The sequence below is a fragment of the Quercus lobata genome, chromosome 10 (genome assembly GCF_001633185.2).
Source record: "Quercus lobata isolate SW786 chromosome 10, ValleyOak3.0 Primary Assembly, whole genome shotgun sequence".
Taxonomy (NCBI): domain Eukaryota; kingdom Viridiplantae; phylum Streptophyta; class Magnoliopsida; order Fagales; family Fagaceae; genus Quercus; species Quercus lobata.
Window position 1 is genome coordinate 36,952,447 of NC_044913.1, and position 72,089 is coordinate 37,024,535.

Sequence of the window (72,089 nt, forward strand, 5' to 3'; positions counted from 1 at the left end):
TGGGTCTCGCGGCGCGACCTGGGTCGCGCGGCGACCTCTCGGGTCGCGCGCGACCTGGGTCTCGCGGCGCGACCTGGGTCGCGGTGCGACCTGGGTCGCGCGGCGACCTGGGTCTCGCGGCGACCTGGGTCTCGCGGCGCGACCTGGGTCGCGCGGCGACCTGGGTCTCGCGGCGCGACCTGGGTCTCGCGGCGCGACCTGGGTCGCGCGGCGACCTGGGTCTCGCGGCGCGACCTGGGTCGCGCGGCGACCTGGGTCTCGCGGTGCGACCTGGGTCGCGCGGCGACCTGGGTCGCGGTGCGACCTGGATCTGTCTGTGTCGCCATTCCTTCTTCTTCTTCTCTTTTTTTTTTTTTTTTCTTTCTTTCTGCTTTTTTTTCCGCTGGTTCTGCATTTTGGGTTGTGGTCATTAATATTTTATTTTTGGGTTGGAAATCGAGTCTTAGAGACTCGATTTCCATGTAGACGCCACCTGGATAAACTGCCACATCAGACAGGAACAACCCATGAAAATCGAGCCTTTAAGAGTCGATTTAAGGGCCCAAAATCGAGTCTCTGAGACTCGAGTTGCTAAAATTATAAATAGTTTGTAAACAGACCCTATTAACTAAATAGTTTGTTTTTAATGGGTATTTACCCATTTTCGCCTTATGTCTTGCATCTTCACTAATATAAGATAAGTAAAATCGGGAAAGACAAAAAATGAAAGGTACCATGCTTTCACATAGAAATTATAAGGGTCTGAATTTCAAAACATAAAATATCGTACTCAATGCACAAAACTCTTACTTTGTAAAATCTAGTAGAGGTACAACCTTACCACATTTTAATTTTTTAAGAAGCTAATTTGCAACCTGTGAATTTTTGTGGTGATCACTTGTCATCACACCAAGGCTTGACCTCTAACGTAAAATAAAATAAAATAATAGCAACAAAATCAAACCCTCATTTTTCTTAGATACTGATAATTTTAGTTATTTACACTTGAATAAATGTGATCTAATTAAACTAAAAACAACAATTGGACATATGTGTATGCCTATAAGATTAGATGAAGAAATTAAAAATTAATTAGAATTACAAGTTACAACATGGGTGCCGAATCAGAAACATGGTGAGTCACAAAGGGATTTCCAGCAGCATCCAAATCAATGAGTGCAGTGTCACCAGGGCTGTAATCTCCATAAAGGATTGCTTCACTCAAGACATCCTCAATTATTAGACTTATTGCTCTCCTCAGAGTTCGGGCACCAGAAATCTTGTCATACCCTCGCTGACACACCAGATTCTTCACTGATTCAGATACCTCTAAACAAATCCCTTGAGATATGAGCCGGTGCTTCACCTCTTCCAACATTACATTATAAATCTCCACCATCTGGAATAACTTTTAACACTTCAGTATATCAATCAGAATCACTACTGCTACTTCAACAGAGTTATGTAATATCGAGTCCTAGATGAGCACAAATTCGTGCAAATCAAGCTTCTAGTTTCGTTAGAATCAAGTTGACTAATAATATTTGAGTCTCTCTCCCCCAGTAGAGAAACTCAAATATTGGTTCGGGTTGAGTTATAAAATACGAAACATTAGGATTAGGGGAAGAGGAATATATATATATGGAGTGAGAGAGAGACATATAGACTATAGAGACTAGAATGAAAGAAAAAAAAAATAGGATTAAATCAATCAGTCACTCACCTTGGCACATATTTATAGTATAGTGATAACAACATTACGAGAGTAAATTTAACACTCCCCTCAAGCTTGAGTCAGCATGTGGTAGGAGGATTACAGCGTGAGAAATACGCCTATGTGTTAAGCATCATCGTGTTTCCATTCTTTATATACAAAGCATTAGGGACGAGAGAAAAAGGAGGAAGAAAAAGAAGAGAGGGAGAGTAAAAAAAAGGCTTAACCCTCCATTTGTTTTGAAGAAAAAAAAAATTTTGAAATTTTTTTTTCCATTTTCAGGTGTTTGTTTGTAGGTAAAATGTGGTCAAATTTGTAAAATATTTTCCATTGACCATAAAACCCTTTATAAAGTTGTAAAATGTCATGATGATCTATTTTCCGTTGATGAAAGCAAAATTCAAAACTACTTAAATCCCTATATTCTTGTGTGTTTTCAATTTTTTGATGTCAGGATGATCTATTCTTTAGGACTATAATGGAAGTTATTTTCTTACTTAGATGTCTAATGGAAAAATATAAAGAGGTTTGTATAGATCTTAATATAATTTGTATTGACCTAGAGAAAGCATATGATAAAATCCCTAAAGGGTTTATGTGGGGTCTTGGAAAAGAAAAGAGTTCCTCTATAGTATATTAAGTTAATTAATGATCAAATGACACAACTATAATTAGTGTGCAAATATATGGAGGCATCACAGCTAAGTTTCCTATCACTATAGGTTTACATCAAGAATCAACATTAATTCCATATCTCTTTGCACAAGTGATGGATGAACTCACTAAATCGATTCAAAAGAAAGTCCTTCGGTATATGTTTTTGGCAAATGATATAGTTTAAGTTGATGAAACTTGAAGTGTAGTTAATACCAAGTTAGAAATTTGGAAAATCACTAAATTAATGTCTTTCAATTATATATGACTAAAACAAAGTACATGGAATGTAAGTTTAGTAAAAGTAGATATAAAGATTAAGGGGTAATAATACTTGATGGTCAAAAGATACCAAAGAGCAAGGTCTTTCGATATCTTGGACCAATAATTCATAGTGATAGAGAGATTTTGAAGAGGGTGTGGATTATAGGATAAGAATATGGTAGATGGAGTGAAAAAGTGGATCAGTAGTATTATTTGATCATAGAGTACCTATTAAGTTAAATGAAAATATCATAAGAGTACTAGCATTCGAGGATGTAAAAATATCATAAGAGCACTACCACAGTACCACTTAATCTATTTTACCAACCCATTTCACAACTCACCCAACATCCCAGTTCTTATTTTTACATACAACCCAATAAAATAATATAAACTACTAATAAAATAATAAAAAGTACTATTCTCTCTCTCTCTTTCCTCCCACTCTCTTTTTCTCTTCACCCACAACCACAAGATTAAAAAAATTATTTTCTCTTTACAACCCATGAACAAATAATACAAACCCGTATGAGGTGGGTTTTGGTTGTCTTGGGTTGTAAAATAGTAACTGAAGGGTGTTTACAACTCCCAAATGCTAGTGCTATAAGATTGCTACAAGATCAACTATGCTCTGATAATAAACATTGGACTATTAACAAGCAACATATTCATAAAATAAATGTAGCTAAATGAAAAGTTAAAATGAATAAGTAGAAAATCACTTAAAGATAGGACTAACCCCTAGTGATCAAAAGATGAAGAAGAATCGCTTGAGATGGTTTGGTCATGTTGCTATAAATGCACTAGTAAGAAAAAGTGGGTTGATTTAAGTTGAGGGAACAAAAATAGGTAGAAGAAGACCAAAAATAACATTAATAGAAGTAGTAAAAAGGGACATATCAATTAAAAAAGTAGTCCAGAGTATGACTTCAAATAAAATAGAATGGCAGTAAAGTTGAAAAAAATACATGGCCAATCCCGGTTATTTTTTGAGAATTTATAATTGACCCCAAAATTTCGGTATTAAGGCTAGGTAGTTGTTATTATTTTATTGAATTATTTTCAAAAAACCTAGAAACATAATGGAGTAATGACAACCTTTCAAGAACTAACTTCACTGGAGCTAACAAGTCAATGAAAGGTGACAAACCTGAGCCTTTTCAAGGGGACGAAACACAACTACTTCATCTATCCTGTTGAGCAACTCTGGACGAAAATATGTCTTGAGTTCTTTCATTACTATTCCTTTCATCCCAGAATATGAAGTTGACTTATCATCAGCAGTGAAGAAAGCCATAGAGCTCTTTCTACCCATAGAGATGGCAGTAGAACCTACATTTGAAGTCATCACCACTATTGCATTCTTAAAAGATACTCTTCTTCCCTGTTAAACCAAGTTCTAAGAAACCTTAGAGACTGAATGGTCCAAGACTATCTAACAAGGCTAAAATTACACTACTTCATTAGCAGAAAGATTCCATTATACTATTTTTTCTTTTATAATTAATTTCTGTGCAGTGTTAATCATATTTTTTTCCATTTATCAAGCAGAACTCAATTGTCCAGTATTTGATCTCTACCATTTTCTGGCATCATGTACTGGTGCAAACTAGCAGGAACAAACCTGGGAATCAGTAAGGTGGCCATCTTCAAATAATTGGAGGAGGATGTTGAATATAGCTGGATGGGCTTTCTCTATTTCATCAAGCAATATCACTGTGAACGGCCGTCTTCTAATAGCTTCAGTTAGAGTGCCACCCTCTCCAAAGCCAACATAACCTGGGGGGGAACCTATTAATTTGCTCACTGAATGCCGCTCCATATATTCACTCATGTCCAATCTTATCATGGCCTGCTCCTGCAAAATGAATATCAGGGATCATACAAATTAGATTAAATATTTCAATGCAAAGGGGATAATGTCAGGGATCATACAAATTGGATTAAACATTTCAATAAAAAGATGATTGGAATGCAAAAACATTATTGCATCATCTGAAATGCCCTGGATGCATGGTTAAATTTCTCAATCAAATTTAATGGTTAATGCTGACACCTTGTAGATTGAGATCGTGGTACTGCATTAAGTTGTAATCACGAAATCAACTCTAATCTCTTGGATATTTTCCAGTTTTAATTTCTCAATCACTTTCCTCATTCATTTCAGCCATTGTTTCCATGGTATTATCGTATGAAGTAGTTAGATTGACTCATGCTGCTAGACCCTCTAGGAAAATCAAACTTCACCCCAAGATCATTCAAAATTATGGTCTAAATTTGGTATTGGACCTAATTGGCGCCCTTCCCATCCTACTTTAGCTGTTATTGAGTCATAGTTTTAAGTTTCTAAGTTAGGAAACAGTTGGTTTAGTATCATTTTTTTCCCCTTCAGTTTAAGTGCCAGGGGGATGATGCAGAAGTGTTAGCAAAATAAGAAATAAAAGGAGAAAAACTAATAACCCTGGGCTTCACCACGTATGGGCTATGGTTGCTTAGAATCACCACCAGCTGAAAAAAAAAACTCTCATCAGAATAATCTTTTCTAAGGTAGAGGTTGTCAATATTATACTAGTATTTTTTGCCTCTATCTATTAGTTTCATCTCGGCAGACCTAACCTTCTCATCATCTATTCAATATGCTTAATAGGGTTGTTCAGAGAATTGATTCATCTCACTGAACCAAAAAACAAGTGTTCATGGGTCTATTTGGCCATCAAATGTGGTTGCTTAATACTACCATGGTGCGCTAGAATAAAGTTTTAAAAATTGTAACACTGATATATGCTTGTTGATTGACTGTTGTTGTGCGTGGGCCAGGGTTTCCAAGGCAAGCAGCTTAATATTGACAACAAACTTAATTGTAGCCTAGGCTACAACTCCACTTAATACCATTTTATTAAATATGAATTTTGACAAATCTACCATTAGATTACATTCTCTTCTTATATCCTCCATGTTTGCAAAATTTCCAAAAGATCAAATATTAATAGCTATGTCACCAATCAAATGCTTAAATTTCAAGCTTTTGTAGTCTAAAATTATATATAAAAATAAGTTTATAAATCGAATAGCAAATAAAATCCGATTAACACAAAGTTTTACATGTGCTTTAAGAATATAAAGAACATGCAATCCAACAGTTAGATTTTCAAAATATGTTACTATGTTAATTTTTAAAGTGAGAGTTGTAGCTTTATGTTACAACTAAGTTTGTAGCCAAATTTTGTCCCCTCACAAATGAACACATGAGCTTATGGCCTAGTAAGTCTCTGAAAATTTCCTTCTAAACTTGAAGTGGAAGCAATTAAAAGCTCACACAAATCCGTACGATGTTTCATTACATAATAAGTTCATCAAAATTTTGCATCAATATACTCTTAAGGTTTTACACAAGGTGTAATGGTTAGGGAAAACTAGGTGCGATATATACATTATCGTCCAAATCATCCAACCTTCAAACCTATAATCTGACCTGAAATCCTAAACAACCTACGTTTGATTGGCTTCCAAATCAATCAAAACCTGAACTGCTATAGCCTACAGTCCTCTGTCTACTGTTCACAGTTCTGAATCAGATCTGATATTCTTACTTGTCTTACCAGTTTGAGCCCTAAAATATACCCATCTTATTATACAGAATATGAGTCTAAAAAACCCTGCATGTTTCCTAGCCCTTTTCCACATTAAAATCTAGACCCCTACCAGCCTTAATGCCCAAAATTCCCATTGCCAGTAAAAATCATACAACTTGCTTCACATATCCAGCACCTGAAAGGCTATTATGGATCATCATCTAACTCAACTTGCACCTCCTACCCTTATAAGTCATAGGTAGAGGGTGAAGTTTTGGGTTCAAGATGCATCGGGTGCATAACTTATCAATCAAAACTATGTACATCATATTAACAATTCAATTTAGAAAGAAAAAAATAATAATAATTGCAGTTTAAGGAAGCATTTGGGATTTCACATGTAAATGTGAAGTCCAACATCAAAAAAGTGGTAACAAAACAGTAGATTAAAATACACGGTTGTCCAGAACCAAATAGCTTATATATATAGGTTGAAATGGTGTCCAACAGTAAATGACATCTGATTAATATGAATTTGACATGTGTGTAAGTAGATAGAGAATGCGTAATCCAAGAGTGGGAGTGTCAAAAAATTAATTTGATTGATAGTCATTGAGTAATGTAATATTAGCTAAGAGATATACTATGCGAAACTTCACCTAACTCATATATATAGTTAGTTTGATGCCTTACCGATCCAAAATAGGATGCTGCAAAAGCTTTTGTTAATTCAGTTTTGCCAACCCCAGTTGGGCCACAAAAGAGAATTACAGCAATTGGTCTTTTGGGGTCTTTCAAGCCAGCCCAGAACCTCTTAACAGCTCGGGAAAGAGCGAAAACAGCCTCATCTTGACCAACAACTCGTCTCCTAAGTTGCTCATCAAGACCCAGTAAAAGCATTCTTTCATTATCAGTAAGCTGCTGAACCTGAATCCCTGACCAAAGTGAAGCAACTGCTGCTATATCATCCGGTCCTACTATTGAAGGTCTGGGAAAAAAAATCAAAACAAGAAATTTAGTTAAGTATCAAACTGATTCCAAGGTAAATGCAGGCCTAGTGTTTTCATCCTTCATACAATTTGGGGCCAAATGTCATACTCATTGGCATCTGATGTGGAAGGCAAAGAGAATTTTGAAACAAGATCAATGGTATCATCCAAGCTATAATCACCTTCATATTGCTTACTTGCCAGGACCTGGTTATATTTAGACACAAATCTTGTGTTATCTGCAAATCATGAATATTTTAAGTAAACATTAATTTTGGACATTGTCATTACCAGTTCATGCATAGCCTGAACAGTTCTAATTTCTTGCCAATACTCATCTGGTGACTTTGAAAGTATACGTGTTTGCTGTTTTCTCTTCCTCTTGAAGGCTTCAATACGAGCTCTACTCCCAGCCTCATCAATGAGGTCAATAGCTTTATCAGGAAGATACCTATCAGATATATATTTGGCTGACAGATACACAGCTGCATTTATGGCTTCTAGTGTAAATCTGCAGTTGTGATGCGCCTCATATTTCTCACGTAGACCCAACAATATTCTAACTGCATCATCCTAAAAATATTTACATATTTAATAATGAAAAAAATTAAAAACCAACTGAACATAAATATTGTAAGATGAAAACAAATATTGAAAACAACCTGGCTAGGCTCATTAATCCACACAGGCTGGAATCTTCTTGCTAATGCTTTATCCTTCTCAAAATGCATCCTGTATTCATCTATAGTTGTAGATGCAATGCACTGCAAACAATGGGAGGTTAGTGCACCTTAATCACGATACAAGACAACTTATTATATGTGGAAAAAAAAGTTAGATATCTTTATAAAGATGGATATACTACTCTAATATGATATTTTTACATAAATCTCCAAATCTACATAATAATAATAATTATTATTATTATTATTAAAATGGAAGCATTTGAATTTTGGTCGACTTCATAAATTTGCCACATCAGCATTATCCTATCAATTTTTCCAATATCTGGTTTGTTAGATAATTTGATAAACATATATTGCTTGTGAAGAGAGGGTTTATCTTCATTTGATGCTTCAGTAAAGGCTGCAGAGAAATGCAGACAAGACATATCTGTGAAAGAAGGAATCATAGGGATAGAAGTTAAGGAACCCATGCCACACACCTATGTATATATATGTAGCACTTCCAGAGAAAACGGCTCTACCCAAAGTTAACAAAATTATGACAGAGGGAGTGGAAGACTCCTCCAAGAAAATAGGTTGAAGGGAGAAAATTTAGTGAGTTCTCTAATAGAATAGAAGTGTAGAGAAATGAACAATGTGTGCAAAAGAATGACAGAAGAATGGGGTGGGCACGTGCTATATGAAAAGCCGGTACAGCTTAAGTGTTTTAAAATCATTGAGAGACATCACATAAGACCTTCATGAGAATGCCATTTGAAAAGTAGGTTTTTGGGATCCAAAATTTTTGGATTCACAATCCCTTGTGTGGTAGTGATGTAAAGACGCTTCATTTCCTATATATTGCACACTTTTTTCTTTTCATTTTAGGAATTAGTTATCCAGAATTTCCTAATGTGGTTCATTTTCATCGAAGTTAATTAGTTCCAATCTGAATTTCATCTCTATAAATTTTCATGTACATGTATTGGCATCTTGAAGTTCTTATTGTATATTTAACAGGTTGCCCACCATATGTTTGATTCAAGTAGTCAATGAGACTCTTACTACTTCGACTTAAAAGAACAAAGTATGGCATGAGAAAGCACTTTCTTTTTGTTTTAAAAGCAGAAGAAACCATGTGCTTGAAAGCAACTAAACATCAAAACTGGAAAGCTTTTGCTGCCAAAGGTACTAATTTATTGTTCTATCTCATGTTGTTTTCTTCCATCTAAAATTATGCTTATTGTTTTTCTTGCTGTTGCCCTTCCATATAATTTGGTTTGTTTTAATTTGAAGTATACAAGGAGGTTTAATTTGTTATGAACTATTAAAAGGCTTCTTTGTTTTTTCTAATGGCTGCAACCTATTTCTTTTATTTTTTGTGTTTCTTTGCAACTATCAAAGCTCTCAAGCCATGACTTTTGGTTGAATACTTTGGATTACAATTGTTGTTGTGCTTCTTTCTGCAATACTTTGGCTGTTTTTTTTTGAATTATTTTTCTTTCGTATGGCATGAATCTTAGCAACGACAATTATGCTCACATAAAAATATAATTAGTAAGGGCTATACTTGAGTGAAGATGCAACAATTTGCTCTTGCAAAGTTAAATGTCACTGAAGGAAAACAACAAATACTTTTGAAATTCAGTGAAGTCTTCTCTAACTACCCTTCTTAAATTCAATAAAAAGTTTCCTACAAGGGGCTGTAACTTTCCCTCGCTTTGCACAGACTTGTGACAAGTGATAAAAAAAAGTCATATAGAAAGTGCTAAAACTGATTCATACTAGAATTTTAAAATTGCCAAATACCCTTCAGAGACTTGCAGTTATTAGGGGAAAAAATAAAATGATTGCTTTTGGAACAGAAAAATGCATGAACGAACATTGCTGTCATAACTCATAATTCTATTAAATTTTTCAAAAAGAACAAAAATTATCCGAGGATGTTATAAAGCTTTTCCACTGATCACCTCATGACACCTTCAGAGCAAAAAGTAAAGATTTCTTCCTGACGACAATTACATTTCAATCCCAAGAGGAGAAAGAACTTGAAGTTTACTATGTAATCTTGTAACAATGAGTATTGTTAGAGAACTAAGGTTTGATAGTGGACATTTCACATTTTCACTAGAGTCAACTTAAAAAAGCCCAAAAGCCAGCAACTAGGGGTCAGCTACATTGATCCTTTTATGTTATCTGGCTTTGCTACTTAATCCAGGGCAATCATGTCTTTGATCACTGCCTCTGGCTGCATCACTTTGACCATGATACCGATATTCAAGTGCATTTAAATCGCTCCTTCATATTGGTACACTCAACATTCATATACCTTTGTTGTACTTAAATCGTTATGATAGTCTGTTTAGGTTGCACTTGCACCTAAACCGACCATGATACTGTTTTAAGCATCATCTGGGACAAATTCCAACTAAACACTTTTAAGCAAACTTTCTTCAAACAGATTCATGAGTGTTGTATCTGTTATATTCATTTGAAATCTAAGGTCACACTGGTTAGATGATTAGTAAAAGGCATAATATTGATATTTCTTTGATTTGGCCCTCTGTTTGAAGGATTCCATTGATCAAGCTGTGAGCCTAATCCCATAAGCCCAGGATAAAATGGCATCCCAGTTGTTCATGAGTGCCACATGGTGACTGATTCCATACATGGAGTTTGGTTGCCTAAAAGTATTGATCCTAACTTCACTATCTATTCCCAGTACTTCCAATAAGTTTCAGTTTTATATAAATTAGATTTTAAGAATCATGCTTTAATAATCAGTTTAGATGGGATGACTATATATTAGGTCTTCAAGTCTCACTAACATGTCAAGATATGAGACAAGCATGATTATATCATTATACAAGAAACAATCACCTGTAATTGACCCCTCCCAAGTGAAGGTTTCAGTAGATCAGCAATGTCAAGACCAGAACCCCTATTTCCTCGTCCAACAAGTATATGAACTTCATCAATAAAAAGAATGACATCACCTGCAAATGAAAGCATATCAAAACTGAGCAACAGTAAAAGCAGTTCTGTTCTTAAATGGAACTTCAAAAATGTATTCACCTGCTTTCAGTACTTCCTCAACTAATTTCGTAACACGTGCCTCTAATTCTCCCCTCTCCTTTGCCCCAGCCATTAATAGTGCTATGTCCAAAGACATTATACGTTTTTTCTAAGGAAACAACAATAAACTAATCACTTATTTTTTTTGTAAAAAAAATGAAACTATAAGCAGATGCATCTGAATAAGAGTAAAGAAACAGAAGAATTATAGCATACCAAGAGAAAAATAGGAACATTTGCCTCTGCAATGTTTAATGCCAATCCTTCAGCAATGGCTGTTTTTCCAACACCAATTTCACCAAGAAGAATGGGGTTATTTTTGGTTCTGCAGCAAAGTATCTGAATGATTCTTTGAAGTTCGTTTTCTCGGCCAACAACAGGATCTATGAGCCCTCCACTTGCACGGGCAGTAAGATCCACACAAAACTGTGCTAATGCAGTTTTTTCTGACAGACACATTTAAATTACAAAACATTGCTTTCCGTTTTTGTAGAAACAAAATATTTCACAACTGGTTGAAGTGACAAATTATGATTAATGCAATATCACTTTTACATGAAACTCAACTGACATAACTTTCATTGTACCAAATCACAACCTACCACCTCAGCGGTTATGAAAAATGTTGTAAAGTTTGCTGTGTCATTAAATTTAGACTTATTGATCATGAAACTAAAGAAATTGAGGATATTGACTTGTTTTGTTACCTCTTGGCTTTTCAGGGGATCTCATAATTGCTGCTTTTCTTAAAATGGATTTTCCACGCATCCATTGAGATTCCACAGATGGATTTCTACCATCTTTGGCAAGCTCCTCCTGAAGTCTGAAGATTGCCACAGCCGCCAACTGATTGACATTTGCCCCTAATCTGAATATCATACTTATATAAGATGGCAAGTTTGTAGCATATGGATTCCAACTCTAGACCTTTGTGCACACTAAAATTCATGAATCATTATAATGAACAATAAATTAAGAAGGTTGCCATCGTATAATAACCTGTCAGCCACATTGCACAGAGTACTTAAAAATTTCATTAGGGAGAAAAATTAGACCAAAGGGGAGCACAGAAGAGATAAAAAAAATTTTAAGGATTTAATATTAGAGAGTAGTTTGGCCTAATCATGATGCTGCTGCATATTAATACAATTCACTCTGAAATATTTTGTTAAAGAAAAAAAGAAAGAAGGGGATGGGGGGTACCTGTAGAGGAGTCGAGTGGCACTGCCATCATCAACAGTAAAGAGGGCAATGGAGATGTGCTCAGGGGCGATGAAATGGTGAGCCATGGTTCGGGAATAGTGAAGCGCAGCCTCAAACACGCGCTTTGTACTAATGGAAAAGGGGAGAGCCGCACTAGAACTATTAGAAGCAGTAGGATGAGGATGATGCCAAATGTTGCGAACAGCATCGCGTGCCATGTGGAGGGTGATGTTCGATCCAAGAAAGCCTTGTTGCTCATAATGATAATGATAATGATGTTGAAGGTGAAGGTGGTGCTCCTCATCCTCAGCAATTAAACCCAGCAAGAGATGCTGTGTAAATACCATCTCTCTCCCAAGTGCTTTTGCTTCTCTTTGGGAATACATAATGGCCTTAATTGCTCGTTCTGTGAATGGCTCCAAGCCCCCATTACTACTACTACTGCTACTACTACTAGCACTGGCAGAGACCACACCAATCCCATACTTTCTTCTCCTCCTCCGAATAGTAGTAGTTCTAGGATTGTAGACAGGAAGGAGCTGGTTGAGGCAGCCATGAGCATGAGGCTCAGCAATTATACTAACTCTAGCATTACGAGAAGAATGAAGTGTGAATTGAAGTGGGTAAGCAAAATGATGAGAGGTATAGTTGAAGGATATAAAGGGTGAGCAAAAAGAAGACACCTGCATTCTTCTTCTTCTTCTTCTTTTTCTACAGAATAAGAGTAACCAGAAGACAAGGAATAGTAGTAATGAAAGAGAGAGGGACAAGACATATCTAATTAACCTGAATTCTTTGTATGCGGTATGGGAGTTGGAGTTGAGAGAAAGGAAGCAGAGGTGAACAAGAAAGGTATGGAAATTGGAATGGAGTGTGGTAGGACGACACGTTAACCAAAAGAGAACACTCAAACTCGAAAGCAAACTTCACTGTCCCTTTCCTTGTCAATTTTATAACAACAGAGACCAAATATTTGGTCGCGTTCCGTTCCTCAACCCCTGCACAAGAACGCAAAAAGGTCTTTTTGCCCCTCTACTATTTTTGAAGATTTCGCTTTTTTAATAACGTAAATTAGATTTTAGAGTATACTTTACAAGCATATTTGCAATTGCCTTTTTTCTTGTTGGGCAATTCCTTTTTCTTTTTTTCTTTTTTTTTTTTTTTTTTTTTTTTTTTTTTTTTTTTTTGAGAACGGGTCATTCTAATTTCTTTTATTAACCTAATAACTAGCGCAATTACTAGAGATAAACCAAACTCTATTTACAATTATCATAAAAGTGCTTGTTAAAAAGTCCAAACAAAAAAGTCCTAAATCGAATTTTTCTTTGATTTATTATTTAGTTATAACATCAAAATTAAAGTAAATGAATATTTAAAATTAAAACTGTCTAAGATGAATTTGTAAAGTCAATATATTTATATATTTAATATTGTTAAAAAACTAAAAGTAAAAAATAAATAATAAAAAGAATAATGATGTGGCAGATGATGAAGTTCAACAGGAGTATAGTAATAATAAATGCAATATGAATGTTCAATTAAAGGCAATTGATCTTAATAAATGAGAGTGTATGTAGTCAATTTTTATTTGTTTGATCACATTCTCTCTATACTGTTATACAAATTATTTTCATTCATTTCGATAGGTGAAGTGTTCATTTTTTTTTTTTTTTTTTTTGAGAAACTAAAGTGTTCAATTTTAGACATAAAGTCTACTTTTTTTCTACATATTATTTTAAATATTTTTAGGAATGTCTAAGAAATATGCAATTTCAATCTCATGTATCTATATTATTAAACAAAACCCAATTAATGGTTTGAAGCTACTCCTAGGATAAGAAAAATTATAAATATAATAATATCTTTTAAGAGATTGAGAAATTTGAATAATATATTTGAAACTTAAATAGTTTAATTGTACAAGGAAAAAAATTAGGAAAACATAATGTACAATAACATAATTTAGAAAAATATGGACAGCCTAAAAAATGAATAATATCAATTAAAAAATCCAAATAATAAAATGATTATATATTTTTTTAGATAGATAAATGAAATATAATTTTAGAAATTGTTTAATTTTTAGGGAGAAAAAATTATTTTCCACAAAATTTAGAGAGAAAAAATTATATATTATATTATAACTATGAAATAATTATCTATTCTCACGCATCACATAGGTCTGTTACTAGTTTCTACAATAATGATTACAACAGTGATTAAGATATTTATACAACAAATAAAATGTAACAAACTCTAAAAAACTTAGCGCGAATTACTCATCTCTAACAAATTTTCTAATGCACCAACAGAATCTTTACCATAGTTGTCAAAATCTCAATCTAGATCCTACGATTTTACAATCTTACCTGCCCAAAACAATCCGGATCTTTCAAGGATCTTTGTGATTGTTTAGGATCGGTAGGATCGTATGATTCTGACAATCCCAAATGATTCTGGTTTCTTGTAATCTTCTTTAACTTGACAAAAGACTCAGTTGAACCCAAATGAAAAATAATATCCCAATGGACTAAGTTTTGCTATTCTAATGTGGAGAGATTGAATGTCAATTGGACCTAAATGAAAAATAACATCCCAATAAAGTGTCATGTTTTTAGTTTTTTGGCCTTTTTAAATGATGCTTACAAATGGATTCAGTGATGTATGGTAATTACATCAAATGGATGCAAATTTTTGGTTTTTTTATGAATGAACGTATAATTTATGTGATTATTTAACATACCAATATTTTTTTCCTCAAATAATGTAGGATCTTATTACGATTCACGATCCGATCCTACAATCTACGATCCCACCTACCTCCCACAGTCCTACGTAGGATCCCGATTTTGACAACCTTAATCTTCACTAACATAGTTTTCTTATGCTACACACAATTTTGGGTTTTAATACAAGACTGCATGTCATAGCTGCACTGGCTTGAGATTGAGATGCATTTGTGTTAGATAACTTTACAGCTGTCACTTAAGGTGGAGCCTATTGGCATCTAAGGACACATCTCTCCTCTTTAAAGAATGAAGAACAATAGTATAACACTTACTATACAACTTGATAAGGGCATTTTTGTCCAGAGAAAAGTTTTCCTTACCTGTCTGAACGAATGAACCTCACTCGAGGTTCATCAAGATAAAATCCTCAAGTGCCCGTCTACTTCTGGAAGACCCGTAGGGGACCCCTTGGATTAGCCCGACAAGTGACTCACGCACCCCACGTGTGGTGGCATACAAACCCGACTATGAAGACATTGACCTGGCAGGTGACTACACAAGCCCGACGGGTCTACTCTTGAGCCGTGAGTCCCACAAACCTTTGCATGCACACCACTCATAAATCCCTACATGGAAATAACTTGCACACCACGTCCACAAATCCTTCTACATGCTCATAACCTCCCAGTATTGGAATTAAGGCCCTGAGATCTCGGAACACTAACTCTGCATCCTCCATACAAGGAAAGATCCTATGTTCATGGGATCTTGGTTAGCCCTATACCACTATATAAGTACCAAGTCTCCTCTTACCCAAGATACGCAAAAAAATCCTTAGCTCTCACACTACTGAGTTCTTGGGGATTCTTCTATCACTAACTTAACCTTTGAAGGGTATTTGGCTGGCACTCCATTGTTGCTCTCTATTGGTTCTTTGTTTCTTTGTTCTTCAGGTACTCTCATTGGCGTCGTGTGGACGATCAGCTCACTGACGATTTTTGTGCATCATCACAACTAAATTTGGAAATTCCAAGTATTAAATAAACAATCTTTTATCATGGCCATAATTCCATCATCTCTCAATATTATGGCATGCAATTGTGATGGGCAGATGGCAAGGAAGCTCAAAATATGATGAAAACCTATCATGAAACCTTGCTTAGACTTCAAAACAAGAAACATTAAAGTAATTGAAAAAAAACGTTATTAACAACCTATCGCATTATTTAGAACCCAAAATCATTTATATAATTTTAAAAAAAAAGCCTAGCACAATGTTTAGACCCCAAAATCAAATTTTATGACTTAATCACTTTTAGTCCTAAACTAGTTGTTAGCCAAATATCACTGATTGGCAAAATTTCATTTTGCATTCATATTCAAGAATAGACTAAAGCATATATATATAAAGAAAAATATAAAAATGCGAAAAATAAATCAAACCATACATAAAACACCAAGACTTGTTTATAAAGAGGAAAACCCGAGCAATGAGGTAGAAGAAAAGACAAGAAATAGGACACACACTAATTATAAAAAGCTCACCACCAAAGGAAAAACCAATGGGATACAGAAAATTCACCACCTAAAGAAAATTACCAAGGATATAGGGTTGAACACACTCACCACTCATTAGACTGCCAAAAGAGACAGAGTATAACACAAATAATTCTGAATAATAACTTTAATAATCTGCTCTTAGTCTAGCCAACTAAATATATATAGTTCTTAGAAAATCCCTCTAAGCATGGGGGAACTAAATGACTATAAGATTTCCAAGACACAAAAAATAAGAACATAAATAAATGATCCAATATTTCCCACAAAAGCTTATTTCAAGATTGACAAATTATATGCATTAAGACCAACAAGATTGACTAAATAAATGTTGTAGGACAAGTTTGATGGACTTTGACTAGCGGCACAAATTATGGATAATAAGGTTGGTGTAAGTTTCGTGAACTATACCCCTTTTATGACATGTCGTCATGTCGGTTCCTTCTCACGAAGGTCGAATACGCGGTACTCAATCTTCCTAAAAATGATTTTAGACTCAAAGCCAACCTAGGAGTACACGGAGCCTCTTAAAAAGAGACTAAGGAGTCACCACTTGGTTATAAGTCCAGGAATCAAAACATGAATCCTTGAGGACCTATCTACCAAACTAGGTCAATCGTTAGAGTATAGGATGGGAAGAGGTAAGGCACCCCAAGCTTGCCTAATCATAGCTAGCCTTCATATATCTTTGCTTAAACTAGATTGAGTGAAAGCTATCCTAAAGGCTTAAGCAGATGTGCATTTGTATCTATAGGCTAAAGAGTGGTCTACATGTCTTGTGAGGCAACCAAGGAAAAGAGGGTAAAGCATGTGATCATACAAGCATATAAAAAGATAAGCATGTAAAGAGACAAACATATCATGGAATCAAACTAAAACCTTAAACATGTGAGCATTGAGAACATCACTTCGACAACATCCAAGTGTGCTCATGTGTATATCCAATCATGCATGACTGTGGCACATGCATGTGGATACCAACCAATATTGAGAGCTTTTGTTCAGGATGAATGCTTAAGTCTTATAAGAATAAAGCATTAGTTGAAGTGAAAACTTCATTAACTCTTGAGCATCTTCCTTTTATTAGAATTTGATTATCTTGGTTCATTATTAATTGTCTTACATATTCCAGGGGATGAATGGATTTGATTAATTAAGAATGAATTAACTTGACTTTTACAATATCATTTTAGTTTGAGAAATGATATGTCTACAACATTTTTACAACAAATCCTAAGTGGCAAGTTGTTATTGTTGGGGTAAAAAAGTAATCTTAGTGTTAGTTTCAAATTTGAACCAATAATAACTAACCACCTGTGATTTGTTATAAAAATGTTGTAGACGTAGCATCTCTCTTTTAGTTTAAATCAATTACCTTAATTATCTTGAAGAGTTTTGAGACACCTTACTTTAATTAGGTTTTAATTTAATTATTAATTTGGAATGAGTTAAGAACCTAAATCAAACTTTGATTAAATGTTCAATTAAATCTTGAAAGATTCCTATTAAAAGTGGACTTTCCTTATGTTTGATTCATCAATTAGTTTCAAAAGAGATTGAATTCTAATTGACAACTGAATTGAGGTTTTTAGAAAGTATTATCATTTATGAGTTGAAAGTCTTCCTTCTTTATCTTTGATTCTTTTAATTTTCTTGTATAGTTGAGATCAGAATTAAAAAGTGGATGAGAGAAAAGAGAGAATATGCATTAGGGCTTATGTTCAAAGAAGGAAAGAAAGAAAAAGTCTTAGAGTATCTTAGGTTTTATTACATGTGTATATCTAAAGAAGGAAAAAAGAAACAAAGAAGGTAGAAGACATATAAAAGCATACAAAAACAAATAAGGAAAGAATATAAAAAATAGCATTTAAAGAAAATCAAACAAAAAAAATGCAAGAAATTTGGGTTCTGCCCAAATTGGCATATGCCATAAGAAAGATGCGTACGCATCCTTCTATCGACATACGTACCTAGGCTTCAAACAAATTTCCAACAAATAAAACTAAAACAAGAACCCTAGCCGTCTAAAGAATGGGTACACAGAGATAATGATGTGTACGCCTATTATTTCATGCATACACATCCTCAGGAAGATTTTAGGATTCTAAACTGATTTACAAAAAATAAAGGAAATGAAACATATAGTTACCACAGAACATGTTATTATCTCCTCCTCATGACACTTATAGTAATGTTGATGACTAGCCCCTTGGCTAAAATAAACTACCGCAGCTTTGGTGTGAAGCAATGATTTGAAACAGTTTAACTAGGATATTTTGGACGACCTTAAGTGGTATGTTAGCAAGCTTGAGTGTGACACCAACTAGAAGTTTGAATCCTAGTGAGTATGAGACTATCTTCTAACCAAATGGTCTTAAAAGATTAGTCTAATTCACTGTTTCTGCCCTTTTAGCCTACAACATTTAGGTTTAAGATTTCCCATGGTATTTTGGCAAAGTTTTAGTGGGTAAAAATTTTCCAACCCTTTGGATGGTGAAAGTGAGGATTTTTTTAGGGGAACTGGTATTCTATGGTTAGGTTAGACATTTGGGCAACCAATTGATCAAGATAGTTGCCCTAACATCACACCAAAATGGAAATAGAGTAATTTGAGGCTTCTATCTAGAAGGTGTGTACGCCATAGATTAGGTGTGTACATATCATTTTTCTAGCCAATGTATGCACCTTTAGTAAACCTCAAACAAATTAGGTTAGAAATGGGCTTTTAGGCTTGGATACATAGGGCCACTTTTGGGTTCATCTACTCATTGGGCTGTACATATGATGTTAATTATTTTGATAGTGAATTAATTTCTCATCATTGGGACCGAGGACCTTGGGTATAAGTCGGAACAAAATGGGGTGTCTACAACTAGTATAGGCCTCCATGTCTATACCAGCCTTATTATCGACCCCCTTTTTTCCAATATCAAATTGGTATTCGAGCAAGCCTTTCCTGTCAATTTATCCAAGTTATCTTTGTTGTTCCAAAATACTCTATTCATCTTCTATTGTGAGGTAGACGAATTGTTGTATTTTAGAACAACAAAAAATACTTGGATAAATCCATAGGAAAGATTTGCTTTGATACCAGTTTGATATCAGAGCCAACAATAGAGATAAAGAGACAACATGCCTAACAACCCTTGTTGTCTTATAAGCCCAAATAGAGGAATCTTATGATTTGGACATGGAGATCCCTACCAGCCTTATCATCCATAGTTTGTGATGCTAGTCAAAGCCCATTAAGACTGGTCCTACAACATTTATATATTCAATCTTACAAGTCTTGATGCATTTAATTAGTCAATCTTGATTTATGCTTTTGTGGGAAATACTAGATCATTTATTTGCATTCTTATTTTTTATGTCTTGGAAATCTTGTAGTCATTTAGTTCCTCCGTGCTTAAAGGGATGTTCTAAACACTATACATACATACATACATACATACATATATATATATATATATATATATATATATATATATATATATAATTGGCTAGACTAAGAGCAGATTATGAGAGTATTTATTATTCAAAATTATTTGTGTTATACTTTGTATCTCTTTGGGTAGTCCATTGAGTGGTGAATCTGTTCAATCATGTATCCTTGGTAATTTCCTTTGGGTGATGAATTTTTTGTATCCCAGTGGTTTTTCCCTTGGTTGTGAGCTTAGTATATTGTGTAAATCCTATTTCTTGTCTCTTCTTTGAATCACACCCCCCCCCCTTTTGGGTATCACTTTCAAAATTGGTGAAGCATTTTTTTTTTTTTAATAATTCATTAGTCACAACAAGAAGTAATTATTTAAATTATGGATGTCTCTATTACAAACACTGCTTGCTCACTCTTAAGTGCAGGAGATTGTAGTAATATAATTCTCGGATTATCGAGGTCGAACCACAAGGTGCAGGGTAAATTCAAAGACAATATAATTAAACAACAATTTGGGTGAAGAAGAAAAGTATTTTTGCTTGGTGATTGTTAACAAGAATAATAGTAAAAACTAATTTAAATCAATAATGTAAATACCAAGGCATTGGTGTGTTTCCCTATATCAATATGAAATTCTTTATGATCTAAGAAAATATATATTTCATAATTGATTGTTAATTCGGTTGAACTAAGACAATTCAAGAATGCATGATAATCTAGATTAATGATACGGCTATAATAGTTTTTAGAAAAAACTCATTCACTTTAAAACCTTATTTCTATTTGAAACTATTAGAAATTCATCTAAATAATAAGAAAAACATGATTGAACTTATTGAAAGCATGAAAGAACTAATACATCAAAAGAAATCTTATTGAACAATCAAATATGTTATTGTCTAAAATTTTAGAAAGAATCACATCGAATATTCATACCGTATAGAAGAAACATAACCCCTAACCCTAGCAAAGAGTTTAGGCTGCCATTAAAGAAAGGAAAATACAATATTTTTTTCTCCCCCAAATTCGTTCTGCACAGCCTCCCCTCCAAGCCCTAACGTAAAAGTGTCGAAAGAAAAATAAAAATTTTTACTATTTAATTTTCGTCCAAATTTACAACTGCAACTTGTGAGTTAATTTCAGCCTTCAAAAATTGTGAATTTCGAAAAACTCAAAACTGGAAAGTTGTAGATAATTAAGTCACAGTTCTAGCCCATCCAGCCTTGAGTCAATTGGAATTTTGAAGAGAAAGATACGCCCAAATACTGATCAGTACTCAAATCTGATTTTTCTTTTTCAGATTCTACCTCTTTGATTTCTTTCCTTATTTGAAACTTCCAAACATGGTAAACGATCCAAGCACTCCAGCTGCACCTCCTTATACATTTAAGCATGGTCCTTTAGCTCCTCTTTAATTCGAATTTGGCCTCCATTCTCTCACAAACTCTTGTAAACTCATTTTTTTCACATGATTTTCTAAAAGTAGAAACGCCCACATAAATATATAACAAGTATACATTTTAAGGCATTATCAAACACCAAGAGGTGTCAATTGAGTTACTGTCATAGTTTTAAAAATCATATCAGACCGATCGGTTCAACCGGTCCGACCGTCAACCGGTATACATACCGGTTCGATTATCATAAAAAGTCGGAAATATGAAAAAATCCGAAAAAACCTATAAAACTGCGGTTCAACCAGGAAACCCGGAACCGGAACGGTCAAACCATTTCTCAACGGTTCTCTAACTTAGCTACAAAACTGCTTAAAAAAAAAAAAATACCAAGCCAGCATCGCCGACCACCTCAAGAAAAATGAGCAAATTGGAAGTCGGATCTAATGTCTTTGACTGAGAGATATTTGTTCAAGTTTCAACTTTCAAGTTGAGAGATACAGAGAAAATAAAAAAATATATATGAAGTTTTGAGGGAAGAAAAAGAAGGCTGTGAATACCTACCGTACTCGCACTAGCGAAAAACCAACCCACAGAACTACTGAAAAAACTCAAAAGCCAAGTATCAATGAAAGGCATAAAAGGCATCTAAAGTATTAATGCTTGGCAGTTGGCACTTGGGAATTGGGTTGGGTACTTTGGGAGATGTACAACCATGCATGTTAGCCAGGTGTTTCATTTTTTATTTTTAGTGTGTACTGTTCGGTTGTGTTATTTCTTTTTTTGCTGAATAACTATGTTAATAACTTAATTTTGATTGTCTGATGATAAAGAACTATCATCAGGAGCGAACGTCATAGGTTGAAAATCTCTCCAAAAAAAACTTAATTTTGATTAATAAAAGAATACAAATACAAACATACTTTTTAAACAATAAAAAAATGATTTGTATTTTAACATTTAGGCTACTATCATCTAATTAAACACCCTCTTATTTAGAATAGATCTTTAAAGTACAATTAAATTACTTATTCTTAATACCGTTGTAAAAAAAATGATAAATAAAACAAAAAAAGATATAACATTGTTATTTGTGGGGTCATGGGCCCAGATCATACAATTGGGTTTTGGGCTTAAGGCCCAAGCCAAGGATAAGGGGCCGTCCAAGGATGGGTAAGTATAGCCAAGGAAACTCATGCTAGTGGATAAGGAAGACAATATTGAACATAATGGCCTAGGAGTTTGTGTCGAGGATGAATTTGTCCTCGGCTAGCCAAGGCCGAGGTCCGTAAAGGATGCCTACCATCTAGAGGTGCAATCCATGAAGTTTTGGAAATATGGATAAGCATTGCAGGAACAAAAGACAGAGAAGAATCCCAAAATATCTTAGGAAAAGCTGCTATCACTGCATTGAATACACCCCATCTAACTCCCTGGCCGCATTGATGAGGAAGTGACCTCTGAACAGTATTATTGCAGCCTTACAACCACCCCAGAAGACTTCTAAAGGGGGCTGATGGGACAAGAATCAACATAAGCTATCAACTATCCACGTGTAGGATAGAGATGAAGGAAGATATGTAGTATAAATAAGGGTAGAGACCCCAGAGATCGGAAAAAAAAAAAGGAGAGAGAAAGCACCGTAGCAATCTCAACAACTCCTGTAACCATTATCATCCAATATATACTGGAACAGAGCTCCTCAGATTGTGCCGAGAACAAACTCTCTTGTACAAACTTGGTTCGTTTCTGTTTGATTGTATTGGAAACTCATTATAATTGTTATCCCATTCACTAAAGCCTAGTTCTTCTACCCACTCTCTACAAATTTATTGTACTGGATTCACTGGGCCAGTATCCCATACATTTTGGGCCTGGGCCGAAAATCGTGTCCCTACACTATTATTTTTGTAATGTTAATTTTGATTATTTATACTTTCTTTCCCTTTACCATCTAATATAAGATATGAAACTCATTTTATAATTTTTTTTTATATTTGTATGGATATATTTGATGAGTTGTTATTTATTTTATAATTTTAAAATAATTAATTAAATTATTTATGACATCATCGGTTTGACCGGGGTCGAACCAAAAAACCAAAAATCACTACTTTTCCGGTTCCGTCACCATTCCGATTTTTAAAACCATGGTTACTGCGCTCTTGAGTCTTGATATGTGATTTTTTGTTTTGTATTCTGTTTTTGTGAAAAAATAAAACCATTAATGGATATTAAAATTAATTAAAAAAATAACATGTGTCATTGTTATGCATTGAGAAAGGAACACGTCTTATTCTTTTGTGCATCCACTAATCTTAGTATCTAACTTTTAATAAATTAAAATTAGATTTAAGCCCAACTTTAGCTCTTTAATTCTTTCCTTACAACCAGCGAGGGAGGCGGAATAATTAAAATCCACATTTTTCTTACTCTTCGAATATAGTTGTATTTTCTCCGTAATTCTTTTTTTTTTTTTTTTCCTAACACCAGTAGCTGAATGCATATTTACTAGTATCAGCTGTGTAAGTTTACATATGTTTTGAAAATGAAAGATTTGATCATAACCACACATGATGTCATACTGGTTTTTTATACCATAAGTCAATGATATATGTTTAGACTTTAGATTTATTATACGTACATGCAACTTTGTGGATGGGGTTCTGCAGGGTTTCTTTGTAAATTAGTAATTAGTTGACAGTACAACTAAAACAATGTAATCTATATATATATATAAAACCGAAACTTTTGCTAGCACCACAATTTTCCATGTCAGCATTATTTAAAAAAAAACAAATATTTTGATTTTATATTTCTATATATATACTAAAGAAATATTTTCCACATCACTAATTTATTTTCAAATTTTATATAAAAAAAGAAAAAGAAACATCAAGCTAAAATGTGAAACCCGACTCCTATTTTATAACACCAACAAACTCAAAACCCTAAAGAGTTCATTCTCTTTGCTTTGAATATTGGCATCAATGCGGCTGAGGCATTGGCGGTGCCACCTTGAAGGCAAGGTGAACCCTTTTTTTTACACCTTAAACGCAGACCAATGACTCCATTAGTATGAAAAACTCAGATTTATCATCCACTAGGAGATATAATAGATGTAAGTTTTTCTTCTTCTTCTTCTTTGAATTTTCTTCTTCTTTTCTTCTGTTTATCTTCTTCACACGCTAATTTATTTTCAAATTTTATATAAAAAAAGAAAAAGAAACATCAAGCTAAAATGTGAAACCCGACTCCTATTTTATAACACCAACAAACTCAAAACCCTAAAGAGTTCATTCTCTTTGCTTTGAATATTGGCATCAATGCGGCTGAGGCATTGGCGGTGCCACCTTGAAGGCAAGGTGAACCCTTTTTTTTACACCTTAAACGCAGACCAATGACTCCATTAGTATGAAAAACTCAGATTTATCATCCACTAGGAGATATAATAGATGTAAGTTTTTCTTCTTCTTCTTCTTTGAATTTTCTTCTTCTTTTCTTCTGTTTATCTTCTTCACACGCAACCCAGCTCTCTCTCACTGTATTGTGCGTGAATGAATTTGAATCAAACAAGTTTGTGTCTTGCTCAAATGGCACTTTACCGAGAGAGTATTTGAGTAGCATAGGAGGGAACAGGACCAACTAAAAAGGCTGCAACCACTTTTCAATGTGTGGTGAAAAAGCATGCCATGATTTTAAACTATTTAAGGTTTTTTTTTTTTTTATTTTTTTTTTATTTTAATAGCTATACCCATTTTAGTGTTTTTCACTACCCCACTAGCACCAGCCTATTTATTGTTTCTTTTTACTGATTTTTGAAATGAGTTTTTTATAATGCCTGCAGACTTCTCCAAATAATAACACCTGTTGCTACAATATGCTGTGCTCAGGTGCTCAGGCTTTTGGCTAAGATCAAGTGGATCCCTCAGCCCTATTTCCAACTATGGTGGTGATCAACAGATGCTCAGAATCCTTATTTGGAAGGTAGTGCAATATTTCAATTTAATTACTTCATCAAATACTTCTAATTTTTGGTCTCACTTATGATTGTATCATATGTAATTTTTTTTACCCAAAAAAATTTAGAGTAATAAATGTTACAGATATGGCTCTAGCCCAAGTCCTAATGCATTATATTGTTCTTATTTGAGTTGATATACTAATTTAGAAATATTGTGAAATTGTTTGGGGCATTTTATTGTAGATTATTATAATTTTTAATTATGAGTTAGGCCATGTACATCTATTATATTATTATTATTATTATCAATTAATAAAAATTGATATATCATTTATTGTATGTAATTATTTTGATACAACTGAAAAGAAACATCCAAACTGAAACATAAAACCTTGACTCCTATTGATACAACTATTCTTAATTAAATTCAAAAAAATCATTATTTGCTTTGCCTTTATATGTTTGTATCATTTTTGTTTATGAAGTTATTCAAAATTAGGTTACAACTAATTTTGTAATTAAACTTTGTCTCATATTTAATAGTTTTTCCGTGCATCGCACGGGTTGGCGACTAGTTAATTATATGATAAAACCTAAACAAACAATATACACCTATAATTTTCCTTACCAATCCTTTCCAGAGAATGATATTTAAAAAGACATTGAACTTAATTGGCCCTCCCTTTCCTTTTCCTTTTTTTTTTTTTAAATAAAAAATAAACTATATAAGAATTTGGTATCATAAATGTATTATCTGTGATGATTGAGAAGGTGACAGTGATGGTGATATTTTGCAGAAAACTAGTCAAGGAAGTCAGGCTATGGATTATTATAAGAATAAGATACACCAATATGTCTGCCTGCCACATGAGAGACGATTGTAGTAGTAGACTTTTACTTGATTATATATATATTTATAGTATGGATTTGTTAGGGGCTACCTAGTACGTACACCTGCCTTTAATTTCTAATCTGGTGAAGGTTTTCCTTCGTTTTCTCTGGTATTAAGAAGTTCGTGCATGCGAATATAATACTCATGTGTCATTAATACCTTGGTCTTTCTTATTTGGTGTAGGCAATCATGAATTTCTGGTTATATATACTAATGAATAGCAAATAGCACATCACATCATTTCATCCTTCAATTACAGCAAGTTTTGAGTTGTTAAAATATATATATCTCTCTCACTCTCACTCTCACATATGCATGTTCACGATTCCTCCCACTACATGCAATTATTGAAATCTCTTTGTACATAAATACTTGCTTGCACTTGCAGCTAATAAGACTAAAGATATTGTTTTAAATGATGGGTTCCCAATATCTTCTCACTTGTGTGTGTTTGTGGCTGCCCTTGGTCAGTTTCACCATCTCCGTGGCTTCACAGAAGAGTACTACAGGGCCTGGAAAAGTCATTGAAGGCAACGTTTTTATAAATGGAACAACTTCAATTGGAAGGATAGATGATGATTTTGTCTGTGCCACTCTAGATTGGTGGCCTCCTGAGAAATGTGACTACGGAACATGTAGCTGGGGCAGAGATTCTCTGCTTAATCTAGTAAGTTGATCTTCTTTAAAATGGGTTTTTTTTTTTTTTTTGGCCTCACTATGCGTGTTATCAATCAAATCAGAATCCATCTTTACTGAGTTTTTTTCATTTTCAATGCGACTATACTATTAGCCAAATATATTTTGTTAGTAAGTTAATCTTCTAACATCATAGGAAGATCTTCTAAGAACTTTTAGGGACTGCCACCTTTGAGTAAATTTTCATTGACACCTGCATATCATTCTTTGTATCATGACAAAATTAAAACACCAGAATAAGTTTGTAATTGCCAAAAGCAATAATACCACCTTGACAAATAATTTATATTATCCTTTTCCCAAACACCTCCCCTAGGAGAACCAAGATCATGGTCAATGATGTAAAGAGTGTGATTGTGTTCCATAATTTTAACGCATTTAGAGTGCCACATTATTTAAACTTTTAAATTAGTGTATCCATGACAAATTGTACACTTATTAGATTCAAAAACTGAAAATCCATTTCACTTTGTTACTCATTTTACCTTATTCTAATTTATACTCTGTTTCTTTCTGTTTTGGTAGGACCTTAACAACATAAAATTCTTGAATGCCATCAAAGGTAAGTAGTACTCGATCACTTGGCACAATTTTAATCCACCAACACACACAATAATAATAATAATAATAATAAAACTTGTTTAACAACTTTTTTTTATAAAATCCAAGATGACTTTTTTTTTAATGGACCCCAAGTTGACTTTAGAACTCACAACTTCGATTGTATATATTGCAGCTTTTTCTCCCCTCAAAATTAGATTAGGTGGGACCTTACAAAATAAGGTAATATACGAGAGAACAGGCAATGGACAACCGTGTAGCCCATTTGTAAAAAGTAATTCGGAGCTTTTAGGTTTCTCTCAAGGCTGCTTACCTATGTCACGCTGGGACGAACTCAGCGTTTTCTTCAAGAAAGCCGGGTAATAATTTTGTTATTAGAAATCAACTAGTAGTAATAATATAAACACTTTTTTTTTCAAAGAGATATATATATATATATATATATTCTTTAATCTTTAGCTATACTGTTTTTTAACATCATCGCGTTCCCTTTTGAAATCCAGGGCTGTAGTTGTTTTTGGTCTCAATGAACTAAGCGGCAAGACTATAGATTCCCAAGGTTCTGCTGTAGGAGCTTGGAATTCCAGTAATGCTGAATCTCTTATACGATATACTGTAAACAAGGGCTATAATATCATTCATGGTTGGGAGCTAGGTAAGAAATTCTATGTTCGTGTTTGAATTTTGGAAGGTATATCTGGAAGCAATTTGCTTAAGCTTAATAGTCTTTCTAGAGAAATGGTGAAAGTGTAACATACAAAGAGAATATAGTGAGTAATATTTTTTTTTTTAACATTAAGGACAGTTCTTACCCTTGTCTATCATTTACTCAATTAGATACATGCAATGATGCAAGTACTGACTAAAGAGGACATAAATATAACATACATGGATTATCAAAAATATATATATATAACATACATGCGAAACTACTACATTCATAGAAAATACAAAAAGCATTTAGATAGATGCAAGTAATGACGAAAGATACGTGGGAAACTACTTTGTGTGTAGGAAATATAAAAGGCATTATCGTTTGACATCATTGTTTTTCCATTAGCCAAGGTTGTTATTGACCAAGGATTCCATCTTGAAAACCTCAAATCAGTATTTTTATTACCATAAATTTTGTTCCATAATTTTTGTTATGGCTATGAGTGGTTGCTTTATCACTTCTCATATGGACCAACCATTGTTTTTTCACCTCATATAATTAACTACATTAAAATTATAACAAAAATTGTGGCATCAAAATTGTGTACACAAACTTTTTCATTTCAAAGTAATAAAAAAGAACAGGACATTGATGTTATAAGAATTAGATTTTTTGTGCAAAGAATATTACAATTTTAATAAATGGGAAATACTAACGGATGCCCTTAGGGTAATAATTAACAATCCATTTAAAGAAAGTTTTTATGAAAATATATATATATATATATATATATTTATGTTTTGACAGCCTTTTTCATTTCCAATAAAAATGGTATCAAAACTTTCTTAAAATGGATTGTTAACCATTACTAAAGGCACTCGTTAGCATGATCCTTAATAAATAATAAGTGGTCATGTTAACAGGCCAGTCCTTTTAAGGCAATTGTTAATAAACCATTTTATAAAAGTTTTGACACTACTTTAATGAGAAATACTATAAAAAATAGTCAAAAAAATTAATTGCTTTTCTCTTTTCCCATAAAAATTTTATAAAAATATTTCTTAAACCAATACATTTAAAGCATCTATTAACTTTTCTTAATAATAAGTATCAAGCTTTAATTTTGTTTTCCCTTTTCTCTTAGAGATAACAACACTCAATATTCTAGTAAAAGGAACAAGTCTCTTATATAAAATTTAGTCTAAGTTTATTATTTCTAATTCTACTTTGAAAGAGCAATTTAAAGTCAGTTATATTGAGACCACTACTCACGTTGGGCGGAGTGGAACTTCTCCAAGCCTTAAAGGTTTGTGGAGTTTGAGGACCCAAGTTCGAGTGGTCCTGGGTGGGGAGGGGTGAGGGTAGTATATTAGGTTCATTAGATTAAGATTTCTAACAAAAAAAAAAAAAAAAAAGTCAGTTACATTGAGAGGTTAGTATATGTAAAATTATTTCATATTTTTCTATACGCGTTTAAGCTTTTAAATTCATCATCAATCAATGGTTGCATAATTGATAATTCTATGTAAAATTATTGTTCCTTTTCAGGAAATGAACTGAGTGGGAGTGGAATTGGGGCAAGAGTTTCAGCAGACCAATATGCATCCGACATCAATTCTCTCCAAAACGTAGTGCAAAATATTTATGCTGGTTTTAAAGTTAAACCACAAATCGTGGCACCAGGAGGATTCTTCGATGCAACTTGGTTTGCAGATTTCATAAAGAAAACACCTAAATCTCTTCAAGTGGTCTCCCACCACATTTATAACCTTGGTCCGGGTACATTAATTAATTTGTACTGTTTTACTTAAGCATCTATATAAATATATATATATATATATTTTTTTTTGCTGGGTTACTTAAGCATCTATATGTTTATTAATTTTCTGTCTAACTTATTTGTTTAAAAGTGAAGTGAGATAAAAAGTGGTTTATTTAAAATTAATTAATTAACTAATATATTTGGTATTTGTTAAAGTCACTTTTTATCTCACTACATTTAAATAAAATAAGCAGCTTTTAGACAAGCATTATTATTTTATTTATAATGACATTGTTTTATCAAATACAATAAATATAGGAGTTGATGATCACCTTATTGAGAAAATCCTAGACCCCTCTAGTCTGGACAGCACATCGCAGACCTTTAGTAGCCTTCAAAGCATTCTGAAGAATAGTGGGACACAAGCCGTTGCATGGGTTGGTGAAGCAGGCGGGGCTTATAATAGTGGCCATAATCTTGTCACTAATGCTTTTGTTTTTAGTTTCTGGTAATATCCTTTAATTCACTTTCTCTCCTGCTATTATATAGTATTTTCCATTACAGTCTCAATTGGTTTTTATTTTTCTATTAAATTAATAAACAATTAAGCAGGTATTTGGACCAACTCGGGATGGCATCATCTTTTGATACCAAAACATACTGTAGACAAACATTGGTTGGTGGAAACTATGGCCTACTCAACACTTCCACCTTTGCTCCAAATCCTGATTACTACAGGTCAATTTTTTTTTAATTTTAAGAAAAGCATTTAATTTAATTTAATTTAATTAATGGCAATCAAACAAAGGTTTATTATTTAAGTGGCAAAGGAAATGAGCGGCTAAAATTTGGTCTCAACCCCCTCCCAGTCCCCCCCTGGCTTTATATGTAATGGGCACATGAGACATGTGGGCCCCATCCCATATGAGAAGCATGGCTTCAAACGAAGCTATTTTGGCTAAAGGCTGTGTTTGGTTCGCGTAAAATCATTTCCGGAAAATATGCTATTTTCCGGAAATGCTATTTTCCGGAAAGGAAAATGTTTTCATGTGTTTGGCTGTCACAAAATTCATTTTACGGAAAATTAATTTTGGTGTTTGGTTCGTTTAATCAGTTTACCAGAAAATACATCAAATCCGGCGAAACGCTCGTCCGACGAGCAGCCGACGAGCGTCTGACGAGCGGCCGACGAGCGGCGCTCGTCGATCGACGATCGCGATGGACGAGCACGCTCGTCGATCGACGATCGCGATCGTTCGATCGCGATCGTCGATCGACGAACGCGATCGTCGATCGACGAACGCGATCGTCGTTCGACGAACGCGCTCGTCGATCGCGCTCATCGATCGACGAGAGACAGAGCGCGCTCGTCGATCGCGATCGTCGATCGACGAGAGACGAGCGCGCTCGTCTGTGCTCGTCGATCGCGATCGTCGATCGCGCCGACGACTCGATCGACGATCGCGATCGTCGATCGCGCCGCTCGTCCGCGATCGTCCCTCTCTCTCTCTCTGATCTGGCTCTCTTTTCTCTCTCGCGCGATTGTCCCTCTCTCTCTCTCTTTTTCCGGATTTCATTTGAAGTGAAAATGAAGACAGAATTCATTTTCCGTGGTCAAGGCTTCAAATTTCGGTCAACCGGAATTCGATTTCCGGAAAAAACGTTTTCCGTCACAGCCAAACACCCCATTTTCCGGAAATTATTTCCGGAATTCGTCTTGAAGTCGAATCAAACACAGCCTAAGGCTGTGTTTGGTTCGCGTAAAATCATTTCCGGAAAATATGCTAATTTTCCGGAAATGCTATTTTCCGGAAAGGAAAATGTTTTCATGTGTTTGGCTGTCACAAAATTCATTTTACGGAAAATTAATTTTGGTGTTTGGTTCGTTTAATCAGTTTACCAGAAAATACATCAAATCCGGCGAAACGCTCGTCCGACGAGCAGCCGACGAGCGTCCGACGAGCGGCGCTCGTCGATCGACGATCGCGCTCGTCGATCGACGATCGCGATGGACGAGCACGCTCGTCGATCGACGATCGCGATCGTTCGATCGCGATCGTCGATCGACGAACGCGATCGTCGATCGACGAACGCGATCGTCGTTCGACGAACGCGCTCGTCGATCGCGCTCATCGATCGACGAGAGACGAGCGCGCTCGTCGATCGCGATCGTCGATCGACGAGAGACGAGCGCGCTCGTCTGTGCTCGTCGATCGCGATCGTCGATCGCGCCGACGCTCGATCGACGATCGCGATCGTCGATCGCGCCGCTCGTCGGCGCGATCGTCCCTCTCTCTCTCTCTGATCTGGGCTCTCTTTTCTCTCTCGCGCGATTGTCCCTCTCTCTCTCTCTTTTTCCGGATTTCATTTGAAGTGAAAATGAAGACAGAATTCATTTTCCGTGGTCAAGGCTTCAAATTTCGGTCAACCGGAATTCGATTTCCGGAAAATAACGTTTTCCGTCACAGCCAAACACCCCATTTTCCGGAAATTGATTTCCGGAATTCGTTTGAAGTCGAATCAAACACAGCCTAAGGCTGTGTTTGGTTCGCGTAAAATCATTTCCGGAAAATATGCTATTTTCCGGAAATGCTATTTTCCGGAAAGGAAAATGTTTTCATGTGTTTGGCTGTCACAAAATTCATTTTACGGAAAATTAATTTTGGTGTTTGGTTCGTTTAATCAGTTTACCAGAAAATACATCAAATCCGGCGAAACGCTCGTCCGACGAGCAGCCGACGAGCGTCCGACGAGCGGCGCTCGTCGATCGACGATCGCGCTCGTCGATCGACGATCGCGATGGACGAGCACGCTCGTCGATCGACGATCGCGATCGTTCGATCGCGATCGTCGATCGACGAACGCGATCGTCGATCGACGAACGCGATCGTCGTTCGACGAACGCGCTCGTCGATCGCGCTCATCGATCGACGAGAGACGAGCGCGCTCGTCGATCGCGATCGTCGATCGACGAGAGACGAGCGCGCTCGTCTGTGCTCGTCGATCGCGATCGTCGATCGCGCCGACGACTCGATCGACGATCGCGATCGTCGATCGCGCCGCTCGTCGGCGCGATCGTCCCTCTCTCTCTCTCTGATCTGGGCTCTCTTTTCTCTCTCGCGCGATTGTCCCTCTCTCTCTCTCTTTTTCCGGATTTCATTTGAAGTGAAAATGAAGACAGAATTCATTTTCCGTGGTCAAGGCTTCAAATTTCGGTCAACCGGAATTCGATTTCCGGAAAATAACGTTTTCCGTCACAGCCAAACACCCCATTTTCCGGAAATTGATTTCCGGAATTCGTTTGAAGTCGAATCAAACACAGCCTAAGTGACAAAAAGATATAGGGATAGGTGTAACACTTCTCACATGACTAATGTGATAGGTGTTACACACTTAATTACAACTATCCCCCTTACACATAAAATTCCTTACTCCCATATGAGAAGCATTACACCCATCTCCCTTACCCATAAAATTTTCTTCCCAAACCCATTAGTCTCAAGCTCTTTACTCACTCCTTGCCTTGGCAATGTGTGACTAAGTTCATGGGATCCTAAAGTTGTAGGAGTATTTCTTTTGCTATGTATATGAGATTTATAGGTATTTGTCCTAAACCCACCTAAAAAAATCATACTCCTAAACATACCTACTACAAGATAACGTATCATCTTCTTAAATTAGCCCCAAAAAGAGGTAGATTTAGGACACTATAAATTTTTTCACATAAAATACCTAAAATTACACACTTTGAGTGCTATTGTCGTACTTTTTTTGAACTTCCATAACCATAAGATCAAAGTAAAAATAATTTGCTACATAGGCTAATTTTAAGTAAAGACAAGTGTAAAAGGATGTATATGAAAACTTACTAACATTGTTGTTTTATTTTACAGTGCCCTTCTTTGGCACCGTTTGATGGGAAACAAGGTTCTGTCCACAAGATTCTCCGGGACAAATAAAATACGTGCTTATGCTCACTGCTCAAAGAAAACGGTAAGTATTTGCATCCAAAAAAGTATAATCTATTGTAAGAGAGAGGGGAAAAAAATTATAATACCCTTTTATCTCATAAAGTTTAGGACTATTTTGGTCGTTTATATTTATTTATGTTTTCATATTAATTTGCCATTTAAGAATTCATAAAATTACTAGCTCTAAAATACTGTAGAATGCAGAAATTTCGTAAATGTTGGAAGAAAATTAAACATAATATGGTGGTTAAATTACTAATGAAAATGGACTATATATAGGACTAATATGAAAACATAATCAAACCTAAAGGGTTAAAGTGAAAATTTTGAAATGTAAACTATTAAAATAAAAACAACTCAATTTTTTTTTTTTTTTTACAAGATAAAAATTCTATTTTAGTCTAATGTAAGTATATATGTGTATGAAACTCCTTCCTAAAAACTTGAACCTTCAACCCTTACCTCCACACCTTATAAACACTTTAATAAATAATAAAAAATTACAATTATAAGCTAACAAAGAAAGTTGGCTAACGTGTTGAGTTTACGCTATTGCAGAAAGGAATCACATTGCTCTTGATCAACCTAGACGGTAACACTACAGTTCAAGTGCGTGTTTCGACTGAAAATAATTCTGGCGGAACCAAGAATTCGAGTATGCATGAAATTCAAATTCCAAGAACAAGATTTGCTACAATGCATCGAGTTAGAGGATCTAGACGTGTTAACGAAACAAGAAAAGAATATCACTTAACAGCAAAAGATGGGGATTTACACAGCCAAACAATTCTTTTAAATGGGAAAATTCTAAACATCGATTCATCTGGGCTTATTCCACCCCTAATACCAATAGATGTGAACCAATTAGATCCAATAATTGTCGCCCCTTTCTCTATTGTATTTGCTCAAATTCCGTATATCAAATTCTCCGCATGTAATTAGCTGCTGTGACAATAATTGATTAATCCGATTTTCATGTGTATGAATAAAACTATTGGTTAAAAATAAAAATAAAAATAAAAAATTCATTCTTGGTTCTTATCAATATATGGTGATTTCATTTTGACCCTTATAAATTCAATTGCGTTAGTCTATACCTTTAAAAAATATATATATTATATGCAGGGACGAACCCAGGATTTTTAGTTGGAGGGGCCAGAGATAAGCGGAAAAAAAAATTTCAAAGACGCATCCATATAGTATTAATAAACTATCAACCAAGACAAATATCCAAAAATCATTATTTCTTAGGACAAAATGGGCTTCTGGCCTTTTCAGGCAAATTAATTAGCCTTTTGCCCTTCTTTCCAAACTAAATGTCGAAACTATATCCTTTTCAATATATAACATCAAAGAGTCCGTCAAAAAATCATTTTCCATTTTGTTTCGAAGGTTAGTTTTGACAACTTTCATAGCTAAAAATGCTCGCTCTATAGTAGCAATAGAAACTGGAAGAGTATGCACAAGTCTCACTATTCTATAAACAAGTTTGTAGTGTTCTGAATTTCCAGTTCTCAATAACCATTGAGACAACTCAGATAAATTTTTCAATTTTTTGAACTTTGGATCCAAAACTACATTATGCTCAAAATGATAAAACTCCTTCTCCAACACTTGTTTGTCATAATCTATGAAATCTTGTGGATAGAAATCATTTACCAACAAACAAAGATCACTACTTCTGAAAGATTTTAATGCCTCTCTAGATTCTAAAGTTGAACTAAGCCTAAGTAACTCCATTGCATCTTCATTAAACTAATAATTTAGTTCATGTAGTTAAAAATCTATTGTAGCATAAAAAATATTTACTTGATAATGATGCTCAATTGTAACGTTATCTTGTTGATTACGAGTTCAACCTCGCCTCGTAACATAATGAGCATTCATATCCAGGACATCAATGCAATGCTTCTCACAAAATGATATCACAGTGGTGAGTAAGCCATCCCACCCATCATCTCTAAATTTTTGGATAAGTGCTTTAGTAGATGAAACTAAATGCATGGCATTTAAAATGTTTTGAGATTGGTTTTGCAAAGCTTAACAAAGTTTATCAATGATCTCCATAGTTTCCTTCTCAAGATGCAAGATGAAGACAAATTCAAATGAAGTTAAACCCTTATAAGCTGACTCTGCTTCTGCCCAATATTCTCCATCAATTGCATCATCAATTATATTTTGTAAAACTGCAACAGTTGAAGTAAACATCCTTAATAAGCTAGAAACTGATCTAAAATGTGAACTCCAACGTGTTTAAAGTGCTAATTTGATTAAGTCCACTTCCTGTCTCAAGCTCTTCAAGATCAATCAAACGTGCTATTTCATTAGCATTGGCAACTTTCAATTGCTCATTGCGCTTGCATGAAGCATTAACAATTTTGATCAGAAAAAAGCAATGTAAGAAAAAAATGACTAATGGGAACAACTTGTTTTGATGCTTTTACTAATACCAATTGTAAGCGATGTGCTAAATAATGGATGTAGTAAGCATATGGGCAATCATTCAAAATCAAAACTTGTAATCCATTCCACATACCTCACATGTTGCTTGCTCCATCATATCCTTACCCTCGAATATTTTGTATATCTAAGCAATATTGAGATAATAAAGAATATATCCCCTTCTTTAGAGTCAAAGCTGCAGTGTCACAACACGAATAAGTCCAAAAAAACGTTCTTTCATAAAGCCTTCTGCATCAACATATCCAAAAACCACAGCCATTTGCTCTTTCATGGACTCATCACGAGCTTCATCAACCATTATGCAAAACTTTGCATCACCAATTTCTTCCTGAATGGCCTTCTTCACTTTGACTGAGAAAACATGTAGAATTTCCTTTGAATCCTAGGTGATGTGTAGGTTGCATTTTTGGGAGCTTTTTCTATTATTTCAGCAACCTTCTCATTCCAAAAAGTCACAATACCCAATGATTCTAAAAAGTTCCCACGATTTAATGAATTAAAACTTTCATCTCGACCTCTAAAAGCTATACCTTGAAAGGCAAGATATCGGACAATAAAAACTGTGGCCTTTAGTTACAACCGATTATTTGCAATTTGTTCAGTAGTGAAATGATCAACTACCCTTTGTAAATACTGCCATTGATTCATCAAATCCTTACTCATTTGCTCGGCAACTCTATGAGCTGAGTTAGGATCTTTTCCTATATGACCTTGAAAATAACAATCTTTGCCCCCAGCCTTTCTCCAATTTCTAAATCCACCAACAATGAATGTATTTTTTCCCACAACCCCATTTGAATTATGAAAGACAAAGCATGGTAGACAATAAGCTGCATCTGTCATAGGAGAATATTCAAGCCATGTTGAATAATTTCCAAACCAAGAAACTTGAAAGCTACAATTGTGCTTTCCACTTTTTTTGAATGTATTTAGAGGAGGTTGGTGCGGACCTTTTATAATGTAAGCCCGTCGAATTTCATCACGTTGATTAACATGATATTTCAATATTTCTTTGAAATTGTGTTTGAGAGATTGGAACATCAACATTTTCTAGAATTGGAACATCCACATTTTCTAGAATTGGAATAGCAACATTAGTTGTTAGCAATTCCACATTAACTTCGGAATAATTTGAAGTTGAACCTTTTCTTTTGAAAAAATCAAGCATTGTAGTTGATTTTTTCATAATCTACAAATAAAATAAAAATCATATAAGAATCACCGTTATTCTCTTAAATTTATGTGACAATTTTCTATATTATATGATTTGTTTTTTTCTTTTTGTCATTGGTCTGCCTTTATTTATGTCTTTGTATTTGGTTGGTCTACCTTTATTTATGTCTTTGCCTTTATTTATGTCTTTGTGTCTTTGTGTTGTCTCCATCTTTCTAATTCTGACCCACTAACCCAATGAATCCCACTACCGACACTGCTAACAAAAACTTTTCTTAACTTTACCTTTTTTTTTTTCTGTCACTTTCCGTTGCCCAACTCCACTTGTCCCTATTATGCCTAACTACCAGTCAACAAAGAAAAAACTATCTCTACAAACTCTACTCTCTCTCTATCTCTCTTATCTATATAATGCAAGAGAGAGAGTCACAAACGCAAAGTGACAGCCACAAAGCCAAAAAGCCCCAAAAAAAAAAAAAAAAAAAAAAAAACACCACAGGCAGCACAGATTCAATTCACAATCACAAACATCAGTTCAGTTCATCACTCATCAGTAAAAACTAAAAACACAAACATGAAACAACACAAGTCCACAAGCACAAACATAGTTTCTGTGAATGAATCTCAGATTCTCAATTTCTGTGATAAGAGTAAATACTTGTGAGTGTGATGGGTCTCCGTGGGCAGCGGTGGCGGCAAGTGGGTCTCGCGTGGCGGTGTGGGTTTCGTCGGCGTGGGTATTGGACTGGGTAGGTAGCAAGATGATTAGATGAAGATGGGTCAGGTCTCCAGTCTCGCAAGCGTCACGGGCCACAGCATCAGTCATGGCGACACGACTCTCTATCTCTTTGTCTCTCTCTGTCACAGCGACACGGGTCTCCGATCAAGATGGGTTTCTCCGATTACAGAGTCCATCTCTGAGTACTCTCTTCTCTCTGTCTCACACTCTCGCCTCTCAATTTCCTTTCTTTTTTTTTTTTCTTTTTTTCCCTTTGTTTTTTGCTCTCTCTGTTTGGTTTTGGACTGCTGAGACTTGAAAGCTGAGTTTTTTTGTTTTTTTTTAAGATTTACATGGGTCATGGGCTCCTGGCCGGATGATGGGCTAAGGGTTCATGATTTTTGGGAGGGGGCCAGAGCTAAAAACTAGGGGGGCCCAAGCCCTTTTTTTTTTTTTTTTGTGGGAAAATTTTACTTGCTAAAAAAAAAAAAAAATTTGGGCCTAGTGGGGGTCGGGGCCCGGGCCCCCTTAGCCCTCTACCTGGGTCCGTCCCTGATTATATGGGCTAGTCCTACATTTTGATGAACAAGATTCACCCTATTTCACTTAAACTAGAGAGGGTCCATTCAAAGCTAAAATTTTATTCATGAAACTTAAAAGTGTATGGAGTGTCACTCGACTAACTTCATTTAAAAATTTTAAATAATATAATAATTTACATACTTTTAAAGTTGTAAAATATAATTTAAAAAATCAAATAGATTCTTTTCAAATATAAAGGATTTTAATTCTTCAAGGTTACCTTCCTGTCATCTTAATAACAAAAATGTTGATGTGTCTACTGTCTAATGGATTTTTTAATAGTCATATTATTAAAATAAATAATAATAGCTGGCATAAGATGGTCATCCTTATGCCATGTCAACAATCACATTCAATTTTTTTTTTCTTTTTGGACAAAATTAAGCTACAAACTTAGTTATAATCTAAATCTACTTCTTTTACTAAAACAATTAACTTAACTACATATTTTAAAAACCTAACCGTTAAATTACATGCTCTTTATACTTTTAATACATATGTTAAATTTCATGCCAATACAATATACTAATTTACTATTCGATTCATAAACTTATTTTTTATGTATAATTTTAGACTACAAAACACTTGAAATTTAAATATTTGATTGATAATATAACTATTAATCTTTGATTTTTTAGAAATTTTGCAAGCATATAGGATATAAGAATAAAATATAGTCCAATGGTGATATGTCAAAACTCACACCTAATAAAAAGATATTGAGTAAATTTATAGCCTTAAGCTACTATCAAGTTTATAGTCAAATTTTATCCTTTCTTTTTTCCAAATTTTCAATTACCAAAACACAAAAATAAATGGTGAAGTTTTTTTTTATTATTATTAAACATTAGAGCTTTTGATAGGTTTCATTTAAATCTTAAGGTTTCAAAATGTTCCATTTAAACTTCATAGTTCTTCAAAAGGTTTCATTAAAACCTTGTCACAAAATTTGTTAACCAGGTTAAAGCTCATGTGACCAAAAAAAAACGTGGTTTAAGTGAGAAACAAAATGACGTGATTCTAATCTAGTAAAACGAAACGACACCTTTTTGGCTCAAAAAAATAGTATCATTTTAACCTCCAGTTGATCTTTACTTCTCCCATTTCCCAATTTTTTTTCTTATGCTCTCTCCCCTTTTGCTCTCATAATCTCACAGACTCACACCATAGGAATCACTCGACATCGATCAATGTTGTTTCATGCCCTCTTTTGATTATTCTAATGGTATTTTACTATATACAAATAATGAGATTAGCTATTTGGGACTTATATACTGTCTTTGTTTGGACAACATCATTACATCACATTTCATATTGATAACAAGTAAATATGTTTGGGCCATTTGGCACAACCCTAATTGAGCTAGGCTCAAGGCATAGGTGAGCATGAATCTCCTTTTATATTGATGGATTCTATTTGAGATTTGTGGGTGGGACACTCCAACTTTGGGTTATGCACCTAATAGTAATCGCTCTTGAGAATTCCTCAATGTCAATGGGATTGGGAGGAACTTTGTTGGATTCTTAGAAAGTGAAAAATTCCATTCATAACCCTTTGATGGCTAGACAACTTTGTTTAGGAAGTATTGGAGTGTTTTGTTAGCTTTTATGGAAGTTCTTAAAAACTTTGTTTTATTTATTTATTTATTTATTTATTTGCTTCATATGAGGAATAATGAAGGGCTATGTATAATTTGCTGGAACCTTGTTAGCCTTGTATACAATTTATATATATATATATATATATATATATAAAAGATAGAAATTATATTCTAACTTAATCTAAGTGTATATGTGTGTAAAGTTTCTTTATAGAGACTTGACCCCCGACCCTTACTCCCTCACACCCCACAAATACTTATACTTATGAAATGATCATAACGCCAAAAGTGCATGATGGTAAGCCTTGGATACATGACTTACCATCCATGGTTTTTGTCTAGTTGACCTAAATTTCTAATATTTGCTCTTTGATCCATTTTTCCAGGCTTTATTTATATACTAGTCAGGGCAGCACGTGCAAGGCACGTGCTAGCCATGGAAAAAAAAAGTAGTGATTAGGATCAATTTTAGATTTTATTTGTATCACAAAATAAAGATATAAATCATTTGATTTTTTAAATACATAGAGATTTACATTAATCAAAAGAGACATTAATTTTAAGAATGTTGATAATTATGTCATAAAAAGTTAATCTCATTCTATAAGACCGTGATAGATCCCAGTCCAATATTTTATCATTTTATTTTGACCTATAACTTACACCTCAATTGTTGTGAATATATTGTAATAACAACAAAATGTCAAGACATTTTTAGTTGTGCTAGATCTCGGTATAATATTTTATTATTTTATTTTAACCTATAAGGAATTAACACATGCGTCACAACATTTTCATAATAATCTCTATGTATACATTGTACTTAATTACAATGTAAATTTTTATTGTAGACACAAAAAAATTGGCAAATTTTGTACACATTTACAAAATTTGTACAATATTTACCATTTTTTGTGCAAATGTGTATAATATTAACCACTTTTGTGTATTTACAATGTAAACTTGCATTGCAAGTACAAAGTAAACATATAAAGATCTTAAAAAAAAAAAAAAAACAAAAACAAAGCTCAAACCAACTGGCATACTTGAAGGGGGAAAAAAAAGTGCACTTCACTAATTGAATAAACCAAAAAAATACTATTCATGAGCTTTTGGCTCTTTTTATATATTTAATAGATATGCCAGCTTACATAAATATTTAAAAAAAAAAAAAAAAACTTTAGGCACTGTAGAAATTAATGTTAAAATGTTGTGGACTTAGCATTTTTTTTATTTGATCTATAAGAAACTGAGATCTCAACAATTGTGAAAATATTGTGATAACAGTAAGTGTTGTAACATTTTCTCAAAACATTTATTTATAGTTGTCACAGTCTCATATTTTATTATTTTATTTCGACTTGTAAGAAATTGACATGTCAATAATTCTGAAAATATTGTGATATTTGTTGTGTCAGTATAACAATATATATATACCAGCTTACATACATATTTAAAAGAAAAGAAAAGAAAAAAAAAAACACAAACCGATTATTGAAAAAAAAAAAAAAAAAACTTTAGGCACTGTAGCTACAATGCCAGTTGAATAAACCAAAAACATTACACAATAAGTGTTGTAACATTTTCTCAAAATATTTATTTTTAGTTGTGGTTGGTCACAGTCTCATATTTTATTATTTTATTTCGGCTTGTAAAAAATTAACACGTCAATAATTGTGAAAATATTGTGAAATTTATTATGTCACTATAACAATATATATACCAGCTTACATAAATATTTAAAAAAAAAAAAAAAAAAAACACAAACCGAATACTGAAAAGAAAAAAAAAAAAAAAAACTTTTGGCACTGCAACTACCGTGCCATGGTGCCAGTTGAATAAACCAAAAGCACTACACAATAAGTGTTGTAACATTTTCTCAAAATATTTATTTTTAATTATAGTTGGTCACAGTCTCATATTTTATTATTTTATTTTGACTTGTAAGAAATTGACACGTCAATAATTGTGAAAATTTCGAAAAAAAAAAAAACTTTAGGCATTATAGCTATCGTGCCAATTGAATTAACCAAAAACATTGCACAATAAGTGTTGTAACATTTTCTCAAAACATTTATTTTTAGTTATGATTGGTCACAGTCTCATATTGTATTATTTTATTTCGACTTGTAAGAAATTGACACGTCAATAATTGTAAAAATATTGTGAAATTTGTTGTATCAGTATAACAATATATATACCAGTTTACATAAATATTTAAAAGGAAAAATAAAATTTGTAACCATTGTATTTACAGTGCCACTTGGCACTGTAGTTACTATTCAAAACTTGGGGAAAAAAAAAAAAAAGTGGCTCATGAAACCAAAGCCCTGTAGCTACAGTGCTTTAGCGCATTCGTGCACGTCAATAATTGTGAAAATATTGTAAAATTTTTGTTGTTAGTATAACAATATATATACCAGATTACATAAATATTTAAAAGGAAAAAAAAAAATCCTGTAGCTATTGTAGAAGTGGCACTGTAGTTCAAAACTTGAAAAAAAAAATTTAAAAAGTGGCTCACGAAACCAAATCAGTGTAGCTACAGTAATTTAGCGCATTCGCGTTTTTATATATAGTAGCTGCAGTACCAGTTAACTAAACCAAAAGCACTATAGCTACGAGGCATAGACACATTCGCGATAAAGCAAAAGTACTACACAATAAGTATTGTAACATTTTCTCAAAATATTTATTTTTAATTGTGGTTAGTCATAGTCTCATATTTTATTATTTTATTTCGACTTGTAAGAAATTGACACATCAATAATTGTGAAAATATTATGAAATTTGTTTTGTTAGTCTAACAATATATATACCAGCTTACATAAATATTTAAAAGAAAAAAAAATAACACAAATTGATTACTGAAAAAAAAAAAAAAAAAAAAAAAAAAAAAAAAAAAAAAAAAAACAAAACAAACAAAAAAAAAAACTTTAGGCACTGTAGCTATAGTGCTGGTCAATAATTGTGAAATTTGTTGCATTAGTATAACAATATATATACCAACTTACATAAATATAAATATTTAAAAAGAAAAAAAAAAAAAAAAAAAACAAAACAAAAACAACAACAACTTTAGGCACTATAGCTACAGTTCCAATAACTAAACCAAAAGCACTGTTGTAGCTACAGTGTTACAGTGCATGCGCTTTGTTGTGTCAGTATAACAATATATATACCAGCTTACATAAATATTTAAAAAAAAAACATACACACACAAACCGATTACTGGGAAAAAAAAAAAAAAACTTTAGGCACTGTAGCTACAGTTCTGGTCAATAATTATGAAAATATTATGAAATTTGTTGTGTCAGTATAACAATATATATACCAACTTACATAAATATTAAAAAATAAAAATAAAAAACTTTAGGGACGATAGCTATAGTACCGGTTAACTAAACCAAAAGAAATGTATATAAAGAAAAAGGAAAAGACAAAAAAAACAAAAAGCACAAAAAAAAAAAAATTTGTTGCCGCTGCAACAATGCTTACACAGTGCAAACACATTGAGTGCTCAGTACCAAAGCAATATAGCAGCATAGCCTCTTTTTATATAGTTAATAGATATAAATAAATAAATAAATATATATATATATATATATATATATATATATATATATATATAAAGTATGCTGGCAAGCTTCCAAATTTCTTTTCCCAATCATGCATTAAATGAAAGTAGTTGAGACTTGAGAGTAATGACTAATGATGATGTCTTTTTAAGCTTGATTTTCGCGGCTGAGCGGCTGAGCACCCATTTCAAAGGGGATTTAAAATGGAGGGTTGGATTTTCTTTACAAACTCTATCAACCCTAGTTATATATGGTCAAACATGATTCTTAGCTAAATAATCTTGTAATAATTTTATATGGTTTGACCAATCTCATATTTCCCTTAGATATTTTTGGATTCCCCTCCTTCTCGTATGTTCATGATGTACGTCCTTATTACTGGAGTTTCTTGGAAGGTCACCCTGATTGTTGGAATACATATTGGAGCTGTATTTATCATACCCGAGGAGAAATTCCTCCTCGGACCACATTCCACTTCTTCCTTATTTATGAGACTCTAAACTGAAATCACCCATAACTATTTATTCCTCCTTGGACCATTCATGTTCTCGGCCCAGGCACAAGGCCTAGTATATGATTTAGGCCCTTTACCCTACATATATATATATATATATATATATATGGAAGTGTATTTTTTAGTTAAGTAGCTACATGACTAAATCTTAAGAAAAAAACCTAAAGAACAGCATCTACAGTACTGTACCTAAGTTTTGTCCTATATATATATTAAATGAGTTTAAATTTTGTAAGGATTCTATTATAAAACCTTCTAAATTTACACTATCCATCAAAATATTGCCAATGCAATATGATAGTTTTTATAAATAAATACAATCATAATAAATACTTATTAATAACTATCATAATTACCAAACTATTTGCAGTAATATTTCTATATATAAATATCTATTAATAATTATCAAATTTTAAATTTAGAGTAAAAAAATTAGAGAATTTTCTATTTTGTTGAACTTTCTCATGCATTGCATTTTATACAAGTTCCTAACTAGTTATTAAATTGCAAATACACACTTACATTCTGAGGAAATTTTGATTTTTCTCCCTAAATTTTGAAAATTTTGATCCCCTCCGTCAACGTTAAGTATTGTTTGGATTTGCGCCATTTTGTCAATGTGCCATGCCAAGTTGTCCGTTAAGTGCCAGATTTGTACCTTAATGACACCCTCTATGTTTGCATTTGTTTTGGTTCTACATTCTATACCCTCCATGTTTATGATTTTTTTTTTTTTTTTGCACGCTTTATGTTTGGGGTTATTTTGATTAATTTGGCACTTAAGAGATAGTTTTGCATAGCACATTGACGGAAGTGAACTAACGTTAGTGGAATGAATCAAAATTTTGAAAAGCTAGGGGCAAAGTCAAAATTATTCCAAACTTTAGGGGGTGTATTTGTAATTTAGTCTTTAAAAAATTTGAGTTTTGTAATTTATTTACTCCTTCTGTCCTAAATTGTTTGGCCTACTAAAAAAAGAAAACTCAACTATGTAGGAGAACATCATTAAATGTCTTATCTTTTAAAAAAAATTAAAATTTTTCTAAATTACCCTTAAATAAATTTATAAAAAAAATTTTAACAATTGTGCATATAAAAAATAAAAAAGTTTTACCTTATTTAATTTTTAAAGTAATTGTAGATTACAAATTCTATTGGTGTACTACTTCTACAATTACAAACTCTATTGGATGTAGATTACAAACTTATCTTCAAATTTAAATTCTATAATAGCCAAGGCTCATCCAAATTCAATCTTAGTCTCTAAATCAAATTTTAATACAAGTATTGATAAATTCAAGGGCCATAATCGGAATGTCAATAAAATAATAGGGTTTGACTTTTCAAATAGGACTTAATTTTGGAACATCTCAAAATGGAATAGAGGCTAAACAATTTAGGACAAGCAAGTATTTATTTATATAAAGTTTAATATCATAGTAAGTATTTATTTATATAAAGTTTAATATCATAGTGTAAATTGTTAGGGTTATACTCATTAACAAATTAACAAATATTAGATTGTAACATGTGCTTACACACGATTATTAAAAAAAAAAAAAAAAGTGCTTACACACAGATACATTCAACAATAGTGATGAACTGGTGATGAGGTGGTCTTACCTATGTGAATGAAGTGATCATCTGGACTTTTACAGTAAGTATTATAACTAGATCACTTGGCTCATGTTGGAAAACCCCTTAAGACCTTTTTTTTTTTTTTTGAGAAAGTTTAGACCATTTTGTTGATTCCTCCTAAAAGACATTACCTGCAAGTATACATAAAACTCAAGTTATGATTTTGATTAAAAACAATTAACTTTAACATGAAAAGTGTATGAATATCATCAACACCACAAAATTTACTTCCAACTTGACGAGGGAAAATGAACTTTAAGTTGAAAAGTATTTCAATATCATTAACAACACAAGACCCACTTACAATTTAATGGGGAGAAAAAAAAAAAAGGTTAAACTTGAAAAGTGTTTAAATATTATCAACTACACAAAACTCAGTTACAATTTGATGAAAGAAATTAACTTAAACATGAAAAATGTTTCAATATCATCAACAACACAAAACCTACTTCAAAATTTCAATGAAAACAATCATAAACTTTAAGTTGAAAAATGTTTCTATTATCAACTAAAATAAATAAATCCACTTATAATTTGATAAAAAGAAATAAATTTGTAAATTGAAAAGTGTTTGAATATCATCAACTACACAAAACTCACCTTAAATAGCTGGCCGTGGACTCCTTAGTTCCGGCATCAAAATTAAGAAAATTAATTAAACCCAAAATAGAAAACCTCTACAAATAAGCATGGAGAAAGAAAAAAAAGCAAAAAAAAAAAAATATCAATTGGTTTGAGAGAGAGAAGCTGGAGGGTTTTTACTGTAGCTTTGGAACATGAACAGTGCCAAGGCAAATTTACGGGTTACTGTAACTAATGTAAATGCTCTTAACAATCAATTTATTTTTTTATTTTTTTAAAATTTTTTATTTATATTATTTAAAATAATAAGTATTCGAAGATTCCGAGAATATGAAAATGGAACCAAACAAGTTAAATGGTATTTTATTCCAACTCTATTACCATTACCACGCACCAAACGTGACCTTACAATAATTTACGATGTCAGTAAAACAAAAATCCAAAAGGAAAAAGAAAATGGAATCCGTAACGTAAATTCTTTGGGGTTTTGGTTTGGCTTTAAGGGATTGCTTTGCTTCTGCTACTGTGTCTGTGTCTGTGTCTGTGTCTCTGAGAGAAAAAGTTTGTTCAGCCTCAGACCAATTTCTTCAATACCTTCTCGTCTTCTTCAGGTATCTCTCTCTCTCTCTCTCTCTCTACTTTTCTTTCAATTTTTTAACATTGAATTTGTTTGTCCATATATGTTGTTTTTATTTCCTCGGATTGGGGATTGTGGGAGTTACATAAAAATGTTGCTTAGAATAATATTATAGAACACAATAGAATTTGAATGTTTTTTTGTTTTTTATATATATATATATATATATATAATATTTGTACACATGCAGTTGTATTATGAACTCTCAATTAAAGTAGTTACTTTTTTTTATGGATTTTCATTGAGGCTGTCATTTTGCTTTGCCAGTTTGAGTTTCCCTAAATGACTTACTTTTTGCCATATTGGTGTATTTTGATTTTACAAAGTCAAATTCACTACCCAGTTTGATTTCTTTTTCTTTTTAGGTTTTTCCTAATGACTGCAGTGCACTGTGTATTCGGCTTCACAGAAATTGCCTCTCTGTTTTCTTTGGTTGTGAGTTGGGTTTATTAGAGGATAATGAAGGATGTTATCAACACTGCATATGTTTAGTTGAAGAACTATATAACAGCATTCCAATACCAAGAGACTAAAAGTCGTGTATGTGTGTGCCCGTTTGATAAAATGGAGAAAAGAGTTGAACCTTCACCTTCACCATTTGAATGGTTAGAGGAATATAATGGGCAGCTATATTCTCCCATGAGAACAAAACGGAAGGTAAGATCAAGGAAAAAGGAATTTATTGGTTGGGGATCGAGACAGCTCATTGAATTTCTTGGTTCGATTGGGAAAGATACGAGCCAGCAAATCTCTCAATATGATGTTACTGCCATTATAAATGACTATGTTAATAGGAACAACCTTCTTCACCCCTCAAAAAAGAAGAGGATTGTTTGTGATGAGAGGCTCCATTTCATTTTTGGAAGGAAGGCAATTAACCGAAACAAAATTTATGAATTGCTAGGAGCACACTTTGCCGAGAATCAATACGAATCTGACGATGATTTATTGTGCAGCTCTGATGAAAGGGAGAATGTTTTTGAGAGCAATGAAGGGGAGAATGTTTTGAGTTTTGAGAGGAAAACCCATCAAAAGAAAAAAGTTTATGAAACTCCAAAAATCGATTTAACTCCAAAAAGCAAATTTGCAGCCATAAATTTTCCCAATATTAAGCTCGTCTACCTGAAAAAGACTCTAGTAGAGGATCTTCTCAAGGACCCTGAAACCTCTGAAAGTAAGCTAGTAGGAAGTTATGTGAGGATCAAATCTGACCCTTACGATTACCTTCAGAAGAACTCTCACCAGCTTGTGCAAGTTACAGGTGATCTGCTAATTTTTATTCTCTTATAATTGACAGTAATTTTTATTTACAAAAAATAGTTGTTTTGTATTTTCCTTAAATGATCACGTTTCTTGTCAACAGCACTACAGTCCCTGAATAAAATTCCTTTTTGCGCATTGATATACCATTGATAAATAATCCAACATTCCAACTGCTTTTAGTGTGTGGTCAATTATGTTTATGTTACTATATACAGAGTGTAATGGGTTTATGTTTTGGTTAGTCCATAATCCATATATGCTATCTTATTTTGTTAATATATGGTGGTGTTATTATATATTTTCTAGGTCTAAAGAAGGCATCTGGAACTGGTGATACAAATACAGAAGACCTCCTCCAACTTTCCAATGTGGTGAAAGACACCCGTGTTGCCATGCTTTCGGATGATAATTTTTCTGAGGTAAGAGTTTTGCAGATTGATTTAAAGCTATGAGCTTTAAGCTTAATCTTGATAAGCCTAGTTTATCAAGTTATGTGCTGGTCAGTCAGCATTTGCATGCTTTCCTTTATGATATTGAGCCCTTGATAGGCTCCTGGCCTGTGTCAGCACTTTTTGCACATTAGGGAAAGGATTTGCTGCACCTTGTATGCTGCAATTGCTGCATAAAGGGTAAGGTGGCAGTCAAAGAGAAGTGACAAGTGTCCCATTGCCACATAACCGATTTTTTTTTTTCTTTCTTTCTTTCTTTCGGTTTTAGCCCACGCCAATCCATGGACCCCTTTTTTTTCTAAATATTTTGTGATTTTACAAATACACTGGTGTAGATGTAAATTGTGTGATTTTGTGATACACAACTATTCTGTGATTTATGGTGAGTAATTGTTTTAGTAACGCCTAAGTTCAGAGGCAATAGTCTTCTCGGAGCCCCAACTCTTATAGGAACTTCTTATCCTATTCATTCTTATGCTTTTTGGGTTTATTTGTTTTCTTGCTCTTAGCTGCTAAATTAGAATAAAGCAGTTTTTTTTTTGTTTTAAAAAAAAATGTTACAAAAAACCCATAAAAGTAAAGGTGGTTCTTTAGAGATGAATGGTTAGAAGTGCTAAGATAAATCATTAATAGGCTTTGTAGACTGAGTTTTGGACCTTTTGTCATCCATAAACAGCATCTTTATAGGTGAGCTGTAATTGTTTCTGAAATTGAGAGACTGGTTAGTTTTGCAGTTTGAAGTTATTATTGAAACTGCATTTTTTAATTACTTTTACTGAACGCTCTCAATTTTTTCAAAAAGCCCAATTTCTAAAAGCCTTACCAAACTCACCCTAAGTTGTGGATTTGGGGCATGCCTATGCATTGCCGACTTTGGGTGGGATCCATGCTCCCCCAAGTTTTAAAATGTTGGAAGTCTCTGGGAGGCTGCCTTTTCAACACCTATCAAATTTCTGCTTTAAAGATAGTCCACTTGGTCTTAAGCCTTAGTAGATCTTTCATTGCGCATTTCAGTGAAGGCCGTTACTTTGCCATGGTCATTTTTCTGTAAAAACAAAGAGGGAACTGAAAAAAAAAAAAAAAAAGAAAGGGAATTTTTTGTTTTTGTTTTTTGGTTTTTTGGTGGGGGGGGGGGGGGAGGTGGTGATGTGCAGATCAGAAACCATTTGGAGTCAATCAGACGGTTGTTTTCTTTCCTCTTTGTCCATCAACCTAACACTCTTGAATAACTGATGCTTGGAGGTTTGTGGTGAGGAGAAAGTATGGTAATGGGTGGGGTAAATGGGATTCTGTATCCTTTTATTTAGGAATCTCATTGGGTAAATGTGTTTATAGGCGTTGTGATAGGGTGGCATATCTTACTGGTATATTGAACAGCATAACCTTGATCATCATATTAATTATCCTGAGGATGGCAAGCTCTTAGATCCCATGGCTTTAAATTCCCATTTTAGGTTGGTGTCCTTTCAGGTTTTTCTTTCTTTTTAAGGTAGGAGAAATCCTCTGAGACCTTGAGAAATAGGCTTAACTGTGTATGTAATAAGTCAGAGGCTGGTGTCACTGCTCTTTATGGTGTGGACAAAAGATTTGATTTGTATTGCTCGCTGGATGCTGTTCACTGAAAAATGTACTCATGTACATTTGTGCTATTGATTTTGATTTGTTCTTAAATACATGGATGTTCCTGTATGCAATATTAAAATTTTGGTTGGATGTTGGAATCATATTTCAAATGGTTTTGAATTCTTCTAAGAAAAAAAAAGTATTTTTTTGTTCCTTTTGTGGTCATCATCTTGAACTCAAAGTTTATTTTTCTGATTAATAAATTTGCATGACTTACCTATCAAAAACAACAACAAACAAAAAAACATTTGTGCTATTGTGCTTGTATGTGTGGTCTACCTTAGCTTTTTAAAGTTAATTGCAGGAAGAATGCAAGGATTTGCAGCGGAGAATAAAAGATGGCTTGCTCAAAAGGCCAACTGTTGTAAGTATTCTTATTGAATTTTAATTTTGATTTTAATTATATATTATTACATTTTGGCTTGGCTAGGAACATGTATGAGAACTTTGTGCATATTTGTGTGCTTATTGTTGCACCCTAAATTCTTGGAGGTAATAGAATAATTCACGGACAGAGAAGGGAAAAATTCTTATAATACGCATAACAAAAGCCTATAGCATGTTGGTTTCTTTTGGCATGATTTGTGACCCATTTTTGGAGCTTCTGAATTTCTGAAAATATTTGTGTAGGCATTAGAAAAAGCTTGAACCCCGGTAAGACATCTTAAAGTCAAAGCAAATACTTAAGTCTTGCTCTTTGAGGTTTAAAAAAGAAAATATGTAAGGTTCCGATGGGTAATCATCTTTCTAGTGCCCCAAAAGCAGTTATTTTATAAATTCCTTGCCTAGGCCAAATACTTAAGTCTTGCCCTTTGAGGTTTAAAAAAGAAAATATGTGAGGTTCCGATGAGTAATCATCTTTCTAGTGCCCCAAAAGCAGTTATTTTATAAATTCCTTGCCTAGGCTTTGAGCTGTGTGTCTTACTTGTGAGTAAAGCCACCACTAGTGATATTAAGAAATATCAATTTTTTTTTTAGCTTTGTGCACAGACTCACAATATGAAGGGCCCTTTGTTTTTATTAATAGTGCCACCCCTTCTGTGATATCATACTTCTACCATCATCTCCCATCACCGGAAATTATAATTTTCGTCACTGAGCTTTGGTGTAGGTTCGATTTTGGTCCCTCAAATTTGACAACTTCGGATTTGGTCTTTAAAATTACAAATAGGGAAAATTGTGGCCCCTCCACATATATTTTTTGTTTATATGACTAATGGGATGCTGAGGTACCTCATTTTTTAGGGACCAAATTTGAACTGACAAAATCAAACTGACCCCATAGACGGAGATGAAATTGTTCCATTTTTTAAATTTTAGAGACCAAATTTGAACTTTTATAAATTTGAAGGATCAAAATTGAACTTTCCCCAATTTTCAGGGACCAAAATTATAATTTACTCGTACTTTTTTTTCTTAGTTCTTATAAGCAAAGATAATTTTTTTTTTTTTGGAATTTTCTAGCAAAAGTTATGGCAATAGTAAGAAATGTTTTTCAACGTAAGAAGGCTTCAATGGCTGACCATATGCATTATGCTAATGGCAACTTTCATATGTTCTGGACATTTTATACTCCATCAAATTGGGGCAGGATGGAAAAGATATATAGTATCAGATTCCTTCCATAGGGTAAGCATTTGAGGTTAGAACTTTCTATAAAAGCTTTGTGCTTTAGTGAAGGTTCCCCTTTCCCTTGGAAGAGTATCCAGAAAACAAAGGCCCCAACTAGAGAAAGTGCCAAATGATTGTTGTAGATTAGGTGCTGTATTTGTAAGAAGGGTGGGTAAACCACGAATCATTTACTTCTCCAATGTGAAGTAGGCAAAAAACTGGGGGACATGATTCTGTTTTTGTTTGAGATGCTGTGCGCTATGACTAGATAAGTTTTGGATTTGTTGGCTTGTTGACAAAGTCAGTTGGATAGACACCTCAATGTCGGCATATGGAACACTATTCCATTGTGTTTTAAGCGGTGTATTTGGATAGAGTAATGCTCAAAGTTTTGGAGATTATGAGAAATCATTCTTAGACTTGAAGCCTGTGCTGATGAAGACCTAATATGATTGGATGGCTGTCAATGCATATTTTTGTTTCTCTAACTTATTTGAATTATTTGGCCAAGAGCTTTATAGCCCAACTGGTTAGCACCTCTTAGTGTTTCCAACAGAGATATCCAGGGTTCAAATCGTCCCTCTCTTGTTGTAACTATTGAATATAAAAAATAAAATTAAAAACTTATATGAATTTTTTGATCTTTTTACTTTTTTTTTGAGTTTTTTGATTGGCAAGTTTCACAACACAATGGGTCTTTTATGTTAAATGACACCTCTACTAACCATGAAAATAAGAGGCGGTATGTGAGTCACAAGTTCAATCCCCATTAGGTATGTAAGTTATAAACCAAGAGGAAAAAAAAAAAAAAAAAACTTTATGCCAACAGCAAAAGGATACGTTGCATTTGCAGATTCTTTATCAGCTTCTTTTTGGCTAAACATTAGAATCAGTTGCCTTTTTGATTGTCTCTAGTCTTTTGTTCATTTCTCCTTTTTTGGTTATATTTGGTGTTTCAGTTTTTTGCTCATATTCAATATATTAATGTGGTTCTTAAACCTTTTCTACAGGTGGAGCTTCAACAAAAGGTTCAAATATTGCATGAGGATATTACAAAACATGTAGGTACTAAGTATTTGAAAAATTAACTATTAGCCATCAGATTTGCTTGCACTTTTCTTTGCTTATGTTCTCATTGTTTTTATTTTTTTGATGTGGGGTCCAAGTTTGTCAATTAAGTGAACAGGGAAAGATATTATCCAGATGGGTAAATAGATTAAACTTCAAACAATAACAATTAATTACTATTGCTATGAAGCAAGCTCATATTTTATCTTTGTTACCTTTTCTTAATAATGAGAAACAATTTGAAAGAGGTGAGTCGATCGCTAGAACTATAGGTCTTAGAATCAAAAGGAAATTGCTTACTTTTCACTTGAAATGTTGATGTGGCAGGAACCCAGAATACTGATATGAGTTATAACAAGCCTATGTGAATGCTAAGTTCTAAAAAATATGAACATTTGTGCAAAATGTTGCTGACAACATGGAATTACAATTGATTTTTGTGAAATTATGTATAATAGAACTGAATAGAAGAGCTCCTTGCTGTTGCAATAGAAATTTATAACAAAACAAGTATATCATGTTTGAATGGCAACTCTTTTCATTTGCAAGCATTTACTATGTTCGGAATTCCCTTCATATGTTGCGTCTTATGTACATGTTGGTCTATTTTGAACCTACATGGTGTAAACAAGAACATTTGCTTTCATAATTATTACAAGAGAAAAAGAAGACATTTCACAGAAAAAAAAAAATGGAACTTCACATTGTTCATGAACAAATTTTCTTATATCGAAAAATTTATAATGGATATTGGTTCTATTAGCTTCTCCCTAATGTGGGTGTTGTGCTTAGAGTCCAGGAATATATTAATTTTTAAACTATGCATGATTCTTCATTGTTGGGTGCTTTAATATCAAACTGCACATATTACAAGCTTTGTCAGTATATTACTGTACTGCATAATACTTTCTTATCTTTAATTAATATCATGTTGAACTGCAGTTTTTTTTTTTGGGCAAACTTTAAGACATTAATTGTGGTATCTTCCATGTAAGGCTACATGCTCATCAATTCAACTGTGAATTTTGTCTCAATACTTTTGGTGCAATTTTGATTGAATTCATCATCAAACTGACACTTTCTCGATCCTGTCGTGGTTTTGTTCCAGTGGCTTGCAAGAGAAATTCCTATGTTACAAAACCTCATTGATCGAGCCAATGAAAAAGGATGGCGCAGAGAATATCCTTTTAATGATATTTTTAGATTAAACACCATGGTTGAATGTTTTGGCCTATCTTGGTATTATTTCTGAATCTGATTCAACTGATGAATCAAGGGATGTGGTTGAAATATATAATTGAGTCATTTGTTACACTATTGAACCAAAACCATTTAGGTGGTGTGGGTGGTACATAAAAATGGTTAATAAAAGGATTTCATGACTAGGAAATGAAATATTAGTTTGTTCAATGTATATTATTTTGTCCTCTTTTGAAGCTTTTTTATTGAATGATGGTAACATGTTCATAGAACAAAGAGTTTGTATTTTTTTTTAAGGTTAAAATCAAATCCAAGTCTTACACCTACACAGGCCGAACCCATGACCTTGCCCCATCCCTCCCCCCCTCCCCCAATCAGTTTATGGGGGAAGGATATGCCATTTGGTCCAAAGACTGTTGGCTCCAAAATTAAATATCTGAGACTGTCTTTCCATATTGATTTACTTTTTCTTATGATTTGATTGATAATACATGAAAGTAACTTTCCATGTATCTTAGAACTTTTAATCCGTATTTAGGTTTTAATTAAAACCTAAACTGAAACCTGAGATTGCTGGTTCAACTAGGATATAATTCAACCCTGTTTTATGGTTTCAACTTATTGTTTAATGCCGTGCTTGGATGTGGGATTTCAAGGTGAGATTTACTCAAAAGTTATAATTTGAGAATTCCCTTTTTTGATTTCCCTTGTTTGGCTTAGCAGGAAAGTTATTTTAAAAATTCTGTTGAATTTTGAATTTGGCATTTTATTTTTGCATTTTTAAGCATTTGAATCTTAATTTAAAATTCCATGGGGGGATGAGTAATTTACAAATTCTACCAACATTCTTGGACCACCCACCATTGCAGAATTTTGAATTTGAGATATTAAGCATCAAATTGCAAGTTCAAATTCTGAGGGGGAAGGGATCATTTTTAAATTCTACTGACATTATTATTCTCAAACCATATACCTATTTACACCATGACTACCATTATCGCGAGTCGTCACCAACACACAACACACCTCCACCACCACTAACACCAACAGAATGTTACCAAACACCACTATTACCAATTCATTACCATCATTATTGTAGCTACTGTAATATTCTAATTTTTAAATATGATCATCCAAACAATGGAAACTTAAATTGATGGGATTGAAATTCCCGTCAATTTAAAACCTGTCATTTTTTAAATTCTAAAAATTTTGCCGATTCTTCATCCAAACGCAGCCTAGGAGTTTCCCATATTAGATAAGGAAGTGGCAGTTACTGAAAAAATAGTTGGGGGGATGCACCCAACATTTGAATTTTGGCTATTGAATTTCTTGTGTTAGAGCAGGCATTGTGTTCCTGTAACTTGATGGTCTACTACTTCCATCATTTTGAAGTATGCATGTGTTCCCAGAAAGATTATGTTCGTGGTTCATAAATAAGAGAAAGGATGCAGCTAGGCTTGATGGTAAAGGATGCAGCTAGGCTTGATGGTATGACCCACTTATTGAGAAACTTTTTATGATACATCGTATGCTGGAAATGATGCCAACTTTTTGGCCATTACATTGGTATCACTCATCTTTGGAAGCTGACAATGATGAGAAGAGGGTGGAAGCAATGATGACATTGTCGATATTGGTTGTGATTGATCTCTGCCCGTGTTTACTTTTGCATCATTCCTATAAATGATCAATAACATGGACAAACAAGGCATGATTGAACCATTACTAGTAACACATGGTTACATGGAATGTGATATATTGCCCCAGCAGATCCATACCATACACTTTACTGACAATGGTCAGAACACATAATTTTATGACTAGATTCATGGTGAGTTTTATATTATTTCTCATCAACGATAAGGGTTTTTTTTTTTTTTTTTTTTTTTTTTTGCATAGGATTTGCATTTTGAATATCATGGACTCAACCTAATATTTTTCTATTTACCCAAAGCAGTTATGAGCCACAACACAAAGGCTTAAGTACTATGCTTGTTCATGTTATTTGATAAGCGGTCCAATAATTGCCACCCTGGGCTCCTAAATTTGTTCTCTGTTAAAGCAATTAGAAGTGGTGAGTTATAATTTAGTTAGAAGAAGTAATGCTTTGCAAGATTCCAATTAGAGTTAGGTCTCTAGGAACTTTTCTCATGAGAGTTCAGGGACTGGAGTAGGGTATATGATCTATCAGAGGTGCAATAGTTGGAGGAAAAAGTGATCCTTTAAGGCTAGTATGGGATTCTCCGGCCCCTTGGGTGGAGGCGGCGGCCCCTTGGGTGAGAGAGATGCTGCACGTAACAGAAACATAATATACTTTTTTCCCTTGGGAGTTTGCATTATTTGGGTTCTAACATTATCGCATTAGAAAATACAATATCTAATAGGATAATTTTCTGCTGCGTCTAAAATTTATCTTCTCACCCATTATTACATTTCTTGATTCCTTTAGCATCGCTAACCACCAGAGCGTCCTATTTTGACTCTCTTAAAATGGAAGGAAATTTTGTGTCAGACTTTTGTTTAAGTGTCTTAATTGAATCTGCATGGATGGATCCTCTTTTTTCTCCTAATACTACTACATTTTTAAGACCATCTTCTCACAGCAATGTCATGAAAATTATCTGGTTTTGCGTGCCTGCTGTATGTATGTGGTTTTATGTTGTTGATACCCATGCTTTGTTTAATACTTCATCGCAAAAAGCAATGTACCATAGGAATGTCATGTCCTGTATCTTGTAGAGAGAACTTGTGATGGAATTTCAACGAACATTACGAAAAATTGTAAGTAAACTTTCCCACAAAGCATCTTTGATGTCCTTAATTGATTTACGCTTGATCAGTACCTGGAGAAAAAGCAGCTGCTCCAGAATCCAGATGAACAGTCACGGCTGTTGCATGAGGTCCCAAAAGTAATTGCTGATGAAATAGAACCAGAAGCTACACCACAGGATAATCCAGAAAATATAAAACAAGAAAACAGTGGTTCACCTAGATCAATCCTTAGTGGAGCTCCTAAAATTCCTAATCATGTTATAGCAACAAATGGAACTGCATCAGCTTGGACATTTCATAGCACTGATTATGCAGGTGCATCATTTAGATTATTCATTTCTTTCCTTGAAGGTCTTTTAATCTTGTGTGTGTGTGACAGTGATCACCACATTTCTGCAATGTTCATGACTGCATTTGGTTTTTTTTTTTTTTTTTAGTTGTGGGTGGGGGGTTGTTATTTAACATGGATCTTCAGAATTGGCTGACCTATTGTGTAAGAAATGGAATTGGTGAAATATAATACTTTATTCTTAAACTATCTTTGGTTATAATACAATTCATTCAGATGTAATTTGGAAGTCACTCTTCCAGAATCCGTGATGTACTTCACTTTTTTGGTTTTCCCATGTTAATAAAAATGACTTGTTTTCCAAAGATCATGCCTTAGATGACATCAAGTAATGAGAGAATCCACTTTTATGTCAAAGATTGTGGTGATGCAATGGAAGTCTTCATTGATTCATTCCATCTGATGTAATTCCCAAACTACATCATGAAAAATGCCTAGCACTTTTTGTTGCATGAGTTCAGTTTTGAATGATTCCAGTAACGTAGGATTAAATGAGTAAACCAAACACATTGAGGTTGATTGCAGTTTTGCATAAGATATGGTTTGTTTGTGTGGTTGGTTGGAGAAAAAAGGAGGGGATGAAGAGAGAGAGACTATCTTGGTGTTTGGTATAAAGAGAATGGAAAATTTGGGAAACCGTTATGTGACTAAAATTGCTTTCCATAAAACCACCAATTTGATGCTTTGCCAAAATAGCTTTTGCAAAGCAATTTTAGTTTGTTTGGGAAGTTGTAACAAATTTTTGTTACAGGCTGACCATGATGGGCATTCATGTTCCAGTTTTGAGGGCAAGTGTCAAGAATCAAGATAGTGATGTTATGTTATATCTTTTAATTGCAAGTGATGACATATATAGAGGAGTCAATCAGTCTCTATTCTAGTTCTAGACTATCATTCTGTCTTACTCATATTTCAATTCCATAAAAGGGGAAATAAATGTATATCTTCAGGGAATGCCACAAGCCCCTTTTATCACCCACTTTGGTGATATCTATAATTATATTGTTTCCCATTGTCCCTTGTTATGGTGCACTTTAAATTTGCAAGGGGCAGACTGTAAAACAAACGGATCCTCCCCCCCGGCCCCCTTCTTTTTTTTTTCCTGTCATGATTATCCTTTAAATTCTGATATCTCAATTATCCTTTAGTCTAATCATTTACTTAATTAATCATGCTTTGTTGCAGAGTTTCATCACAATGTTATTGAAGAACAGTCAGTTCAACCATCACATTTCATAAACAAGAGTAATGGTGAGACACAGCTTGCAAATACAGAGGAGAATAAGTGTGTTGATGAAATGGTGGCAAAGCAGGCAATGACATCTCAAGTGATTGATTTGAGTGATGATGAGGAGGTCGAAGAATTAAGTGTTGCAAAGAAATTTCCTGATGACATGCTGGGAAGCTTGTTATGGCATTACTTAGATCCCCAAGGAGACATACAGGGGCCCTTTTCTTTAACATCCCTAAAACGTTGGTATGATGCTGATTACTTTCCTCCAGATTTTCAGGTCTGGAGGTCAGATCGGATCCAAGATGGAGCTGTATTATTGAAAGACATACTTGACCAGAATTTTCCCAGTTGAATGTACTAGAGACTAGACTAGATTTGGTGCTCATTAAATCAGGGCATAATCTGTAAATTCAGTTTTAGATTTGAAGGCAAATAGTTGATCTCCCAAGATATTGGGAAATTAAAACAAAGTCTATTTCTTTTTCTTTTTTTATAAGGATTTTTGTTATTTCTTGTCCATGAGAATGTGTATCATGAAATAAAAATGATCCTTTGAAACAATGTATATTATCTATTGAGTCTTTATGAGATAGATGTTCACTTATTTAGCTTGAATTTACATAAGAAAGGGTAACTGATTGTTTATATTAGTAATCCAATATCAGCCTAATTGATTTTTGTTTTGGATAACCAGTCGGAATAATTTCTCTCACCTAAACTTATGGTCCTATTATTATCAATATATTATTTTCTGGCTGAAGTTCAATAAATCTCATATTTTGTTTTGTTGAAATTACTAGCTTAACTGGTACCATTAGTAGAGGCAACGGTGATTTTATCCCAACAGGCATTCCATCCTAGCCTAGGTGATGGTGTGAGTGAGGGAGACCGTCTGAGTCTCAGAGCATGAGTTAATTTACCTAAACAACAGAGGAAGGAAAAAAAATCCTAGTATATCATTGCTCCGTATGCTTGAGTTTTCCAATATTAGGTTGAATTTTGATTATCCCACCCACCGGCCACCACTATAAATAAAAGGAAAGACAGGGCAATGGATAAAAGTAAAGTAGTTGAATTTGAATTGAATTAATTGATCCATAGTCCATACTCGTGTCCGTGTTCGTGTGATATTATTTGTTCCAAGGTAAAGGTAGTGTGCCTTGAAGAAGAGATTATACATTTTCTAACCAACTTTTAGGATCCGATTGGTTGAAGAAATAAAAAAAATGAGAGAATAGAAAATTGTGAGAGGATATAAAAGATTTTATTTTCTCTCATTTTTGTTTGATTGTAAGTGGGAAAGTGGAGGAAAGGAAAAAATGAGTTTGAATAAATTTACTCATATACTCTTGTTAAAGAACGATGCCCAATTAACCACAAAAAGTGATAAATAATCACAAAAAAAAGAGCAATCACCCAAATTTATTAAAAAAAAAAATCGTGTAAAAAAAAATCACGTCTACTTATAAATAATAAAAAAAAAAAGGCAACGTTGCTGCCCAAAAAAAAAAGGGCACGCCCAGGCCTAGAAAATCAAAAGAAAGAATAAAACATAAAATATAAAATGCAACGATAACGTTACTGCCCAGGGGAAGGGAAAAAAAAAAAAAGCACGCTCAGGCAGGCTTAGAAAATCAAAAGAAAAAAATAAATAAAAAGAAGAGGCAACGTTGGCCAACAAAAAAAAGGGGGGGGGGGGGGGGGGGGGGGGGTAGTACGGGAAAAAGAAAAAAAAGGCTATTTGAAGAAGCCCATGTCCATAGGGCCATTTTTGTTAATCAAGAAAAAATTCTTCTTTACTAATTTTTTTTCTCCATTTTGGGGGGATCAGGAAGAAAACACTTGGACCCCATTATTTATTTTCCTTCCTCCTCATCTAACTAAACATACTCCAAAAAAGTTTTCTTTTTCACTTTCTCTTCAAATTTTTCTATCCGTCCTATTTCACCTCTAAACAAACACATCTTAGGCTATGTTTGGTTAGAGTGATTTTAGGGAGGATGGAAAATGAAGGAGAGAAAATGATGTTTTTGGTTGTTTGGATGAAGGTGGAAAAGAGGAGAGATTTTGGTGGGGTCCACAAGTTTTCTCTCCTCCCCCTCCAAAACACAATCCCTCCAAATTGGAGAGAAAATGAAAGTGAAAAGTGGACAAAATTGCCCCCATTTTCTTTTTACTTTTTTTTTTTTTTTTTTTTTTTTTTTTGGCAACTTCAACCTGGCCGAAATAAATGTTACTTGCCTACCATTTTTTTTTCCCTTTTTTTCTTTTGGGTTTCACTGGACGCTGGTTTATTTATTTATTTTTTATTTTTTTAATATGATGATGTGCATGAATCCGTGATTCACTATGGTACAATACAATGTTTGTTTCTTTTGGACGTTTTTTCTTTTTAATTTTTTAAATTTATTTCTTATTTTTTATTGGACATGAATTTTCCTTTTTAATAAACTTTGGAAGATTGCATTTTTTTTGGTTGGTTGTTTGCCTTTTTTTTTTCTTTTTTTTTTCTTAATTGAGCATTATTTTTAATAAGGACATATGAGTAAATTTATACAAACTCCATTTTCTATTTCCCATTTCTCTTTTCAACCAAACAAAAAAGTTTTCCATCCCTCCACTTTTCCACCCTTCCAACCAAATACAAATGAGAGAAACTAAAATCTTTTCTATCCCCGCACTTTTCCATCCTCTCTCCATTTTCTATCCTTCCATTTTTCCATCATCTGAACCAAACGGACCCTTAGTCTTCCTCCAATCTCCATCATGGGTGAAGTGGGCTTTCTTGGACTTGTTTTTTTTGAGGAGTTTTGTTGGGTTTCTTGGCCCATGTCGTGTAGTCTAGTGAGAAAGTATAGTCAATGGGCTTTTGGGTTAAGTATGTTGTGATGGACTTTGAGCCCATGTGGGCTAGTACTGCAGGCCCAAGGTTTGTTGAGTTATTTTTGAGTTTTGTTAAGCAAACCCCAACCCGTGTGGTGTAACTTTAGAGTGGTTTCACATGCCTTTGGCCCCTTTTTATTGCTGATTAGCCGAGCACCACCCAATGATATTTTTTCACGTGGTGCTTGTATTAAAAAATATATTTTTTCTTAGATATGTAAAAATAAAAATAAAAGAGATCATGAAAATTTTACCAATTGAGTTAACTGAAATCACATAATACTTCTACTTTAAATGATTACTAATCACCAACTTGTGTGATGCACGAAAAACTTTTAGATCAAATGTTAAAATGTTCTAGTTTAAATATTTTTCTAATTTCAACTATTTGAAAGTTGAATCAGCTCTAATATCATATGAAAGATGTAATTTAAACATTTCTTATGAAAAATTGTCAAAATCCTATCACATAAGGTCATTAAATATGAGAAACATACATATATTATGGAGTAAAATATTACAATAATTATAACATGCTCTTACATTTGGTTTAATAAGTAAACAAAATAATATATAATTATGCTTGTATCTTCAAGCTTTATTAAGTGTCTTTTTGGGTTTTGCTTTTTGTGAAAATTTCTAATTCTCTTTTGTTCATTGTTTAGTGATTAGATCCACACAAATATTCTAAAAGATTAAACATACTAAAAACAAAAGATATTTGACCAAATATGGTTGTTCCCTTAACTCTTCCAATTAGCAAGTAACATAGGACATTAATGGCAACTAATCAAATAATTCAGCAAATTTAGACCTTATAAAGCATGATAGCAACTATGATACCAAAAAGCCAAAAGCTTAGGACATTGCATAATTCAGCAATACTATGCAAATCTTATATAATTAGTCCATCAACCTTTTTCTCAACTAAGAATAGTAATCAAATAGCACTAAGAAAAAAATTGCACAAGAAAAATAAGATAAAACCAGTATGAGTATAAAGCTAGAAGCTGTATTCTAAATTATTGCAATCTTTTTATTAAAAAAATCCATAATAAAAACAAACATAGAGTTAATATAATTAATTAAGAAATCAAACAAATAAAATTCTAGAAAAGTTTTATACAACAAAATCTAAAAATTCAAACAAAATCCTGCTATATCACAGCCAAAAACTAGCCATAACCATAAGCCTAGAACGAAACCAAAATAATAATAATAATAATAATAACAGTACTGAGATTTGAGCAATATGGAGATTGAAGCATATTATATAGAGATTCAAAGAGAATGGGTACCATATTGATGTTGAGAGAGTACGGTGGCTAGGTTTTTGGTTAAATTTGATTTTAATATATATATAATTCATACTTGTGCAGTTATGCCAAACACACAAAAGACAATTTAATGCAATGGCCCCTCTTTATTTAGAAGATGGCTCTTTCGTCAGTCTTGGAATTCACATTGCACAAAAATTTCAACGGTGAAAAAAAAAAAAAAAAAAGTCAAATTCCTAGAGAAGAGGAAAAGAAGCGTTATGGTTTTTTTTTTCTTAACAGGTTTAAGGATCTTAATAACGCATTTCTCATTGTTGGTAACATTTATACCCTCAAAAAGCGTTACGTTTACAATGGACCAAAGCAATTGGGTTTTCTGGGTAAATAAGAGATTTGGAATGGAGTGAGAGAGAAGGAAGGCGGTAATTGAGGCTTAGGTGGCGTTTGGTACGAGGGAATCCACATTACTCCTGGCATCCAGATTTTTAGGAATGTGATTCCTTGCAATCTGGATGCCTAGAAATGTAACTATTCCTATGTTTGGTTTCATTGGGAATCTCTTAAGATTCTTAGGAATGTGAGATGATAATGTTTGGTTTATTCCTAGGAATTTTAAATGAATTATTTAATTTTCTCATTCTATCCTTAGATTTGAATGTGAACTATCAAGTCCTTAAAAAAAATCTTCCTCTAAATAAATAATGAAAAACAAAATATAAACTATTAATTATGACAAATTCATTAAAATTGTAGTTTAAAATTCATTAAAAAAATCTTTCTCTCTCGCTAGTGAAAGGTGGGGCTTCATCTTCTCCTAGGGTGTAGAACAGTAGTCCCTTCTCTGAAGGAGTTTTTCGTACCTCTCAATGATAAGTTCACTTAGAGGCTTGTGGGGTTTTTTTCTTGGGTCACTGGGAAACAAAACCTTCTCTCCCTTTTTTTCCTTCCATTCTTATTCCTTCCTTGTTATATCTATACCTTGTTTCTTTCTTGGTTTTTTGTTTTTTTAGCTTCGTTACAAATGGTGGACCTGACAAAGTCGTGGAGCAAACTTACTCTTTCGGATTGTGAAGGTTCTAACATTAGATTGATGGAAAAGCAAGCTGAAACCGAGTGTGTGTTGGTTGCTAAATTTTTTACTCGAAATGCTCTTAGTTTAGATGCAATTGCAAAAACCTTTTCCCCCCTATGGAGAGCAACAAAGGGATTCAAAGCCAGGAAGGAGGGGGAACATGTAGTACTCTTTACTTTCAAGGACAAGACTGAAATGATGAAAGTCCTAGCAGCGGAACCATGGAGTTTTGATAAACACCTAGTAGTGTTGCAAAGGTACGATGGTATCACGGATGTGAGAGAAATAAATTTCAATTAGCCTACCTTTTAGGTTCAAGTGCATGACCTTCCACTTAGATTTAGGAACCGAAGGGTGGCAGAACAATTATGTGAAGCCATTGGAACAGAGAACTGTGGAGTGGATGATTTAGTCACAGAAGGAGATCGGTTCGTACAAGTTAGGGTTATTTTGAATATCTCTAAACCTTTGTGCAAGGGAAAAGTGATCACACTGGACGACGGGAAGGACTTGTGGATTCCTTTCAAGTATGAACGACTTCCAAACCTCTGTTATTGGTGTGGGTGTCTAACACATGATGATCAGAACTATGATATATGGATTGAAAGCGAAGGAAATTTATCAACAGAAAACTAGCAGTATGGTCCTTGTATCAAAGCTGCACCCTTTGTGCCTTCAAAGAGTAAGGTGGTCACGGTGCCGGGTTACTATGCAATGAAGAAGAAACCAAATCCACCATCAAATCCGGTACAGGGCAGTAAGCCACCCGTGGTGGTTGTCCGATCTGAAAAACCCTCTCCTGAGGTGATTAAGCCCGAAAAGGAAGGTATTTTTTCGAATCAATCTGACCTGATAGATCCGAATTTTAGACAGAAAAATATGGCTCATTCAAATTTGAATCAGGTTGACCTTAATGAAGAAGGAAATGTTTCCTTAAATGCAACGGATTTGGAGGAGAAAATCGGGGTGGGGAAAAACTTTGAGGAGACGCTGGAGATTCTGGGACTTTAAACCCCTCGGGCCTTCTTAATACTGGACCAATAAACCCTATACCACTACCTAACCCAAAAGGCCCACTTACCAACATAACCAACATAAGCCCAACTCAGAAAAAACCAATGCCAAAAGCCTATCCAAAATGGACTAGAATTAAAAGACAAGTGAGGATTAATGATGAAACTGTGGCTCTCAATGCTGCATTGGGTAAAAGAATTGCTCATCTTCCTCACAGTGACTCAACCCCCTCAAAACACAAAATCCTTTATGCTTCTTCACAGAAAGAAAACCTTATCTCAGCGACGGAGGCTGGTACCCAGCCCCGCTGAGAACAATGAGTTGTCTATGTTGGAATGTGCGAGGGCTTGGGAACCACTGTATGATTCGAAAACTTGCAAACTTGGTGCGAGCACAAGATCCCTCTGACCTGTTCATAGCTGGAACATGGGCAGATGAAGCAAGGCTAGAAAAATTGTGTGACGAACTGAATTTTGATGAGAAGTGGGTGGTGGATAGGATAACTAGAGCTAGTGGTTTGGCTCTTCTTTGGAAAAATTCGGTAAGCATCAAAGTGGTAGGTTCTTCTCTTAATTTTATTGATGCTATTGTTAATGATGGACAAGAAGATTCTTGGAGGTTCACAAGTATTTATGGATTTCCGGAAGCAAGGAGGAAGGTGGAAACTTGGCAGCTACTACGTGAACTTAACAACAAGTATAAACTCCCTTGGGTTTGCGCAAGGGACTTTAACGAGATCCTTAGAGCACATGAGAAACTTGGTGGCTTGCCGAGGAGGGAAGTGGAGTTGGAAGCATTCAGGGATGTGGTGGATGAGCTTGGCTTTGTTGATCTTGGATACTCGGGGAGGAAATACACATGGAGAGGTAAAAAGGGTGATACAATGATCCTAGAAAGGTTGGACCGTGCCTTTGCTACTTCTACATGGTTGGAACTTTTCCCAGCTACATGAGTTCAGCATTTGCACTCCAATGCATCAAACCACAACCCCATAATCATCAAACCCGAAGGAATTGTGCAATGCAAAAATAAACCATTTCACTTTGAGAGCATGTGGATGAAAGAAGATGGTTGTAGGGTCACGATAGTTGATGCATGAGGTTACCCATCATATGATAGCAACATGATTTTGGCTTCTTCAAAAATTAAACATTGTGTGGAGAAACTAGTGGAGTGGAGTTGGACATCTTTTGGGAGCATAAAAAGTCAACTAGCAGAGGCAACAAAAAAGCTGGTTCTAGCCGAGGAGGCAGCAGTAAAGGGGTCTTCATATGAGCAGGTCCGAATGTTGAAACTGGAAATTAATGAGTTACTCGACAAGGAGAGCATGATGTGGATTCAGAGAGCCCAAACACTATACTTGCAATCGGGTGACAGCAACACCCGATATTTTCACAGTAGAGCTTCAAAAAGATAGAAGAGAAATCGGATTCATGGGCTGCGGAATAATCAGAATTTTGGTGCATATTAGAGCATCAACTTCAAGAGATAGCAACATCCTTTTATCAAGAACTCTTCATCACTAGTTGTCCTAATGAGAGCCACCCAATTTATGAGTCAACACAGCCAATGGTTTCAATGGATATGAACAAAGAACTACTTCGTAGCTTCACAAGAGATGAGGTGGAAGCAGCTTTCAAAACCATGGAACTGCTCTCGACCCCTAGACCGGATGGTATGCCTCCTACTTTCTTCCAAACCTACTAGTCTGTTATTGGTGATGATGTTTCCTCTGCTATTTTAAATTGTCTTAATAATTGCTCTATGGCTACTGAGATCAATCATACTTTTATAACCCTCATTCCTAAGGTTAAGAGTCCAGAAAAAATTTCTGAGCTTAGACCAATTAGCTTATATAATGTTATTTACAAATTGGTGTCTAAGGTGCTAGCAAAGAGACTCCAAGGGCTACTTCCTGATATAATTTCAGAGAACCAAAGTACTTTCCAAGTAGGGAGACTCATAACAGATAATATTTTGATGGCCTTCGAAACTGTCCATTATATGAAGCACCAAAGAGGAAAAGCAGGGTTTATGCCCTTAAACTAAACATGAGCAAAGTATATGATAGGGTAGAATGGTCTTTCCTAAAGCTGCTGCTGCTGCTAAGATTGGGCTTCCATGATTTGATGATGATGGCATTAGAACGGTCTCCTATTCCCTTTTAATCAATGGGGAGCCAACTGAAAAAATATTTCCTTTAAGGGGTATCAGACAAGGGGATCCGCTTTCACCTTATTTATTCCTTCTTTGTTCTGAAGGGTTACATGCCTTGATTGATAAAGCAGCTTGGGAAGGACATATCAGAGGCATTTCCATATGTAGAAATGGCCCTAGACTAACTCATTTGTTTTTTGCAGATGATAGTCTTCTCTTTTGCAGGGCTTCAATTCAGGAATGCAACCACACCCAGGACATTCTTTTGGAATATGAAGCAGCTTCAGGCCAAAAACTCAATAAGGACAAAACAACCCTATTTTTCAGCAAAGCAACCTCTCCAAATACTCAGGAAAGCATCATTAATTTGCTAGGAGTACCGGAGATAAAGTAATACAAGAAGTACCTGGGTCTTCCCTCTTTTGTGGGGAGGGGAAAAGAGGCGAGTTTTGCTTTCTTCAAAGAGAGGGTTTGGTCCAAATTGAAGGGATGGAAGGAAAAACTCTTTTCCCAAGCAGGCGGGGAAGTCCTCATCAAAGCAGTAATCCAAGCGCTTCCAACTTTTGCCATGAGCTGCTTCAAATTAGCATCATCTCTTTGCCATGAAATAGAGGTAATGATCTATAAATTCTGGTGGGGTCAAAGTGGTAACCAGAGGAAAGTGCATTGGGTGAAGTGGAACACATTGCGTCGGTCTAAGCAAGAAGGAGGTATGGGATTTAGAGAGTTACAAAAGTTCAATGATGCATTATTGGCGAAGCAAGTATGGAGGTTAGCCACTAATCAAGACTCTCTGTTTTTTTGGTTCTTCAAAGCCAAAATTTTTCCAAATGAATCAATTTTTGAAGCAAAAAATAACATGGGGTCTTTTACCTGGAAGAGCATTCTAAAAGGTTAAGACATCCTCCTTAGGGGTATGAAGTGGAGGGTAGGTGATGGGCGGTCTATAAAAATTTTCAGGGACCAATGGCTTCCTAGTGTGGGCTCGGGTAGAGTATTATCCCCCCCCCCCCCAAATCATGATCTGGAAATGAAGGTGGCTGACTTAATTGATCATGAGCAACATTGCTAGAGAACAAAAATCATAGATGTTATGTTCCTTCCTTTTGAGGCGAATGTGATTAAAGCAATCCCCTTGAGTCTAGTGGATACACCAGATTGGATTTACTGGCCAAAGAACCGTAATGGAGTCTACTTTGTTAAATTCGGGTACAAACTGATAATGGAGAATGAAGAAATAAATGCACCAGGTGGTTCAGACCCAACAGTGATAAAAGAAGTTTGAAAAAAAATCTGGAATCTCCATGTTCCAAATCACATTCACACCCTTCTTTGGCATGCAAGCAATGATTCCCTCCCCACGAGGGTGAACTTGGTTCACTGAAAGCTACCATAAGATGATACATGTCCCAATTGCAATCTAGAACCAGAAACTACAACTCATACCCTGTGGTCATGCTCGAAGCTAGATATTGTGTGGCTCCCTCAATTTGCTAAGCTCAAGGAGGCAACCTCATCTCTCTCGACCTTCATTGAGATTGTCCATTTAGCCTAACATGACCTCAACTGCGTTGAGGTGTTTGCCAATATCATTTCCCTGCTTTGGATGAGAAGAAACAAAATGACACTCGGTGAAGAGAATTCTAGCTTTGAAAAAATTCCAGAGCAGGCTCGTAACTTGGTGCAAGAGTTCCATCATATCTACCCAATCCACACAAAAATTCCAAGAACAGCCCGAGCCCCCCAGGTGTGGTGAAAGTCAACTTCAATGGTGCTATTTTCTTAACCCATAATTCAGTAGGTCTCAACATGATTATTCGAGATCAAGCTGGATTAGTTTTGGCTGCCCTTTCACAAATAATTCCCGTACCTACTTCTGTAGAGACAATGGAAGTGATGGTAGCATGAAGGGCTCTCTTGTTTGCCAGAGAGCTAGGATTTGAGAGAGTAATGGTAGAAGGAGACTCTGAAGTTATCATTAAAGCCATCAAGGAGAAAGCACTACTTTCCTCAAACCTGGGTCACATTTTGACGGATATCCATGCTTTATCGTGTTCTTTTAGAAGCATTTCTTTTCATTTCTTTTCATCATACTAAGCGTATGGGCAATTGTGTAGCTCATCAGTTAGCTAGAAGGTCTTCTTGTAATCCTTTGTTAGTATGGATGAAGGAAGTTCCCCCTGACATTTTGGATGTTTACAACCATGATCTTGAATTTATTCATTAATAAAATCCGCCCTCAATTGTGGGCCGGCTTCTAAAAAATAAATAAATAAATGACAAGTACAATACAAAAATAACTACTTAAATTCTCAAATGTTTTATTCTTAATAAATTTTTTTTTTTAAAAAGCTTAATCCATAACAAAACAACCTGACAACATTTAGGTCTAGAAGACAAGAGAAAGATATTGATGATTTGTTTTATATTCTATTTTAATTGCTTAAATGATAAGGAAAAATGGTTAAAATTGTCAATTTATAAAAAATACAATTTCCTTTAAACTTGGGATCTGGATACCCACTTGTTTTAAAAGAAATCCACATTCCTACTGATAAGGGTTTGAAGGGGGAATCCAGATTCCCATGACATTTGATTCTCTAGCGTGATTTGCAACCAAACATGAGAATCTTTAAACATTCTTGAGAATTCTAAAACATTATCCCGTACCAAATACCACATTAAGGTTTTCACCGTGTGTTGAGTTTTCAAAAATTTGGACTCGGGTTCTTCAAAATAAATAATAAAGATGGTTTTATTGACCTTGGCAAGGGTTATATTTGTTAAAATTTTTGTTATAAAATTTTAGTTGAAGTAAATTTTCAAGCTCTTGAAACATCTATCTAATAGAGTTTTACTTAAACTAAACTATTGTAAAGATAATTACATGTTGAAGAGAAATAATAAATATATAAGATATAAAACCTAAAATAAAAAGAATCTAAAATAAAAAGAAAAAGAAAATAGCGGTGACGTGGAAAATTGTGGGAGCTTCAAAGGCTTCAGTTATATATATATATATATATATATATATATAATATTTGTTTGGATCCAGTGTTTAGCTGAGCGTTTCTGCGTTTGCGTTTTACACTTCATGGGACCCATGCTACAGTGCGTAAAAATAAACATGCAACTCTTCCCAGCTGAAATGCAGGATGAAATCAGCTTGAACGCACCGTTTCAATGAAAGCTGGGCGTGTGTGTGTACTGTTCTTCACTGTTCTTCGTGTTCTTCACCGATCAAACCCTAAACATGATTATTCATGTTCTTGAAACCCAGCAAACCCATCAACCAACAAGTGATCAAAACAGTGAAACCAAAACCATATGAATTAAACCCATGTGAAAAAAAAAAAAAAAAAAATCAAACCCAACAACCCAACGATCAAGCAATCAAACCCAGCAAACGCAACCGATCAAACAGATCTACCTAACAAACGGAACCGATCAAACCCAGCAAACCCACCTCCGATCAACCCATCCACCACCACCGAGTTCCGATCAACCCATCAAACCCCCCACCAATCAACCTATCCACCACCACCGAGTTCCCAAATCAAACCCATCAAACCCACTGCCGATCAACCTATCAAACCCACCGCCGATCAACCCATCCACCACCACCGAGTTCCCAAATTGAAAAACTAAAACATTAGTTCTTCTAAGACCAAACTCCATGGGAGAAAGAGAGAGGAAGCTCCACCTTGTGCATATCGAAGAGAGAGAGAGATCGATGTCTACTGGGAAAGGAGTAAAAAAAAAAGGCTACTGGGGAAGGAGTGAAATAAAAAAATTAAAAAAAAAAAACAAAACAAAAACAAAAACACGCTACAGTAGTTTCAGCCCAAAAACGCGCTACAGTAATTTTCACTTATTTGCTACAATGTTTTTAGTTTTCAGTTTTTAGTTTCACAAAATAAGTTCTATCCAAACGGACTCATAGAATTTTCAAGCTCTTGAAACATATATCTAATAGAGTTTTACTTAAACTAAACTATTGTAAAGATAATTACATGCTGAAGAGAAATAATAAATATTTAAGATATAAAACCTAAAATAAAAAGAAAAAGAAAATAGTGGTGGCGTGAAAATTGTGAGAGTTTCAGAGGTTTCGGTTTTATATATATACTAGTATTATACCCGTGCGATGCACATCTATCATGTGTAAATTAATGAAACAAATTATTTTAATTTAAAATTAAATAGATAATAAAAATAAAGTAATCTTTTACTCTATTTTTTAAAAATGAATTAACCTTTAACTTTTTTTTATAGTACTAAATATTTTTAACACACACACACAGGGAGAGGGGAGAAGGTTTTTTTTAAAGAAAAGTAACCTTTAACTTTAAGTTATATAATGAATGTACATTGTGTAAGATTGAGTTTTTATATTAAAAAAAAAAAATCATATATAAGTCCAAAATTAATTGAATAGAATATGGTAGATAACTATGCAACTAATATAAAAGGAGATTCCTAAAAAAATATAAAGGGAGTTTGCATATGTAAAGCCCATATTTAAATGAAAAACCTTGAATTCAACCTCAATGTAATAGTTAAGAAATTTGAACAACCCAAATTACTCAACATTAAAAAATAAAAGTAGGTAAACTTACGTAAGAATTAAATTTTTGTCTTTGAAAGTGAGGGAGGAGGCACTGAATTTTACCCTATCAAAACCAAATGTGTAACTATAAACTTCAAGAAATTTTTTTGAGAAAAGCTCGATACCAAGAGTATTGTTTTATCGAGTTCTTTGAAACCTCAAGGAAACTCCCTAAAAAAAATGAATAATAAAAAAAAATTTGGGAATTTATTTTTTGAATTTGAGAGAAAAACAAAAAACAAAAAAGAAATAGCCCTAAAAAATGATAGATACTTGGACATTCAAAA

General features: G+C 34.2%; 3 protein-coding genes across 6 annotated transcripts; 2 read left to right on the forward strand and 1 right to left on the reverse strand.

Moving 5' to 3' along the window:
* Positions 1-934: 934 nt before the first annotated feature.
* LOC115962488 (chaperone protein ClpD, chloroplastic-like) lies at positions 935-13,070 on the reverse strand. Of its 3 annotated transcripts, XM_031081336.1 has the most exons (13): positions 12,799-13,070; positions 12,116-12,700; positions 11,620-11,780; positions 11,129-11,358; positions 10,913-11,021; positions 10,718-10,833; positions 7,835-7,936; positions 7,464-7,745; positions 7,282-7,379; positions 6,877-7,171; positions 4,236-4,469; positions 3,762-3,995; positions 935-1,378 (listed from the first exon to the last, which is right to left on the reverse strand). In XM_031081336.1, exons 1-13 carry the CDS (start codon positions 12,888-12,890, stop codon positions 1,085-1,087), a joined length of 2,832 nt encoding a protein of 943 aa, XP_030937196.1. In that variant the 5' UTR covers positions 12,891-13,070; the 3' UTR covers positions 935-1,084. The 3 variants fall into 3 exon arrangements, with proteins under 3 accessions (XP_030937196.1, XP_030937197.1, XP_030937195.1); XM_031081337.1 differs by having other exon boundaries at positions 11,129-11,187; positions 12,116-12,891; XM_031081335.1 differs by having other exon boundaries at positions 12,116-12,891.
* Positions 13,071-26,505: 13,435 nt separating this feature from the next.
* On the forward strand, positions 26,506-34,674 carry LOC115964693 (heparanase-like protein 3). Its single transcript, XM_031083955.1, has 9 exons — positions 26,506-26,754; positions 27,309-27,345; positions 27,520-27,703; positions 27,848-27,999; positions 29,548-29,778; positions 30,080-30,269; positions 30,374-30,499; positions 33,655-33,754; positions 34,291-34,674. The coding sequence occupies exons 1-9, from the start codon at positions 26,506-26,508 to the stop codon at positions 34,672-34,674; spliced, it is 1,653 nt and encodes a 550-aa protein (XP_030939815.1).
* A 12,269-nt stretch (positions 34,675-46,943) lies between these two features.
* LOC115963333 (uncharacterized protein At5g08430-like) lies at positions 46,944-59,394 on the forward strand. 2 transcript variants are annotated; one of them, XM_031082298.1, is made up of 8 exons: positions 46,944-47,192; positions 47,604-48,479; positions 48,788-48,900; positions 50,858-50,917; positions 53,175-53,225; positions 54,341-54,411; positions 57,266-57,522; positions 58,742-59,394. In XM_031082298.1, the coding sequence occupies exons 2-8, from the start codon at positions 47,783-47,785 to the stop codon at positions 59,140-59,142; spliced, it is 1,650 nt and encodes a 549-aa protein (XP_030938158.1). In that variant the 5' UTR covers positions 46,944-47,192; positions 47,604-47,782; the 3' UTR covers positions 59,143-59,394. The 2 variants fall into 2 exon arrangements, with proteins under 2 accessions (XP_030938158.1, XP_030938157.1); XM_031082297.1 differs by having other exon boundaries at positions 47,584-48,479; positions 58,742-59,360.
* The last annotated feature ends 12,695 nt before the right edge of the window (positions 59,395-72,089 follow it).

Bases quoted from the DNA above. Each gene is read 5' to 3' on its own strand.
- LOC115962488 (XM_031081335.1), bottom strand. From the start codon at position 12,804: ATGCAGGTGTCTTCTTTTTGCTCACCCTTTATATCCTTCAACTATACC. The intron at 11,022-11,128 runs GTATGCTATAAT...TTGTTTCCTTAG, and splicing joins ATGTTCCTATTTTTCTCTTG to AAAAAACGTATAATGTCTTT. The intron at 7,172-7,281 runs GTATGACATTTG...TTTTTTTCCCAG, and splicing joins TCCACATCAGATGCCAATGA to ACCTTCAATAGTAGGACCGG.
- LOC115963333 (XM_031082298.1), top strand. From the start codon at position 47,783: ATGGAGAAAAGAGTTGAACCTTCACCTTCACCATTTGAATGGTTAGAG. The intron at 48,901-50,857 runs GTAAGAGTTTTG...AGTTAATTGCAG, and splicing joins CGGATGATAATTTTTCTGAG to GAAGAATGCAAGGATTTGCA. The intron at 54,412-57,265 runs ATATCCTTTTAA...TAATTGATTTAC, and splicing joins GAAAAAGGATGGCGCAGAGA to GCTTGATCAGTACCTGGAGA.
- LOC115964693 (XM_031083955.1), top strand. From the start codon at position 26,506: ATGGGTTCCCAATATCTTCTCACTTGTGTGTGTTTGTGGCTGCCCTTG. The intron at 30,270-30,373 runs GTAATATCCTTT...ACAATTAAGCAG, and splicing joins GCTTTTGTTTTTAGTTTCTG to GTATTTGGACCAACTCGGGA. The intron at 33,755-34,290 runs GTAAGTATTTGC...ACGCTATTGCAG, and splicing joins CTCACTGCTCAAAGAAAACG to AAAGGAATCACATTGCTCTT.